General features: G+C 40.6%; 1 protein-coding gene across 1 annotated transcript; it reads left to right on the plus strand.

Annotated features, from left to right (window-relative positions):
* The first annotated feature begins 40,183 nt into the window (after window positions 1–40,183).
* fgf7 (fibroblast growth factor 7) lies at window positions 40,184–59,899 on the plus strand. The gene is made up of 3 exons (XM_033989220.2): window positions 40,184–40,547; window positions 54,722–54,828; window positions 59,677–59,899. Exons 1-3 carry the CDS (start codon window positions 40,256–40,258, stop codon window positions 59,890–59,892), a joined length of 615 nt encoding a protein of 204 aa, XP_033845111.1. The 5' UTR covers window positions 40,184–40,255; the 3' UTR covers window positions 59,893–59,899.
* Window positions 59,900–72,089: the final 12,190 nt, after the last annotated feature.

A 72,089-nucleotide genomic window follows, 5' to 3' on the forward strand; every position in this document is an offset into this window, starting at 1 on the left:
GACAGGAACGTAGACTGACCGGTAAATTACCAACTGTCAAACTCACCCATCCTTCCCTCACTCGAGAACAAGACTCCGAGATACTTGACCTCCTCCACTTGAAAAAGCGACTCACCACTCACCCGGAGAGGGAAAACCTACTTTCCTGCTTTCCAAAAAAAAAAAAAAAAACACACACATAAGAATAACAATCAAAACATTAAACCATTAAATAAAAACAAATTGTACAAAGTGTCACGGCATTACTAAGTGTTAAAAGCTAGTCTGAATAAATATGTTTTGAGGCTGGGTTTAAACTGGCCAAAGTTTGTGATAGAGGCAAATCAGGGAGCACGTTTGTTGCACATGTGTGACTGAAATAAACAGATCTGATTGGACAATGACATTTGAGAGGTTTTGAGACGCAACAGAGGACATGGTACCAGACTGATATCAATCTGTGTAAAACATACAGAGAGATGAGTCTGGATTAGCCTGGTCAAAAACGTTTCAGTGGAAGTCACGCAGTCAAAAAATATAGACAAAATGTGAAACTCTGAGTCACTGAAAGAGCAGCAGAGTGGCACATCATCTGTGTACAACTGGTGACATAAGACATATTCAATTTATTTTAGTAAAGCCCAAAATCACAACAGCTGTTGCCTCTTAGGGCTGAACATGAGAATCGATTTAACCAACAGAAAGTTAGAAAATCAACAATGAAACAGAAACAGACAAGCAAATGGAGAAGTGTCCCAGAGCGCCCCCTGTCCTCAGACCCTCGTCCTGCAGAAACAACCATCCCGGAGCACCCCCTGTCCTCAGACCCTCCTCCTGCAGAAACAACTGTCCCAGAGCGCCCCCTGTCCTCAGACCCTCCTCCTGCAGAAACAACTGTCCCGGAGCGCCCCTGGCCTCAAACCTTCCTCCGCAAAGAAAAATTCAAAAAAACCCATTGAGAAGAATTATGTCATCTCACATATTTCTGAAACGGTGAATAATCTGACCCAGAGGCAGCAAGTCCAGCAAAAAGAAACCAGGGCCCAGGACAGAGGTCAAATGATGTAGAACCAAGACTGTAGCGATAAGTATCTACTGCCATCATCACATCACACGAATGCAGTTTCCATAGAAGCATTTTTCAGAACCTTGACTAAAACATCTCAAACCATTTATGCTGCTCCATGTAAGAATTTAATTGTCCTGCCTCCACCTTTTCCATAACTTGGTAAACAAAAGTACGTTTTGATATGGACCCGTAGTTTTTAGGCTCCGAAGGATCCATATTAGGCCCTTTAAGGATGGTGTTTTCCACGGCGTGCTTGAAATAGGAGGGAACTGAAGCGGGTTCAAGTGAAAAATGCGTCAGCTTTACAACACCGGGACCGACAACATCAAAAGCATCACGAGACCACCACAAGTCCAAACTCTCAGGGATGAAAAACTGAACCTTGGCCTGGAAAGATCATCTATTAAAATAAATTAATGGAAGACCAGATGAACCTCAGTGAACAAACAACTAAAACACTCAAGAAGTTGGTATAATGTGAACAGGGCTAGATGAGGGTTTCATCTTTTTACTGACACCTTCACATCCATTAGTCTGACCGACATGAAAGTCAATGAGGCTGACCGGCGTGGAGGACGATGAGGATGACCGACGTGAAAGATGATGAGGATGACCGGTGTAAAGGATGATGAGGATGACCGGTGTAAAGAACGATGAGGATTACCGGTGTGGAGGACAATGAGGATGACCGATGTGAAAGACGATGAGGATGAATGGTGTGGAGGGCGATGAGGATGACCAACGTTAAAGATGATGAGGATGACAGGTGTAAAGGACGATGAGGCTGACTGGTATGGAAGATGATGAGGATGACTGGTGTGGAGGACGATGAGGCTGGCCAGTGTGAAGGACAATGTGGATGGCCGTTGTGGAGGACGATGAGGTTGAGCGGTGTGAAGGACGATGAGGATGTCCTGTGTGGAGGACAGTGAGGATGACAAGTGTGGAGGACAATGAGGCTGACCGACGTGAAGGACAATGAGGGTAACTGGTGTGTGGACCGATGAGAATGACCGTGTGAAAGACGATGTGGCTGACCATTGTGGAGGACCATGAGGCTGACTGATGTGAAGGACTATGAGGCTGACCGGTGTGAAGGACGATGAGAAGCACACTGAGGAAGACACAGAGGAGCAAACAGTATTTCCAGGAGGGCTCATGCTGTTAGTCTCCAAGTCTTCTACGTTTTGAACAAAAAAGGCCGTGAAGTTGTCACAGAGTCGTCCTGTGAGTTACAATGCATTTCAGGAGTTCTGGGGGCAGCTAAATTTTGAATAGCATCAAACAGGATGGGGTATTTCTTATTCCAAGAAACAAGATAAGAAAAATAGATTAAATAGATTGGTTTATCATTTCATGCACTGCAACATCACATCCTTAAGAGTTAGTCTGTGCACCTCTAATTCAGTGCTTTTGCACAAACGTTCCATTTATTCCAGGCTTTAGAAGATACAGATGACTTCATTCATCCAGTAAAGGTAGAAAAAACAGCTGATTCATTTATGTTTTGTATTAAAAATAGAGGGACCGTTTTAAATGCCAAGTCAAATCAAATACCACAGTGATAATCCTCAACAGTTCACTGGTCAATATTTAGACCAAGAGAAAAGGCCACGTCTAAAGTAAAGTCCTTTTTAATGAGTACGACCAGAGACATGATGTACAACACTGAAGGAGCCATGAGAGTCGACATGAGACAAGAGACAAGAGGAGTCATCGATGAGGAGATTAAAGTTCCCTATGATTAAGACCAAAGTGTAATGATAGATGACAAAACAGCAGAGAACTCATCAGGAAATAGACGTCAGGAAATAGACGGGAAGGACAAGGTCTATAAACTAGGACACAATAGAAAACATCTGTGTTTCCAACCTTACTCATCTGTAGTTTGCATGAGTTGAGCTCGATCGTATCAATCTGCTGCAGAAACAGCTCCGGTTGACAAACACAACCTCCACGACACGCGAGCCACAGAGTCCCACACACGGAGCAGTCCACAGGGCAAAGCTCGTTTAGATGAAAGAACTGTTCCTGCTGCAATGTCTCCATGAGACACATGAAATCATTGGCTCGTTCACACACAGAATCAGGCAAAGAATCCACTCGCAGGGGTTAGGATTCCGGGTTCGCCGAGTAGAAAACATCCGGTCCGAGAGAGGCCCACTCCACACAGACAGTGATGAACAAGTCGAGTGCTGATCCACAGACAGAGCCGGCTTCAGGCCTCGCTCTCTGAAGACAGGATGAAAAGGATGAACAGGATGGGCATTTTCTTCCTCAGCCTGGACTGGACACCGGCCCTGGAACCTGCTCTCCCCTCCTGCTGCGCAGGGACCTTGCCCAGGTAACACAAACATTGTCCATGTGTTTCTTGATGTGAAATAATGTGTATCAATCACACTGAGAAGCAGCTGAGACTCGACTTGTTGAAAGGTTCGACACAGCCAAATAAAACACAATGAAAATAACAAAGGAGCAAGAAAACAGATGCGAAACAGAAGCACAGACATCTTACTATGGCAGCTCAGTAAAAAGAGTTTATAAAATAAAAATTTCTGAAGTTGATTGTAAAAACAATTGGTTATTTCCAACAAAGACAATTCGTATCAAAGTAGATCCAGATTATCTCTTCTTTAAGTTTGATGTGGACTGGTTCACCAAAGTATGTGATAGATCCATGCACTCTAGAAAATCATACTTACAATACTTTCCCAGTAATAATAACCAAGGTCTGGGTCACTATCGGACCAACACAACTCTTATTCTGACCCGGCAGATCTAATCTAATCTAACTCTGGGTTATATTTAACTACTCTGCTGGGTTAGTTCTAATAAATGGAATAAATGCTGACAATGCTTAAATGAAAAATTAAAACATTTCATTAACAGAACAACACATAGATTCAGTTGTAAAATGCTCATCAGAACCCTCCATGTAGTAGTTTGTTCTTGTAGTTTGTTCATGATCACTCTCTATTTGTAATGCTAGCAGGTTAGCTCTGTCCATTTATACATACATTCTGTGGGTGGAACAGTGCAATGGTGAAACACAAATGTCATGGACTTATTTGAGAAAAATTCACATCCAAAATGAAGTAAGTTTTATGATGCTGAGCTACAGTTACAGAGTCCAGTTCAGTTCAGAGTTTGAAATATTTCTTTAGTGACATTAACTAGCTCAAAAACATTAAACTGTGGAGTGTTTCAGATATATCACAAATATAAAGTAATAAAACATTAATAAATACCAGACAGATGTTTCTCAGAGGAGGCGAGTAACAGCCACTGTGGACAGGTGAAGAGTCTTGCGTTTGACCCAGTGTAAATCAACCCGGGAATCGATTGGGGAAGACTCTGTTGCTTCTTTTAACAAAACAATCTTCGCTGTAGAAACCTGCATTTGTCATAACTAGTGATGTGACTAGATCGTTGGTGAGCGAGTCGGGTCTTTTGAATGGCTCCTTAACGTGAATACGAGTGGTAAGTTAACATGCGCAAATTTGTTAATTCAGATAAATTTATGGAGGCTAATAACCAAATGTATTAAAGGCTGATTCAACATTTAAAAAAATATATTTATTTAAGGTTTTTACATTAAACAGAAGTAGCTGCAGAATAGGGTGGACCCAGGATTGCTTTTTTTTTAGTTTCGTAGAGTGCAACCAATTGTAATATTTTAGTCAAATGAAGCAAAACTTTACGAGATTTCATTTTAGCGTCTTTTTCCCATCTACCGCTATTAACCTCAAAATTCTCTCCAAATAAACAGCTCTGTTCTGCTCTGGAACAGAGCGCGGCGTGACAAGCTGCCGCTAGTCGCTGCAGTTTGTCGCTGCCCATGTGTTCGATTTTAAAGCCTATGCAATGAGTGTCGCTGCACGCTGTCGTTAGGCACTCCCCGTGTGTCGAGCCCATGAGTCTGGAGCTGGACAGAGTTCCCGGCTCCTCCCGCGCGCACCTGCATCCCATCAGCGCAATCATCACCACCTGCCGTGGATAAGAGGAGCCAGGACCAGACATTCGGTGCCAGATCGTCCACGTATCTAACGTGACTATTCCAGCTCTGTTTTTGTACACTGTTGTTGCTAGCTTCTTGATGCTTACTGGATTTTTGCTACCCTCAGATTCCTGTTCCCTGGATCGTCCCAGCTCCTTTGTCTTTGGCTCCGTTCCTGACCCCACGTCCCTGCTCCGGTATTGTCTGCTCTTTGTCTTTGCAACTTTGTCACGTCCTGGACCCTGGCTTGCACCTCGTTCCCCGCTCTGGTTCCTGTTCCCTGGACCGCCCCTGCTCCGTCGCCTCTGGCTCCGTTCCTGGTCCTGTCTCACGCTCTGTTACTGGTTACGCCCTGTCCCTGCTCCCCACGAGGCATTCCCGGACTTTGGCTCGCACCCTGCTCCCCACTCCTTGTCGGCCTTGCCATCATTTGTCTGTTAATTCACTAACTGTAAATAAACACTGTAAACTTGCTCCGAGTTCTGCACCGTTTTGGTCCCGCCTACACCACCATTACGACAAGAGACAAAAGATTTTCTTACCATTTTTATGCACTGGTTCGCGTTGAACAAACACAAGAGTTGGCTCAGAAGCAAAGCAGGTGACACGAGTGAGAGATTTGAGCAGAAAAAAATGATTTGGCAACATAACAATAGGTAGTTTTTAATAATTATTATTGTAGACAAACTGTTTTATGTTTAGATCATGCATGATTTCAAAGGGTAAAACCATCGACTGTTTATATAAACGGTCATAGCTAACCTGCAAAGTGATCACGGGCGCAATTCCGGCTCTATTGATTCTGGCTCCAATTCACATTCTATTGAAAAACTGTAACTGTACTGCTGCTGTCAGACTCGTCATTTTGGTCTTAAATGTTCGTATTAACCCGCTCTACATGATCCTGGAGTTTTTATTTCACTATTGTGTCTGTAAATCAAGATATGAACATTAATAACAGACAAATCAGGCACCTTCTTTCCCTGATGTCACTCCTGCTAGTGTTAGCAACAGGTTTGATTGACAGTGTTGCTAAGCGCCTACTACCTGTTAAGCCAGCGATTCAACAGTCTCATTCCAGATGGGCTCTTTGGTTGCTATGATACTTGTGGTCGTAATTCCTAATATGGAACTCAGCTCACATTAGCCGCTATAACTCCTAGCCTCGATGAACTTCACGTGACTTCCACTCTCAGTTTGAGCCATTTTAAACACATCTGAGCTTTGGTACGTTCTCTCTGTGATTAGTTTGTGTCAAGATCCCAGTCTGTCCTTGTGTTTCTGTGCTGTCTTTCGCTCTCCCTTCTGTGTCCTGACCTGGAGCTGGGCGGAGCCTCTGGCACCACTTACTGCACACCTGAAGTCCATGGGCTATCGAGCCTCCACCTCGGGAGTACAAAGAGACTGAGGATCCTACACACTCCGCCAGATCGTCCTCGTATCCTCTGTGGTACAGTTCCGCTTGGCCCAGTCTTGTTGTGGTTATGGTCATAGTGCTCAGCTGTTTTTTCTCGTTTTTCGCCAGATCTCGCTTCTTGGACTCACCCTGCACCTCCGCCTCTGACCCAGCTCTTGTAAGCATGTTCCTTTTATCCGATCAGAAGAACCACTGGAGACCAGAGAGTAGAATCACTGGAGTTTTATTGTTCCCTATACATCCAATCTAATACAAGTCAGGCGTGATGCTGTCCCTAGTACGTGCACGGAGATCTCAGGGGCGGTCCCGAGTGCTTGACCCTGAACGCCACATTTAAACATAAATCATGAATATTCAGTAGCTGGGCATGGACATCTTCTTCTTCCTTCTGGCACTCCTCTACCCTCCAGGCGCCCCACTGGTGCAGAGTTATCTGTAACAGTTTAATCTGAGGACATGCTACACAATCTATCTATTATCACAGTACGTTCTTTTCTATGCGATAGGGCAAGAATGGAATGTGTTTGTGTAGTGTTGCGTGAAAGTCCTAAACCTCCTTTTAGTCTAATCTTTAATATTATGAGCAATGACGTTTATGTCCTTCACTCTCCACGACCGGTACGAACACCTCCACCTCCGACCTATCTTTTACAACCATTTTGAAGACGTCTGCCTCCGACCCAGCTCTCTATTACCTGCTCTGTCAACCAACATTTCACACATTTCCATGTTTGTAGTAAACTCTGTCAAAGTTTTACCCCGAGTCTGTATCTTTGATCCCTCGAACGTTACGACAGTTTGTAGTTAAATAAGTTCTCACATTGGCATTGGTCATATAAATACATATAAAAAGAGCCAGTTTTTTGAACAGCTCTTTGAAATAAACAGATCCAAAAGATTCAGATCCCACAAACAAGCCGAAAATCCCATCATTAGTAATAAAAGTTCATGTCAATTATAATCCATGTGAGTTCTTTAATTGTATTTATTGGCCATAATCTTCCATGTGTTTTCTTTGAAACCTGCGTCACTCCATAAAACACAATCATCTCCTGAAATGTGCTATTTTTATAAGGAGTCTTCAAAGGTGTTTTGTATTTTGCCAAAATTAGGGAAAATTATTGATTTCACAAGGCACGCACCAGTGTGAAGAACTGAAACTCTATAAATTATGCCAAATACCGCAGTTAAAGAGGGGTATTTGATTTCTATGAGGTATTAACTGCGAACACGTAACATATTTGGATCACCATGTTTCCTTTTATTGGTTTGAAAATGCAAAATCCCCATTAATTAACAATTTTCAGTTTTGTTTTTAAGTCTCTGAAGTCACTGCCCCTTCAAAGCTCTATCACAACAGTCAAGAGTGCATCCTGCTAATGAAACTACTGCACATCGCACCAGGTTTGTGAAGTTGTAGTGTGTTGTTTTGTATCATGTTTTTGTATATTTATGGAGAATTGTCGTGTGGGAGCATGGGTAATGTAGGCTTGTGGGCGGAGATTTGGACAAATCTTACAGCGAACCATAAGGAGGGTTTGAATAGGGCCCGGGAGAGATCGCTAGATTACTCAAACATGCAGGGATGACATTTACAACCTCTTCAGACATGTTTTTGATGAGGGAACAACGTTAGAACATGGTAGAAAAAAGTCACATCATATAAATCTAGTGCGTGTTTTTGATCAAACTACAAAAATAAAACATACGCTACCAGAAAAAATATTGTGTGACAAATATGTGGCTAGTAAGTTGCCATGTTGGGTGTGAAATCAGGTTTGTTCAGGCTTGGGGCTGACCTCTGACCTCTGTAGTTATTATTCTGAGTTATTATGATTCTGACAAAATGACAAACTTTTTTATTCATTCTTTTAATTTGACCTATTTCTTGCAAGTAAACAGTCTAACCCTCCACAGTCCAACCCTCCAGAGTCTAACCCTCCAGAGACTAACCATCCACAGTCTAACCCTCCACAGTCTAACCCTCCACAGTCTAACCCTCCAAAGTCTAACCCTCCAAAGTCTAACCCTCCAAAGTCTAACCCTCCAGAGTCTAACCCTCCAAAGTCTAACCCTCCAGAGTCTAACCCTCCACAGTCTAACCCTCCACAGTCTAACCCTCCAAAGTCTAACCCTCCAGAGTCTAACCCTCCAAAGTCTAACCCTCCAGAGTCTAACCCTCCACAGTCTAACCCTCCACAGTCTAACCCTCCAAAGTCTAACCCTCCAGAGTCTAACCCTCCAAAGTCTAACCCTCCAGAGTCTAACCCTCCAAAGTCTAACCCTCCAGAGTCTAACCCTCCACAGTCTAACCCTCCACAGTCTAACCCTCCAAAGTCTAACCCTCCAGAGTCTAACCCTCCAAAGTCTAACCCTCCAGAGTCTAACCCTCCACAGTCTAATCCTCCACAGTCTAAAATCACTTCCTCACAGGCTGCACCTTTATTTTGTCTGGGAGCAGGTGAATAGAGCGATTCAGTTACTGTAATTTTCAACTTTTCTAAACGTTTTATCATAAACTGCCACTTGACTAATGTGGACTATTTAACATACAAACTCCTGCATCAAAGTTCTAGGGATATTTTAGGGAATACTGATCCTGGGATGGTTTGGGCATCGACTCCAAATGTTTTATTGTCCCAAAACAGCTCATAACGTTTGAACTCTTTTTCCAAAGCTGTTCTGTACTTATTTGCATACGGCGGAGTGTAAGTGTCACATTAAAAAAGAATTATTATGCTGTAGCGCTACGAGAATAGCGCTACATTAAAGTCGTAATTTAATGAGAATAAAGTCAAAGCCAGAAAAAGTTGTAATTTATGAGTAAAGTTTTAATATTTTGAGATTAAAGTTGTAGCTAAAAAGGAGCGGAGTCTGGTTAAGGCTCGCTCTTTGTGGTTTTATTAGACTGTAGTTTGTTACAGTGTTTTTAAAGGAGGTCGAGCAGGAGGCTGTAAAACAAATGACATATCAGGTCTGTGAAGGAGGAGAGACAGGGGATTAAAGTGCCAATGGCAAGTTAGACTAAAACACAGTTAAGATCATTATATTTAGCAATTTAGCACAACAATTTACAGTTTTTTTATTTCAAATTTGGAAATCATGAAATCCATAACTCAAATAAGTTCTCGATTGGTAGAAAACTATAATTTATATTTACAACATGTTTTATCTCACTAAATAAAGTAAAAAAGTCAGAAAAAAGTTTGTCAGACGCTCTTTAGGATAATGGGCAGATTCTCCAAAAAAGATGACAAAAACTAATTTAGACTTAAGAGATTTTATACAAACACATTTAGACAAAGATTTAGACACATTTCTGAGCATACTTGGTCTGATTTCAATGGCAAAAAGTAAAAAAAAAGATGTAATTTTACCAAAAATGAAGTAAAAATTTAGTGATTTAGGGCTCGACGCCAAATCAAAGTAAACACAGACTTGTATGAGTTAAAGCTTTATATAAATGCCCATAAAAGAGGTCAAACTTTGAAATGCTGACACTCTACACGTCCCATGTGTTTGTGAGTTTTTAGACAGAGCTGTTCTACAGTTTAGCTGCCACTGCTTCGCTCGTACGCATCCATCACAAACTGTTGAAAGAAGTAGGCTACATGTTCTGCCTGAGCTTAACTACTGTAAACATGGGCACTTTGCACAATCATGGTGCTCATTGCGGATCACTTCAGCCCCTCGTTATGGGGCTTGTGGACTGATCGTACTGTAGTTTAATCCCTATTGTCACTGCGCTGTCCTTGTCACATGCCGTGTCTCAATTTGTCAGTTTCACACTTCGTCGGCTGCAGGACACGTACGTCACTTCCGGTGCGTCAAGGCCTGTCCCATTTCATGCACCAACGAACGCGGCCGACAAATGTGCTCCGCGTTTCCAGCGTTTCCATGGAGATCGGCCGTGAACGAAGCGTGCATTCAAGCAGACTTCACCCACTGCTATATCCCATCATGCACCGCGCGTGACTTCTTCTACGGGAGAAACAAGGTATATTTTCTTAAAGTTATGTAATACTCACTACAACTGAGAAGAAATCACTTTTAACGTTATATTTGTCTGTTGATTTTCAAAGGGAAACATTAATTCTTTACTTAATTTAATCTAAACAGAAATAAATGGCTGCGACGACGACACCTCGACTCTACTCCAATGAAATTGAATGAATGAAAAAAGAATTATAAGTAAAACTGTAATAATTTTGGAGTCCATTTTAAACATTTAGCTCATTAGCCAGCGGCTGTCACGGTTGCCAGGCGATGTTAAGGTAAGCATGGTTGACGTACGCTCCCTGGTGCAGGCCTTTGCAGTCGACGGAGGATACACGGAAGATTACCCTTCGTCGGCCGGGTACTTCGAACGGTACTTCAAAGTGTGCAGCTGTTGAATTGAAATACAGCCACAGTCTGCTCAGGTCCAGTCCTGCTCTTCCAGTTGTCTCTCTTCATCCTCTGTCATCTGTCTCCTCCTCTCTGGGCGTGGCCATTGCACACCTGGATTCCATCTACGATCTGCCTCGAGTTTAAGAAGAGCAGCTCCACAGCTGCTCCTCACCAGTTTGTTTGATCAACACTACTCGTTAGTGGTTTGTCACTTTGCTCTTTTGGTATTTTTTGGCTTCTTGTTTGAAAGTGTTTTTTCCTCTGCTCAGATCCTGCCTGCCCTGCCAGAAAAAAAACAAACACTTAATTAACTGTAAATAAATCATTTCTGTCTGCCTTTCTGTGTTCTGCTTTTGGGTCCTGCATCAAACAGTGGCCGTCCTAATTCAGTTTAGTCCGACACAGAGAGCTCAAACTGGTTTAAATGTTCCTGAATTCTTTATGCAGAATCGATCACGGCTCACTGTCCTCGCCGTTCCCCAGTACAGAGTCTGGAGCACTGCGTCCACTCTGTACCTGTTGATGTTCCAGACTGAATGTGTAAACATGAGCTCCACTGTCTTGTTGCACGTGGCTCCACAAGATGAAAAAACAAGTGTACGTAAGTGTAAAAGGCTCAAAGGAAAAGGAACGGCTTTGGTGAAAATCTCGCCAAGACTCTTTCACCTGTGGATCAGAACACGGCCGGTGTCCTGCCCAGAGACACAGGCAGGTCACTCCTGGAGAAAGAATTCAACAGTTATTAATGTTTAAAAGGCCAGTAATATAAAGCTCTACATCCGTCGTAAGTCTTTATTTTATTTTATAAGCTTTTAACTTAAATAAGCTCCATTCTTTTGCATTCTAGTCATGGTGGCACATTGGTCTTCTGCGTTTTTTGACACATCAGCCGCTAAATCTGGAAAAAATCATGTCTTTACTTTGACTTTGACTTTATTCTTGTGAAATTACAACTTTAAGCTCAAAACGTTACGAGTTTATTCTTGTAGCGCCCACATAATTGATTTTTCCCCCTCTTTTTTTTATGTGACACTTACACTCCGTCGTATTTGAGGGACATAAACATAGTAAAAATATTTGGCTCCATTTTTGGCTTAGTTTTCATCTTGTATCGATTTGTATCAGCAGATATTTAAAGCAAACGTATCAAAATCACTAAAAACTGTATTGGAGCATAAACCTGTCATAAACGCTTTAACGGCGATGTCTGGTCTATTTAGTGGCTCATTTAAACACTGCTCCTCTTCCTCTTCAAAGTGAGAGGAGCTGGTCCATTATGGCATTAGCGCTGCGGCCGGCTGCTTCAGTCCTCTGCGTTTTACGATGAAACCAGAAACAAGTCGTGTGGTTTTATTAGACTGTAGTTTGTTACAGTGTTTTTAAAGCAGGTCGAGCAGGAGGTTGTAAAACCAATGACACATCAGCTCTGTGCAGGAGGAGAGACGGGGGGATTAAAGAGCCCATGGCAGGTTGGACTAAAACACACTTAAGATCATTATATTTAACAATTTACAATATTATATTTACATTTTCACCAATTTGGCAAGTTTTTTCCATTTTAAATTTTACTTCCTGGTTGAAAATCATGAATTTTATAGCACAAATTGCATCTCGATTGGTATAAAACTTGTCCACGGATCTGAAGGTTAGCGGTTCGAATCCCCCTCTCAACCTAAAAACATCATTAGTAGAGTGGTCAGATCCACTGAACCACAGGTGTCAAGATCCCAGTCTGCCTTGTGTTTTGTGCTGTTTTCCCCTCCCTTCTGTGTCAGAGCCTGGAGTTGGATGGAGACTCGGGCTCCTCCCATTCACACCTGCAACTAACACCACTAACGCTGCACCTGGAGAGGACAAAGGGAGCCAGGACCTGACACTCAGCGCCAGATCGTCTGAGTTTCCACAGCGGTACAACTCTCTACATGATCCTGGGGTTCTTTTTTTTTTTTTTTTTTTTTTTTTTTTTTTTTTAAGTTATTTTAGGTTTATTTCATACATTTAAAAAAAAAAGTTATTTTGAGTTTGTTTGTTTGTTTGTTTGTTTTTTGTGTGTTATTTTAATTAATTAATTTAGTTTTTTTAAGTTATTTTGAGGTTGTGTTTTTTTTGTCTGTTTTTATCTACTTTGAGGGTTTTTTTTTTTGTTATTTTAAGGTTTTTTTTGGAGGTTTTTTTTTGTTTATTTTCTTTATTTTTTGTTATTTTGAGTGTTTTTGTTTGTTTGTTTTTTAGTTATTTGGGATTTTTTTAAAACTGTGTCCTCTGTAATAGACGTGGGCGTAGCTAACCTGTTAGCCGCTGTGTTCTGGCTCCATTGACTCTGGCTTTTCTATTGAAAAACTGTGTCCCCTCTCTCTGTAACTGCTGCTGTCAGACTCGTCACTTGCTTGGGTCAGTCTCTTGTTTTTGCATTTTACACTCATTTCTAAGTTGGATGTTCTTGGTCCTTGTCAGATCTCACTCCCTGGACCCGCTCAGCTCCTCTGTCTCCGACCCAGCTCCCCTCTACCAGTACTGCTCACCTCGTCTCTAACTCCGCTGCTCACGATTGAAGGTGGAAAAGCTCTGTACAAAAATCTGACCATTTTGTTTAATATCGGCTTTTATGAGTTTTTAAACATGTCGTCACCCGTCAATATTCCTGTCTACTTTTCTGTAATTATCTTTGATTACAGTTGTCCCTCACTATATCGTGGTTCACCTTTCGCGGTCTCCAAACGTGTAGCTTATGTATATAAATCAAATATTAAATCTTTCAATATGAACAGTCCCTTAGCCAATCAGGATGCAGAACACAATGGTCTACAGTCCAACGGCCAATCAGGACGCAGAACACAATGGTCTACAGTCCAACGGCCAATCAGGACGCAGAACACAATGGTCTACAGTCCCTTAGCCAATCAGGATACAGAACACAATGGTCTACAGTCCCTTAGACAATCAGGACACAGAACACAATGCATGTTCATACACTGTAAAAAAAAACATGTAGAAATTTATGAAACAGCGAAACTGCGAAGGATGAACCACGATACAGCGAGGGACCACTGTAATTGTTTGTTTTTTATTAACATTGTGGTATCTAAATTACTACTGGCTCAGGGTTTGACGTGGTAATATTATGACAGGACTGTACTCTGTTGTCATTCCTAAAGCGGAGTGTAATGCTCACTTAAAATTACCCACACACACAGGCAGTATATAGTAGTTATTGAAAGTCCAGACAAGCCTGATTTGTATTTTTAGCCTGACAAAGAGGTTATATATCCTTAGAGCTATAAATAGCCTCTAAATCAGGTGTTTCCATGTAACTGGTCTTATTTTAGGCCCTTTTTCTAGCAGGGCAGACAGTGTTGTTGTACTGCGCTGCTTTTCTCTGATACTCGCTCAGATACAGAGCTAAGACAATGATCTACAGCAGCTGTTCAGGACTTAAACAGGATCAGAGTATTCCCTCGACAGCAACACACGTTCTGCAGGCCTATTACTGCACTACTACTACTACTACTATTACTGAGAAACAGAAGGATTTTTTAAAATTCGAAATACAGCAACTACTAGTAGTGTCTCTGGCCATTGTTTATATAAATGGACAAACCTGCTAGCTGCCGTGTTCCAAACAGGAAGGGATCATGGGCGCACTTCTGGTATTGAAAAACTGTGTCTGTACCTGCTGCTGTCAGACTCGTCATTTTGGTCTTAAGTGTTTGTACTAACCCGCTCTACATGATCTTGGAGTTCTTTTTTTTTAAATAGTTGTTTTAGGTTTATTTTATACTTTTTTTTTGTTATTTTGAGTTTTTTTTGTTTTGTTTTTGTTTTGTTATTTTTATTTATTTATTTTTTAAGTTATTTTGAGTTTTTTTTGTCTGTTTTTAGCTATTTTGAGTTGGGTTTTTTTGTTATTTTGAGGGGTTTTTTTTAGAGAGTTTTTTTGTGTTTATTTTCTTTATTTTTTGTTATTTTGAGTTTTTTGTTTGTTTGTTTTTTAGTTATTTGGGATTTTTTTTTTTATCCCAAACTGTGTCCTCTGTAATAAATGTGGGCGTAGCTAACCTGCTAGCCGCTGTATACCTGTACCTGCTATATATATATATATATATATATATATAAATAAATAAATAAATAAATAAATAAATATATATATATATATATATATATATATATATATATATATATATATATATAATTTTGTTTTATTATCATTATTTTCTTTTTTTTGTGCCATTTTCGGAGTGGCCCTGGAGCCATTTTTACCAAACTAAAGGTTCTGACCTTTGCACTCTTTATTGCCAGAGGAGCTATTTTACTTAAAGACTCTCCCTCACAGCCACAGTGGATAAAAGACATAATGTTTTATATGGATTTAGAAACAAATAGATATTCTGTTCACGGATCAGGAAGAAAATTTTATAAACTATGGCACCATTTCTTAGATTTCTTTGAGAAATCTTCAACCTCCCTCCCTCTCCATTATAATTTGGGATTATTGCACATCTTTAAAAAATATATTTGACTGTTTTTAATTATTATTATTAACATTTTTTAAATGTATTTATTATTATTACTACTATTTTTATATGTATGTTTTAAATAAAATTATCAAAGAATTACCAGATTAATGTATTAGCTCAGATAAATAATCCAGCGTCCCGATACTGTGCTTGAAAGTGTGTGTTTAATGAAACGGTGAACACGGTAAACCCTCGCCGTGATCTGGTCGCTCTGTTATTTATACACTGAGCTGATGTGATGAGGCTCGATCCCGAGAGGTCTCCAATTATCGAGGAATTTAGAAAGCAGAAGCTAAACCCAAACAGTCTCCACCGGCTCTAAGAATAACCTGACCTTAGCTGTGACCCCGAGCCGCAGAGAGGATCAGTGCAGCGTCTCATCAGAGGAATGCTTTTAGACGCTCGGGCAGATGGGGCAGCGGTAATAGTGGAAACTACATAAACTACAGTGAGAGTTTTCTCAGAAACACAGAACAATACGACTGTCACACACTCACACACACACACACACCGCGACTGTCCCATTGTAACCTCTCACAGATTCTTAGAACTCGTGCAGCAGTTTTTCGTCGAGGTGGCGGTGGCTCAGTGGTAGAGCGATTGTCAAGTGAAAAGCTTGGATCTCAGCTCTGATCGTCTGCATATTCTTCCTGTGTCTTTGTGAGGCCTGTGTGTGTGTGAGTGTTGTTCAGAATGGCAAATGGCGCAGATTGGCCACTTCGGTTCCATCAGTGTGCCCCAAGGCAGCTGTGGCGACAACGTTTTGAAAAGGCGTTGGGCATCAGCAGTACCAGTCTGAGGGATTAGATGTAAGTGATGGAAGGCAGTTTGAGAGTCACAGACAGACCCCTGCACTTCATGTGTCCAACCAAAGACAGAAACATGAGTAATTTATGCAACTAAGTAGTAAATAAATAAGTAAATACCTGCAAAATAAATGTTCTGATGCTGTTCCAACTCTATATGAAGCTTTAAAGCGTCCATATTACACAAACTTGACTTTTTGGAGCTTTTAGCCGTGTTAGAACATCGTTACCTCCGTAAAAACACACTGGAGTTGTGTTTTGTTTCATTCACACGTTTGAGTAACCCTATATTATTAGTCCATGCTCTGTTCCACCTCGTGATGTCATGAAGTGGTAGTTTTCAAGTTAATATCTGCCTTTTACCTTTAGTTCAGTAGAGATAAGTGGCAATTCCAGGGTGGAAATCATCTAAATGATTAAAGAAATGAAGGTGTGTGGAGTTTGAAAACACAGTGGAGCACTTCCTGTATTACCACATGATGACATCACAAGGTGGAACAAAGTGTTTTCAGTTTGAGAGAAGAACTCGGCCTAAATCTGCAGGTTTGTTTCTGTGTTTAACATGTGAGAATGAAACAAAACACAACTCCAGGTCTGTTTGTGACAAAATAAAACAACATTATAGATCAGAAAATAGTGTAATATGGGCCCTTTAATAGACATTTCAAAATAGACATTAATAGACTTTTTTTTAAATAATAATAAGAACAGCTGTAAAAACCTAACCCTAAGTACACTCTGTAAAACCTCTTCTATAAATATTGATTATTGTTCAAATATGTATTATAAAGTGTTTATGAGCTGCTCAGATAGTTTTTTCATTGTTTTCTTGCATAAAAGTTGCTCAAAAGTACATTCGTTTTTATATTTTTCTTCTACTTAAACTGGTATTACACGCTTATTTAATGCATCAAAAGAAAAATAAGGATGGATAGAGGTGTAAAATAGATGTCGTTATGTGAGAAAAGGCAAAAGTACACGCTGATACTTCCTTTAACATGATTTTTATGGCTAAAAAACGAAAAAGTCTAGGTGAGTTATAATGGTCTATAATGTGCTCAGTCCAAAATGAGGCTTCACCGCAGTGGATTCAGTCACTTTATATATTCTACATCTATTTACTTGTCTATTTCTATTTATTTTACTCTTTTAATAAGGCAACAAGACGTGTCCAACTTGCTCTAACAAGGCAATATCAGTGAAAACCAGCTCTTTTCGTGCTTGGATCCATTTTGAAGCTTTCCGTCTGAAGTTACATAAAGTGGATGTTTGCGTGTATCGCTCCAATCTTATAAACCCTCGCAGGCTTTTTTGCATCCAACACAACATCAAACTAAACATGCAACAATGGGAATACATTTCGGGATCTGAAAAGGCCTGATCCCGTTCATCAAAAACATCCAATAAGTTTGACATGAAAACAAAGGAAGTGGGAGGGGCGGAGCGGGGATCCGATTAGTTCCTGCCTCACGGACATGTCGTTTCCTCCGCTACTGTAAACTCCAACGGCTTTGATCACAGAAAGCCCGTAAAAACAAAGTACCTGCTCCAACACAAGCCAGCCATTAAGTGTAGTATACAGAGGAGGCCTGGAGTGGAGACTAAACCAACCGAGACACCGCCAACATGACCTCGATTTACACGTGTTTAAAGGGGACGTATTACACTGTTCTCTGATCTGTGATATAATGTCGTTTCCTCATCACAAACAGACCTGGAGTTGTGTTTTGTTTCATTCTCACACGTTTAACACGCATGTTTAGGCTGCATTCTTTTCTCAAACTGACTGACAAACACTCTGTTCAACCTTGTGATGTCATCAAGTGGTAAAACAGGAAATGCTCCACTGTGTTTTTAAACTCCACACACCTTCAATTCTTGAATCATTTGGATCATTTCTGCCCTGGAGTTGTCAATCTTCTACTGAACTAAAGTTAAAAGGAGCTGTTAACTTGAAAACTATCAGTTCATGACATCACAAAGTGGAACAGAGCGTTTTGAGCTTTGGAGACTAATAATAAAGTGTGACTCAAACATGTGTGAATGAAACAAAACACAACTCCAGGTCTGTTTTGGATGACATAACAGCATTAGAACACGACTAAAGACCTCAATGTCTCTGTGAGTGCCTGTGGATGTTCTGTTTTGTCTCTTTGTGAACGCTGCAGACCAGGTTTAGCGAGTGGTTTTAGTTTATTTGTTACATAAAACCCATCGATGGAGGCGATCAGACGGCGTGCCTGTGTCTGTGACTAGCCTTTATGCTAGCTGGTGCGTCCAACATAATTACGTTCCCGCTGGTTTATGGCTGATGTGTTTCTACTTTTTCAGGATAATGACGTCACTAAATCACTGCAGCGTTGTCTCTGATTGGTTGATGCTTAAGCAAAAAGTTCAGCTTTTTCAACTCTGGCGTCCCACGTGTGAACGCTCAAGACACGCCGCATCGAGACCAGATTTGCGCCGCTCTAACGCTTGAAAACGCAGGGCAGCGAAGACTCACGAGTTTGCACGTAAACTCCATGCCCCCGATGTCCCGGTGTGAAGCATTAAAGCTCAGAAGAGTCAGTTTTACATAATATAGAACCTCTAAATGTAAATTCATAATTGGGCTGTACGATTTGGGAAAAATATCTAATTGCGATTTTTCTGACGAACATAAAGATCGTGATTAGATTTGTGATGTTTTACTAACAGGATTCTGCTCAGAGTTTATATTTTAAACACGTCAAGGAAAGTCAACAAAAAAAACTGATCTGAATCTGAACTGACAAAAACAAGAATCACACAGGGAGGGCATCTGACACAGGGAAATTTCAGAACAAGTCGGCACAGATCTAAACTACAGGGTCAGCAGTTTTTATGCAGAATAACAGGAGATTTTGTTTGTGGAGGAAATGATGGGACTTCAAAAATGACAGCCTTTCCATTGGCTAATTGCCTCCATTCAAATTTTAATAGCGATTAATCTTACCGTCCTAATTCATGAGGTTAAACCGGGCCAAGAAAGTGTCCTGTAAAAGTGTGAGCGTTACAGATTAAAAATGTGTTTTGGGCAATGGGTTTTTCAACATGTGACGACAGAACACGCCCAGTCTGGTCTGCGAGGATTTACTGTCAAACTAAATCAACATGAGTCTGTAGTTCTTCCTCAATTTATGGAACTTTTGTCGGTACCATAGACTGTTTATATAAGTGGACGTAGATAACCTGCTAGCCACCGCGTTCTGGCTCCATCGACTCTGGCTCCAATTCACTTTCTATTGAAAAACTGTGTCCCCTCTCTCTGTAACTGCTGCTGTCAGACTCGTCATTTTGGCCTTAAATGTTCGTATTAACCTGCTCCACATGATCCTGGGGTTCTTTTTTTTTAATTATTTTTTTTATTTTAGGTTTATTTAAAAAAAAAAAAAAATCAAGTTATTTTGAGGGGTTTTTTTGTTTTGTTTTTTTAGTTTCTTTTTTTTTATAAATTTTTTTGTTATTTTAATTTTTTTGTGTTATTTTTTGTGATTTTTTTTATTTCACTATTGTGTCTGTAAATAAAGATATGAACATTAATAACAGACAAATCAGGGTTCTGAGACAGCTATTTAAAACCTCCTGAGCGTGCGAAACAAAACGGACCAGGAACAAAACTACAGAAAGAATATTTTTCCTAAATTTACCAAAAAAAAAGTATCAAAATTCAAAATCGACTAACTAGACATAAGAAAAATAGGACTAACTTCTATGAACTGGGATAAAATACTACAAAAATATAGGCAATTAAAAAATATATAGAGGAAAAAGTGTCCAAATATAACAGTCTGCAAAGAGTGGACCAAATGTCAACAAAACAAAAAAACATGTGACTATTTTCTAGAGTCTCCATCATTTTTGTCTGGAGCGCCCCCTATGCTTCGTCTCACATGAAACGCACAATCAAAATCGCAATTTGACTGGTCTGCAAACAAAAAATGATCCTCTTTTATTATGTAACAAACTGCTAACCCTGTAGCTCAGATGATGGAGGCTGAACAACAGGAGGGGGGTGGTATCACATTATAATACCACCAAAACCAAACATAGAGTTAATCAAAGGGTTAAAATACTGCAGTTTTTAAATCAGACGTATCATTCTGCAAAATGGACTTTTGATATGTTTATCCATATCTGTTTCTTCTCATTGAGTCTCTGAAGTTGTATTTGGAGTAATCTTTAATCAACTATTTTCAAGACGCCATTTTGCCGATCTGCCCCATTTAACCTCCACCGGTACACGGCCACTGTGACACGGCCACTGTGACACACCCACTGTGACACACCTACTGTGACACACCTACTGTGACACACCCACTGTGACGTCCACACTTCCTTCTCCAGTTTTATTTCCTTAATTGTTGATACTCGTAGGATTCACCAGCATCGTGTCGTCATTTTGGTACAAATAAAAAATAAAAATGAAAAAAAAGCTCTAGTGTGATGTGCATCTGTCCATAGGGGGCGCCGACAGCTCCACGGACCTCTGTTTTGATGACGTTTACAGCGATGTCAGCTCCCATTGGACTTGTTTCTTTTATTAAGTCATTTTAGATGAATATTGTGATTTAAAATTATAAAAAATATTATTATTATTAATAATAATTATTATTATATTAAAAATTATAACGTAATGATCCATGAGTGTCAAAGATTATAATTATATAGAGACACAAGCTCAATAGGACGGATTTGCTTTTTCAAAAATTTTGAGTTTTCTTGTCGCCACCCTAAGTGGTGGCTTTTGAATATCGAACCTCCCTTAAAAACTCTCACATCCTTTTAGACCAGGGGTGTCCAAACTATGGCCCGGGGGCCAAATGCGACCCTCAGACCAATTTTTATTGGCCCTCAGACCTTCAGTTGAACTGGCCCAATTGATCATAATCAGTACTTTTTATGGCAAATTTGAGTAATTCTATCAGTATAACCTAAATTACATCACATTGTGTTGTCATACAGACCTAGTATTAATATTTCAAACCTTATTTAAAGTATGAAGTCAAAACTATGTTAAAAGCACCATCTGAATTATCCATTGTACTACCTGTCTGTCGCCTTCTGTGTCCGATATTTTTCAAGATATGGCCTCAGTGAAAAGAGTTTGTGCCCTGCTTTATAAGATCTCAAAATCTTAAAACAGGCAAACACTTTTACTTTTTACTCTTTAAATACACTTTTAAACAGGTACTTTAATACTTTTACTTGAGTATCTTTTGGAATTTTAGTTTTACTTCAGAATTCACCAGTGTCCTTCATAATAGTGACCAGTTATACAGCAACATGTGAGTCAGGTTTGGACTGTAAAACAATAAAACACAAATAACAGATATTTAAAATAGTTTGAGTTTTATTTTATCTTAATGCAGGGGTCAAAGGTCACGCCTTAGCACTGGTAATGCTGGGGCCCCTCCTCTGCTCCTCCACTCGTCATTAGTCGAGCAGGTTGCTGTGCCTTTTGCATCAGAGCAGATTTGAGATCATCCTCTCCTTTTTTAGGGAGGTCACCTCCTCCTTGGACGACTGCAGCTGTGGAGTTGTGCGTTCTTCTTTCTGGACATCTCGTGTGTCAGTAGCATCTCCGGTAGCGTTGATGCTTATTTTGTTGGCCCTGGTTTTGCTGCTCGTGCTATGGACTGTCCCTTCTCGGCTGCAGACCTCTGGATGAGTCCAGTGTCGGTGTTTCAGGGCAGAGATCTCAGTGTCCTGTTCTTTAAGTGTCCTGCTCATCGCCTCCATGTTCCTCTGTGCAAAGGTCAGTTCTTGTGTGATCTGTGTGTTGTCCCTCAGTGCACTGTGAAACTGCTGTCTGATATTATTGTGTGCACTGGCGACACTGTCCAGCTCTTTCTCTTTCTTCTGGAGCTTCTCCTTGACTTCATACAACTCCAACTCCATTTGTGCTGTAATGTTGTTGGCATCTCCATCCATCTCCTTCTCTTTCTCTTGGAGCAATGCAGTGACTTTTTCCAAGTCTGCCACGTTTGGCTTTGTTGTGACCTTTTTGAGTTTGTGAAGCTCCTTTTTCACCCCATCATCTCCTGCAGTGACTTGAGATGCTTGATCCTTCTCTGCCGATGGGCCTCAGTCTTTTGTTGCAGTTCCTTGTCCTTCTTTTGGAGGACCTCAGTGAGATTTTGGATCTCCAAGTCTTTCTCTTGGTCAATCCTCTCCTGAGTCTTGAGCCTAAGGTCCAGTGATCGGTTGCTTTGGACCTGATTTGAGAGCTCGGCCCTTGTTCGCTCCAACTCTTGGCGGAGCGCCCTGACAAGAGTGCTCTCGTCTAGGGGTAGCTCATCCAGGGCTACCTCGTCCACTGGTACCTCATCCACTGGTACATCGTGCAGGGGTACCTTGCTCACTGGTACCTCGTCCAGGGGTACCTCGCTCACTAGTACCTTGTCCAGGAGTACCTGGGCCAGACTTCTCTCCTCTGGTCCTCTGGGTGTGAGGAGTCCTGGATGGTAGGAGACTCCAGGTGTGTCTCCTCTGGCTCTTTATTGCCCCCTGTTGTTGTGGGACAAAGCAGAGCGTCCAGACTGAGGTCCTCGTCGTAGAAGGGGGTGTCATCCTCAGACGTGTACAGGTACCAAGGCTTCATGGTGAAAGTCGTGGAGCGATCGTTTTCTGCGCGTGTTTCCATCGGTGTCTGAGAAGTTATGAGCCAAATCTGTGAGTGACTTTATAACAAAACCTCTGATTCTAGAGTCTGACGTCATCTCATCTCCACAATGACCTCGTGATCTGTGTGTTCTAGATCTAGAGTCAGAGATGATGACACACACACACTCACACACACAAATATATATGTGGCCCTTAATGAGAAAAGACACCCTTGTTTTAGACTTTTACACAGTTTTATAAGAAAACCCATGAAAATGACACAAAGGCCAATTCAAAACATATAAACTTGCTAAACAATTGTGAAATGAAAGTGTGTCTAAACCCATTTCCTCTCTTAACGTGTATTGTGTTTTTATTATGTGGGAGGTCAGACTTTAACCTTTGACCTTATGGCTCCAGTAAAACGCTCCTGTGCTTAACCAGTTCAAGACCAATGAGATTGTAAAACAAAAATGCAACTTCATTAAAACGAAATTACTAAAGCACGTTATCAAAATGACTCCAACCAGACGAACGATGCTACGGTGGATTTTTAGAGGAACAAGGATCGTTTGGCCGTCAAAGCAATATTAGATTTTTCTTTACTACTTTCTACATTTTAAACACACAGAAGACCTCAAATATATGAAGCAAGAGATATGGAATTATATAGTAAAGAAAAAAAGTGAAATACCGTGTACCGAAGAAAAAAACATATATTTCACATGTAAATCACATCTGAGTATAAGTTTTCTCGGGGTCAAGAAATGCCAAAAGTGCAACCCAGGATTCAAAGAAAAGGGTAGTAATATTCTCTTTAACTGCCCTCATCTGTATTAAATAATATTGGCCAATAAAATGTTGTGATGTCATCTGAAACGCACCAATACACAGCTTTTGAGATCAAAATAAGTCTGCTGCGTGCCATCTGCATCAAGTTTTAAAGTGCTTTATTCTTTTAGTCCGATAATCAGGAGGTGGGTGTTAGTATGCTAGTTGTTGTTAGCTTTACCGTCACGGCAAAACTCATGTCTGGTCTGTGAGAGTTGTGAAAAGTGCTTTTAAACTCATTGAGGTGAATAATTAGGATGTTCTGAATGCATAAGGTCCATGAGGAATAACTCTGGACGTTTGGACTGGAACTAGTTTTGGTTTTCACGTTTTTAAGACAGTAAAATGAGCTACGGCGTCTTTAATAGCACACGTTTCTTGTTTCTACGTGTTTTGAGTTTTAAACCTTTGACAAAAAGCTGTGGACCGTTTCTGACAGAGGTTTATTGAGGTCTTGGAGCAGTTCCAAGGCCCGTCGTCTTGTGTCAACAAACCACTCGTGAAATATTTTTATGAGCTTGTAACAGTGACAGCCGCCTCCTACACACAGATCTATGTCACTGTGCTTCAGATGGGACTGTGCTCCATTAACTTATTGTTTTACTAACAACAAGGTCACAGTGTTTACAGCTGAAGTCAAATAATTGTTACATGAGGTTAGTGTTGTCACGAGACTATAACTTTAAACTTGATTTTGTTATTAAGGAATTGACTTGATACTGATTCCGATACCACAATGATAATAAAATACACTCTTTATTTAGACAATATACTGTCATTTTCCACATTAAATGGTAGTACTTTGTGTCTTATACTTGTCCTGATACAGATGGTAAATTGTCACATTTTTATTTTGCATCATGGAACCATTCACCCATTCACACACACACACACACACACACACACACACACACACTCAGGGCCGGTTCAGCCTATAAGCAGACTAAGCAGCTGCTAAGGGCCCCGAGGCCAACAGTGGGCCCCCAAGAGCCCATACATTTATATTGAAAATAATACAATATATCAAGTTTTGTTTGGCACAGGGCTTCTGTTTTTACAGCAGCTTAAATATCCCTCTAAAACAGTTATATTTGTTTTATATTTATAGTAGCAAAATATCTGCTGCTGCTACGTTTGTTTTTAAGTCGGGCAGAGGTGAGGGCAGCTCTGTGTTTACACCGGTGCAAGGACCCAACATAATGTAAATGTAAAAACACTGTCACAACTGGAACACATTAAAATCCACCAGAAACGAAGAAAAAATGTCTAAAATTTTAAAACTCTTGACCCCCCTTATATGTTTGTGTTCTGTTCTTATATGTTTGTGTTCTATTCTTATATGTTTGTGTTCTGTTCTTATATGTTTGTGTTCTGTTCTTGTGACTGTTGTAGTTGTGACATTCTGGATGTTTTCAGTCTGATGTTGGTCAGATAAACACAGATACAACTGGTCAAAGTGATGAGAGCAGAGTCATAATGTTGTCAAATCTGAATCAACAATAGCTGAGCCAGGAGGGGGCCCCAGAGACAAATTCAGCTTAGGGCCCCTTGAAAGCTGGGATCGGCCCTGCACACACTCACACACCAGTGTTTACAGACACTGGGGGCGAGGTGGGTTAAGTGTCTTAACCAAGGACACAACAACCATATTCATCTGTGGAAACTGGAATCCCTCTGCCAACCTGTGGGTTAGTGGGTCTGACCGCTCGACCAATGAGGTTTATGTCAACAGCGGAATTTGAACCGCCAACCTTTGGATCAGTGGATAAACATTCTACCAACTGAGTCACTGCCAGCCAGATCATTCTAAAGATATTCAGGAAAGGTTCATTTCTGTCCTGGGAATGTCATGTTTTTAGTATCGATCAAATGAGTAGCTGATTTTCAGTTCTTTTGACAGTCCTATAAAAGGTGTGTTCATACTTGAAATGACTGAAGCAAACTGATGCACTTCTGACTATGTTCACTTTGTTATTCGAGATGTAAACAAAGAATCAACTCGATTTCAACTAAAATGGCACCTAAATTATAAATAATTGTTTCTATTTATTAAACATATTTGTATTATTATTATTATTAAAAACAAGTTGTCCCTGTGCTGTGGACACTCTGAATATAGTAGAAGTTGAAAAAGATTTTTTGAGAGTTATGACGATTGATAGATTTATAATGAGAACAATAGGAGGGCCATTAAAGGTTGAATAGGGCCATTAAAGCCTGAAACTGGAGACAATAGATGTTTCCAGTTTCAATGTAGTTAGCTCCTCCCTTCAGACAGATATAAGGCAGTGTCCAGCAGTAATCTGACCAGAACTGAAGAAGCGGCTTGAATGAGCAGCCAAACATCTTCACTCACAACGATTTGACCAATTGACAGATTTAAACTTTGTCTTTTGCTATAGATTTCCTTGGGCAACTACTGCTTCTGTTTCTTGTGCTGTTTTAATGTGGTGGTGATGAGCCAAAGATCAGTTTCTAGCTTGGTGGACATTAAGGACATTCTGTTCTATATTGTTATTATCTATTTATATTGACTGCAATGGTGGCCACGAGTATTGTAGCAACCAAAGCACTAATCTGGAGCAAAACTGTTGAACGTAAGGCCCCTTCGTGACCATACTGCTGGTTGGAGAAAGAAGGCAGCTGATTTGTCTGTTATCAGTGTTCATATTTAGTGAAATAAAAATACCAGGATCATGTAGAGCGGGTTAATATGAACATTTAAGACCAAAATGAGTCTGACAGCAGCAGTCACAGAGAGAGGGGACACAGTTTTTCAATGGAGTCGATGGAACTGAAAGTGCGCCCATGATCACTTCCTATTTGGAACGCGGCGGCTAGCAGGTTAGCTATGTCCATTTATATATATAGTCTCTGGTACCATCCTAGTCCTGCACTCCCTCTTCCTTGTTGGCTTGTTGTTACAGTTGTTGTTTTGTGCAGTGAAATATTATGTAAATGAGGAAAGAGACACCTAGACCCATTCGAAAGCAAGTCTGCAGGATCCAAACAGGCAACACAAACATGGAGAAAAAGCTGATCCAACTCAAAAGCTGCAAAAATTCTTTACTTTCTGTTCAACATAGTGACATAGCAGCAGCATCAGGCAGGCCCGAAACGCCACTGAGGCGAACACACACATAAAAATATGAGCTATATGGACCAGTACAGTACAGTAAGCATGTGTGTAGAGTGTGTATATGATAATTAAAACACGTACACTTCAGAAATAACACCCAGATTCTGAATGGATAAACAAAATTTTATTTCAGAGCACTAACACAATTCAGCGCCTTTGAAATTGTTTTTTCATCATCGTCGGGGGTGACAACAAGTACCTCAGTTTTGTCTAAGTTTAACTCTAGACAGTTATTGGCTAAACGACGTATACTAGTTTGCAGACAATCAAGCAAAATGTTTAAATCAGTTAAATCAGTAATAAAAGAGTAAAATAGAAGCAGGTCATCTGTGTAAATGTGATAAGAGACAACCTATGTCATTTAAGGGTAAAGTACAATGCAAACAACATTGGCCCCAAAACAGATCCTTGAGGGACACCAAACTAAGACAGGGGAACTGATACAGAAAAATGGTTTGAGATGCAACTGCAAAAGGTCTCTCTCTGGTTAGAAGGAGGAGGCCCATTCAAGTGCCCTAACTGATACTGCAATACTGTTTCAGGCTCTGTGTTTCTGACGGTAACCCGGCTGAAACTTATCAAAAAACAGTCAAGACGTGTGTTATCTGATCTACAGCAACCTTCTCCAATAGATCTGTGATTAATGAATTGTGTGATGAATTTTGAGATAGGTCTGTGGTTGCCAGGTATTCAAATATTGGGATTTAGCTTTTTAAGCAATGAAAGTATGAAGCATGTTTTAAATCATTTGAGGAACAACTGAAGACTAAAGTTAATAATATGAAGTAAGGCTGGGCCAATAGGGAACAGTTGCCTGGAAAATCCAGACTGATCTCTCTTTGTGTTTTTTATACAGACAAGAAGTACCTCAGTTTTGTCTAAGTTTAGCTGTGGAGAATTATTGGTTAAACGACAGAAGCAGTTCATCTGTGTAAATGTGATAAGAGACAGCCTATGTCATCTAAGGGTAAAATACAACCCAAAGAATATTGGCCCCAAAACAGACCCTTCAGGTACACCAAAATAAGATAGGGGACCAATGCAGGAAAATGGGGTCAGATGCAAGTGCAAAAGACCCATTCAAGTGCGCTACCTGATATTGCAATACTGTTTTAGGCTCTTTGTTTCTTACGGTAACCTGGCTGAAACTTATCAAAACCATTATGAAGCACTCAAGACGTGTGTAATCTAATCTGCACCAACCTTCTCCAATAGTTTTGTGATGAATGACAGTTTTGAGATAGGCCTATGGTTGCCAGGTACTAAAAGATTGGGATTTGGCTTTTTAAGTAACGAAAGTATGACAGCATGTCTTAAATCATTCGGGGAACAACTAAAGACTAATGTTAATAAGAAATAAGGCTGGAACAATATGGAACAGTTGCCTGATAAATCCAGACTTATCTCTCTCTGTGTTTTAATAAAGACAAGTACCTCCATTTTGTTTAAGTTTAGCTGTAGACAAAGACAGAAGTAGGTAATCTGTGTAAATGTGATAAGAGACAGCCTATGTCATCTAAGGGTAAAATACAACCCAAAGAATATTGGCCCAAAAACAGACCCTTGAGGTACACCAAAATAAGATAGGGGCATCGATGCAGAAAAATGGGGTCAGATCCAACTGCCAAAGACCCATTCAAGTGCCCTACCTGATACTGCAATACTGTTTTAGGCTCTGTGTTTCTGACAATAACCCGGCTGAAACTTATCAAAACCATTATGAAGCACTCAAGATGTGTGTAATCTGATCTGCAGCAACCTTCTCCAATAGTTTTGTGATGAATGACAGTTTTGAGAAAGGCCTATGGTTGCCAGGTACTAAAAGATTGGGATTTGGCTTTTTAAGCAACAGAAGTAATATGACATCATGTTTTAAATCATTTGGGGAACAACTAAAGACTAATGTTAATAATATGAAGTAAGGGTGGGCCAATATGGAACAGTTGCCTGGTAAATCCAGACTGATCTCTCTGTGTGTTTTTTATACAGACAAGTACCTCAGTTTTGTCTAAGTTTATCTGTAGACAGTTATTGGCTAAACGAGGTATATTAGCTTGCAGACAATCAAGCAAAATGTTGAAATCAGTAAAATCAGTAATGAAAGAGTAAGACAGAAGCAGGTTATCTGTGAAAATGTTGTTATGGCCTTCTTTACCTTAAATCTTTATTTGTATTGTTATGGATATTTTTGACCTAACCTACCATCTGTTTTTATGTATGGGTGTAGCTTTTGTTTGTGTCTAGCCGTCTCCAGTCACGTTGATTAGAGTAAACCAGCATGATAGTTTTGATGGTATAAATACACTTTATGAATTTTCATTTGTCAGCTGAGGGTGAGACGACACTGCTAGGGACAACAGCTCTTTGACAATTGTGCACAGTTGATTCAGTAAACCAGACTTTTTGATTCAAGATAACTTCTCTGTTGATTTTATTTATATATATTTCTTAAGGTTTTTACTATTAGAAATTCCACAACAATGTGATAAGAGACAACCTATGTCACCTAAGGGTAAAATACAACGCAAACAATATTGGCCCCAAAATAGACCCTTGAGGTACACCAAAATAAAACAGGGGCATCGATGCAGGAAAATGGGGCCAGATGCAACTGCAAAAGACCAATTGAAGTGCGCAATCTGATATTGCAATACTGTTTTAGGCTCTTTGCTTCTGACGGTAACCCGGCTGAAACTTATCAAAACCATTATGAAGCACTCAAGACGTGTGTAATCTGATCTGCATCAACCTTCTCCAATAGTTCTGTGATGAATGAATTGTGTGATGAATTTGGAGATAGGTCTGTGGTTGCCAGATATTCAAATACTGGGATTTGCCTTTTTAAGCAATGAAAGTATGACAGCATGTTTTAAATCATTCGGGGAACAAGTAAAGACTAAAGTTAATAATATGAAGTAAGGCTGGGCCAATATGGAACAGCTGCCTGGCAAATCCAGACTCATTACTCTTTGTGTTTTTATACAGATGACAAGTACATCAGTTTTGTCTAAGTTTATCTATAGACAATTATTGGCTAAACAATGTATACTACCTTGCAGACAATCAAGCATTATGTTGAAAACAGCAAACTCAGTAATAAAAGAGTAAGATAGAAGCAGGTCATCTGTGTAAATGTGATAAGAGACAACCTATGTCATTTGAGGGTAAAGTACGATGCAAACAATATTGGCCCCAAAACAGACCCTTGAGGTACACCAAAATAAGATAGAAAGATGCAGGAAAATAGGGTCAGATGCAACTGCAAGAGCCATTCAAGTTCGCTACCTGATATTGCAATACTGTTTTAGGCTCTGTGTTTCTGATGGTAACCTGGCTGAAACCATTATGAAGCACTCAAGACGTGTGTAATCTGATCTGCACCAACCTTCTCCAATAGTTTTGTGATGAATGACAGTTTTGAGATAGGCCTATGGCTGCCAGGTACTAAAAGATTAGGATTTGGCTTTTGAAGAACGAAAGTACGACAGCATGTTTTAAATCATTCGGGGAACAACAAAAGACTAATGTTAATAATATGAAATAAGGCTGGAACAATATGGAACAGTTACCTGGCAAATCCAGACTGAACTCTCTCTGTGTTTTTATACAGATTGATCTCAGTCTGGTCCCTCATCCTCCGTTGTGTGTCAAGCCCGGTCAAATGTCATCATCCAGTTATATCTGTTTATTTCAGTGGTCATTGGTCTCCTATGATATAAAAATAAAATCACATTTCTCTCACCTGAGATTAACAAACTTTAGCCTTTGCTTGTTGCTTCTGCAGAAATCCACCATGTTTTCAGCCTCTTGTGATATTTTTTTTCCTTTACTTTTTCGATTATGGATGGACCATGCATGTCCCTGATTGGCCAATCGACCTGTCAATCAAGGCCATTTGAAAACAGAGTAATTCAGTGGTGACCGGGGTAAAGTAAGCGTTCAAGTACTAAAGAAGTGTGTGTTCGGAATCCCAGGCGACTAGAACAGGGATTTTTTCAACCAACCACTATGAATGACATCATAAGGGAAAGATGAGGTTTTAGTGTGACTAACGCTGATATTCTCGGAAATGGGGAAAAAATCATAGACTGTTTATATAAATAATCATAGCTAACCTGCTAGCTGCCGCATTCCAAGTGAGAAGTGAGCATGAGCACACTTCTTGCTCCATCGACTCTGGCTCCAATTCACTTTCTATTGAAAATCTGTGTCCTCTCTCTGTACCTGCTGCTGTCAGACTCATCATTTTGGTCTTAAATGTTCGTATAAACCCGCTCTACATGATCCTGGAGTTTTTATTTCACTATTGTGTCTGTAAATCAAGATATGAACATTAATAACAGATAAATCAGGTGCCTTCTTTCCCCAGTGTTGCTCCTGTTAGCATTAGCAACAGGTTTGACTGACAAGTGCCTGCTAAGTGCCTGCTCCCTGCTAAACCACCGATGCAAATTGGACGGGGCGTTACCTTCAACTATAGTCCAACTTGGCTCCAAATTAGCCGCTATAACTGCTCTAGTCTCAATGAGCTTCATTTGACTGGAGCCGAACGCTGTGGGTGACGTCACACTCACTTAGTCCACTTCTTTACACAGTCTGTGGCTAAAACTGATCATTTACTGGTTGACATCTACATAAACTGTGTAAGGAGGCAGCAGATGGAACCAGCTCTCAAACCTTTAACTTTATCAACAACAAATGCTCCAAGCTGTTGCAGATGAGAGGAGGGCTCCTGGGATCCTAGGGGAAACAAGGCCATTTTGGGTTCAAACTCTACAATAAAAACTGCAGTTCAGTTACATTTACTCAAGTATATTTTAATAAGAGTGTATTTTTTTTGTAACTGTACTCTAGAATCTGGAATCGCACTGCCAGCTTGTGGGTCAGTGGATCTGATGGCCCCTGAGAGTGGGATTTGAACCGCCAACCTTTAGGATCAGTGGACAAAAGCTCTACCAACTGAGCCACTGTCACCCCATTTATGTGGTCTATCTACTGAAAAAAACAAATACCTTGAGGAATAGTTTCCCAAATACATTTGACTTTACTTGAGTCATTTCTTGGACCATTATTTTGTATTTGTACTTGAGAATATTATTTCTGACTTGAGTAAACCTTTTGGCCACTCCTTCCACCTCAGACTGTAGTCATTTGCAAGTAAGATAGAAACTGGTGGTTAGTAATACTGTCATGATAAAAAAATAAAGATAAAAATATACTAAGGAGTAACCTTGATACTCGATTTTTTAAAACAATAAAAGGAAACATGGATCTAAATATGTGATATGTTACAGTTAATACAACATAGAAGTAAATACCTCCTCTTTAATACCACATAGAAGTAAATACCTCCTCTTTAATACCACATAGAAGTAAATACCTCCTCTTTAATACCAGATAGAAGTAAATACCTCCTCTTTAATACCCCGTAGAAGTAAAATATCTCCTCTTTAATACCACATAGAAGTAAATACCTCCTCTTTAACACCTCATAGAAGTAAAATACCTCCTCTTTAATACCACATAGAAGTAAATACCTCCTCTTTAACACCATATAGAAGTAAATACCTCCTCTTTAATACCCCATAGAAGTAAAATGCCTCCTCTTTAACACCACATAGAAGTATCTTATTGGAGTAGCTTCACCACAGATTGTAATGATTCGTGTGTAACCATGGTAATTGGCGTGTATCGGTCGTGTCGTGCAGCTGTCAGGGATATTTGAACGTGGGGGCTTGGCTCGGAGAGAGAGAGGGTATCTGAGGTGATGGGGGTGACACCTCGTAGATCAGGACTTTTACGAGCAGACCCCCGCCTTGACCTCCCCACAGGAGCCTGTACCGGCCCCATATAAACTTTTGAAGTGGGAGAACAAACAGAGGCCAGGTATGTTAGCTAATAAACTGTGTCTTTAAATACAAGCGCAGAAAGTGAAAGAAATGACTGAAACGGCCCATATTACTTAAACGGCCCATATTACTTAAATGGCCCATATTACTTAAAGGGCCCACGTTACGCTGTTTTCTGATCTGTGTTATAATGTCGTTTCCTCGTCACATACAGACCTGGAGTTGTGTTTTATTTCATTCTCACATGTTTAACACACAAACCTGCATATAGCGTTCTTTCTCAAACTCTGTTCCACCTTGTGATGTCATCATGTGGTGATACAGGAAGTGCTCCACTGTGTTTTTAAACTCCACACACTTTCATTTATAGAATCATTTGGCTCACTTCAAAAACAGAAATAAATCAAATTAAACTATTAAAATAAAAGCCAGGGTGGACTATGTAACTTTTTGGTAGAACGTCCACCACCTGCTTGTCACCACGGAGCTGATTGCATTGCCAAGAATGTCCCACAGTATGTCATTAAACGTATCCATGTTGCATTTACTAAATTACAGGCGTTGGCGTTGCTCAAACATGCATCCTCACTGTAAGAAGGCCGTTTAATGCCATACTGTGGAACATTCTAGGTAAACCAGAAACATCTCCATGACGACAAGCTGGCGGTGGACCAAAAAAGTTACATAATCCATCCTTAAAGGTTTCATATTACACTATTCTCTAATCTGTTTTAACACACAAACAAACCCGCATATTTAGGCTGAGTTCTTCTCTCAAACTGAAAACACTCTGTTCTACCTTGGGATGTCATCATGTGGTGATACAGGAAGTGCTCCACTGTGTTTTTAAACTACACACACCTTCAGTAGAATCATGTGGATCATTTCAGCTCTGGAATTGAGAAATCTCTACTGAACTAAAGGTTAAACGTAGCTGCTAACTAACTGAAAACTACCACTTCATGACATCACAAGGTGCAACGGAGCATTTTGAGCTTTGGAGATGTTACAGACTGATAATAAAGTGTTACTCAAACATGTGTGATTGAAACAAAACACAACTCCAGGTCTGTTTTTGAGGAGTGAACAGCATTAAAACATGGTTTAAAGCTACAAGAGTCAGTGTGTGATATAAGTCTTTTAAATACAAGAACAGAAAGTGAAAGTAAGTTTTTCACTTCTCATTTAGAAACTTGAATCTGATAAAGCCCCTATTACTTCAAGCCCTGGCTGTCAAAAACTGTTACACAGATAATAATCTTGCATAAACAGAAACAAAAACAGAACAAAACTGCACATTTCTTGAATAATTTTTGAAGTCTAGATCTAAATCAGAGGTACATGAAAAAATTATACTGCAATTTCAAGTCTTTGTTTTGAAATGTTTGACCGTCCAGCTCCTTGTTTCATGCACAAAACGGTTTTGTCTGAAGATGTTATTAAATCAAACAAGTTCAGACTGAGTAAGAAAAGTTACACATGAAGCTACAGGTCACATCTGTGGAGAGGCGACTCAGCTCAAAGTAAAAATACAGGATTTTCAAGGCGTTTTTAGCAAATAAAATCACCCGTAATAAGAGTACGCTAGGACAGAAGACAGACAGATACAGTTGAAATCAGAAGTTTACACACTTATATAAAAAGAACATTATGTGGAAATACTGAAGCAACATCTCAAGAAATCAGACAGGAAGTTAAAGCTTGAGTGCAAATGGGTCTTTCAAATGGATAATGACCTGAAACATGCTGCCAAAGTGGTGACAAAGTGGCTTAATGATAACAAAGTCGAGCCCTGATCTCAGTCCTATTGAAAATCTATGGGCCCATAAGGAAAGGTCTGTGTGAACAAGACGGCCCACAAACTCGGCTCAGTTACACCAGTTCTGTCAGGACGAATGGGACAAAATTCCTGCCAGATATTTTGTTTGTGAAACGATCCAAAACGTTTGACCCAAGTCACACAGTTTAAAGGCAATGGGACCAAATACTAATGAAATCTATGTAAACCTCTGACTTTGAAAACAGCCATGAAAAAATGTCTAAAAAATCATTCGCTTATTATTCTGGCATTTTGGAAATAAAAATAATTTTATTAATCCTAATTGACCTAAAACAAGAAAAGTTTAGTTTGATTTTATGTCAGACAGTGAGAAAAAATGCGTGTCTTTTTATATAGTGTGTGTAAACTTCAGATTTCAACTGTAAATGGGACAAATAGATGGATAGAACGTTCATAGATAGAGAGAGAGAAAGATTGAAAGATAGAAAGATGGGAAGAAAAATATATAGAAAGAAAGATAGACAGATAGATCAAAAGAAAGATAGAAAGTTAGATAGATAGAAAGAAAGAAAGCTTAATAGAAAGACTGAAAGATAGAAAGATGTAAAGAAAAATATATAGAAAAATAGAAAAAAGCTAGATAGATGAATGATAGATAGATACATAGATAGATAGATAGATATAAAGAAAAATAGAAAGAAAGCTAGATAGAAAGACAGAAAGAAAGATAGATAAATGAAAGACAGAAAGATAGAAAAAAATAGAAAGAAAGAAAAATAGAAAAAAGATAGATAAATGAAAGATAGAAAGATACATGGAAAAAAATAGAAAGAAAGAAAAATAGAAAGATAGATAGATAGACAGAAAGTTAGAAAGATAGAAAGAAAGATAATATACTGTGGGACATTCAAGGCAATAGCATCTCCATGGTAACACATACACAATACAGCAGAACAGTTCCATATTTCTCCTTTAAACAGACAGAGCAGTGACGTTTTAACAGTCGTGGCTTTGTAGTATTTACAGACGGTGAAAATGTATTTAATTACAGAGTACTGATCCTGTTACATGGTCTGTAAGTACTGTGAGTACTGTGTTCTGAGTACTTTGAATACTTTTACACAGAGTCGCGTTTTATTATAGTGAGAAAAAAAAACAAAAAAACATGAGCTATAATTATAAACAGCTTTATTTTTGTTTATTTCTCACACACGCTCACACTGTAGGAGCTGCAGATGAAGTACTGCCATGCCCAAATGAAAAAGTAACTGTACCAGAATAAGTAGAAGTACTCACAGTAAGTACGTGGAGTGAGTTACAGATTTGACTGTTCCAGGAGGACAGCAGCCTCTGGACTGAGCGAGTATGCAAATATTGAGGTATTTAGGAGTGCATACCAAGGACGTCCCTCTATTTCTGGGCGTTTATAGCTCCCTCTCATGTCTGGGGGCTGAGTGACAGGAGGAGGCAGGAGAAGGAGGTGTGCCCCATCCCAGCACGACACATCTGACTGGTCCCGCTCTAATTGCCCCAAAGTGAGGTCAGCGGGAGGCATTTATCAGAGCAGAGAGGGGCAGAGCGGGGAAGGGGATGCACGAGTCGTCTGGATCTCAACGTCTGTGGGATTTCACTGTACTGCAGGGGACTGGGCTTTAACGCTGCACTTTGGAAACAAACACGAGCGGATTTGGGACAACTTCTGGATTTATTCAAATATTGTGTAAGTAAAAATGACTTTCAGGATTTGGAATATTGTCTTTATGAGTTGGTTTTTTGAAGCAAACTTTATTTTAATTCATATTTCGGGCAGACAAACAGTTGATGAATTTTTAAGTTAAGTTTAAAGTTGTATTGGAGTTTACAGAATACAGCAGTTTTTGTCTATACTTTTTTTAGATTTTGATGTAAAAGTATGTAAAAAAAGTATGTAAAGAGCGTATTTGGAATGTGTAATTTGTTTAAAGCTGAGGTAAAGATGCAAAAATCTAAAATTCATTGTGAGATTTCCGCAAATTTGTAAATACATTTTTTAAAAAAGCAATAAAAAATAAGCGATTTTGAAGAAAAAGTATATATATAAAGAGTGCATGATTTGTTTAAATTGAGATAAAGTTGCAAAATATATAAAATCCATTGTGAGATTTCCAAAACTTTGTAAAATAAATAAATAAAAATCTAAATATATATAAAAGTATTTAAATATAGAATGCCTGATTTGTTTAAGTTAAAAAAAAAAACAACAAAAAAAACATGGAAAAATATAAAATCCATTGTGAGATTTCCGCAACTTTTGTAAATTAAAAAATAAAAAACCTTCTAAAAAAAGTTGTGTTTTGTTATATACACGTGTTTAAATGTGTCAGACTGGAGTCAATCTCAGAGAAGCTGCAGACGACAGCTCGATTTCTGTGACTCAGACATTTCCAAACATTCAAAGTTTTTTGGAAATGAGGCAGAATGACAGATTTATTTTGGCTCCTTTTCCTGTGTTTTTGCTTCTGTTTAAGCATCAACATAAACCAAATCTGGGAAAGTACTTTGAAAAAAAAAAACTACGAAATCTTGTGGAACTTAACTCAAACTATATCTTGTGAACATTTACATAACATTTGACAGCTTCTCTCTTCCGTAGCACACTGCCAAAAAGAGTCTCGGGGGTCGATTTTGTAAAACCAGTTCTATTAAAATAACTTTTCTTGCATAATATCGATACAAGACGTAATTCGGAAATAAAACAACTCCAAGATACACGTAGGATTTCAAAAAGTGACCACAAACTTAGGCATATCTTTCATTTAAAGTTCTAATCTAAATTTAAAGCTGCACTGTGTAACTTTTCTAGTGAGGGGGTCCACTACATCCTCGTTTCGCAGAATGGCGTTAAACTTATCAAACATTTAAATACAGGTGTAAAAATGCCTTGGAAAACACGCATTGCTTACTCACTGTGAGCGAGGTCGCCTCTCCACAGACGTGACCTGTAATGTGGCTTGGTAATGTCCCCCTGCTTGTCTTGTCTCCATGGAGATAGATAAATTTAATACCATACGTTATTCAATATTCGTGATTATTATTGACACAGCAAAACAAAAGTGAATTTCAATTTCTTGTTCTGGTTTAACAGCTCAAAATGGCGACTTAAACGGCCCATTTTACTTAAAACCCTGCAGATTTAGGCTGAGTTCTTCTCTCAAACTGAAAACACTCTGTTCCACCTTGTGATGTCATCATGTGGTGATGCAGGAAGTGCTCCACTGTGTTTTTAAACTCCACACACCTTCACCAGAATCATTATCTATTGCTCAAAAGTAAAGTGTGCTTTGAAGAACATTTTTTCATACTCAGGGTCGCCTTTCCACAGATCTGGTGGGTATGCAACCAGAATAGACCATTTTAATGCCAGACTGGGGAACATTTCAGGCAAACAGGCGACACATATCACACTTCTAATGTTGTTTCCTCGTCACAAACAAAAGTATTACAAAAGTAATTAAGTACCTTTTTAAAAATGTAATTTAAGAGTAAAAAGTAAAAGTGTTGTTCATTTGTTAAAGTGTAAATGTAGTGATATCGATTAAAAATAAGATATAAGATAAGATATTTTGCTCAACAGAAACAATACGAATCAATTTCTTAATTTTTCTCATGATTTTTGTGTATTTATTTTTGTTTTGCTCAAAGCCAAAGCTCGAACTTGAGAACTTTATTCAGGATGTTTCCACAAACATGATAAAAATAACCCCTCAAATCATATGAAAAGTACTTTTTACTTTTCAGTCCTATTCAAAAATGTAGTGCAGTAGAAAGTACAGATACTGTTCTCAAATGTAGTGAAGAAAAAGTAAAAAAAAATATCCAGTTTAAGTAAAGTACAGATACCTCAAAATTCTACTTCAGTACAGTACTTTGCTACTTGTTCTTGTACTTCCCTTCCTCCTCTAGGTTTAACTGCAGGAGACTTGTCAAAAAGATCAAAACTCAGATACGAATCAAGACTAAAACTTGGATCAAATCTAGATCTTCATTTGAAAACTCACATGTGTTTAGTTTAAAGCTTCACACTGAGAACTGGAACAGAAATAAATCTCTCTGCACTTTTAAATATTTAAAGATTCATTATGTAACTTTTTTGGTAGCACATCCACCACCTGCTTGTCACCATGGAGATGATATTGCCTTGCTAAGAATGTCCCACAGTATGACATTAAACGTATCCATGTTGCGTTTATTGGACTACAGGCGTGGGCGTTGCTCAAACATGCATCCTCACTGTAAGCGGGGCCGCCTCTCCGCAGAGATGCTACCTGCTTGTCGACGAATAAGTTTAATGCCATACTGTGGAACATTCCAGGCAAACCAGAAACATCTCCAGCGATGACAAACCGGTGGCACTACTCGTACTTCATCACCTTCTGCCAATGAACTAAAGGTAAAAGGAGCCGCTCACTGGAAAACTTCCACTATGTGACATCACGAGGTGGAACGGAGCGTTTTGAAGTTTGGAGATGTCAAAAAAACAATAATAAATTAAACAAAACAAAGCTCCAGGTCTGTTTTTGAGGAGTTAAACACATTCTAACCTGGTTTAAAGCTCACACGAGTCCGTTTTAGTGTCGTATCGGTCCTTTAAGTCTCGCCGTTGCTTGTGCGTTGCTTGTGCGTTGCTTGTGCGTTGCCGTGTGTTGTGTGTGTTGCTTGTGTTGCGTGTGAATGCATGTGTGAACATCAGGACATGTTTTCTCAATGGCAGTAACACGATCACGGCTTTTGTTTACCACAGAATAACACATGTCTCCTGCATTCCTTCTAGTGACGTGTTGGGTTACCGCTCCCGAATCGGATCATTATGACATCCCAAATTGGAATATGACCTTGGGATAACCTGCCGGAATAACGTCCTGGACCAGCACGCAGAATTGGCTTTTTGGAGTTCTTTTTTTTTACTTTTTTGACTTTTTTGACAGTTTTACACTTTTTTATGAGCTGATAGAACTGGGGAAAATATCTGGCAACGAAAGAATCATTTTGAAACTCTAAAAGACGCCAAGAATTCACACAAGTCTAAACCGAGGAATAACGTCATTAATAACTAAAGACAAGGACTAAACCAGGACTAAACCAGGACTAGACCAGGACTAACCCGGGACTAAACCGGGACTAAACCAGGAGTGAACCAGGACTAGACCAGGACTAGACCAGGACTAAACCAGGACTAGACCAGGACTAGACCAGGACTAGACCAGGACTAAACCAGGACTAGACCAGGACTAGACCAGGACTAAACCAGGACTAAACCAGGACTAGACCAGGACTAAACCAGGAATGAACCAGGACTAAACTGGGTCTAAACTAGGACTAATCCAGAACTAAACCAAAACTAAACAAGGACTGAAACAGAACTAGATCAGGATTAAACCAAGACTAAACCAGGTCTAAACCAGGTCTAAACCAGGACTAAACCAGGACTAGACCAGGACTAAACCAGGACTAAACCAGATCTAAACCAGGACTAAACCAGAACTAAACCAGGACTGAACCAAGACTAAACCAGGACTAAACCAGGACTAGACCAGGACTAGACCAGATCTAAACCAGAACTAAACCAAGACTAAACCAGGTCTAAACCAGAACTAAACCAGGACTAATCTAGAGCTAAACCAGGACTAAACCATAAATACTGAAGTGATTGAAGTGAGCAGAGTCTTAAACACCAGAAGAAGAAGACGTCCACTGACAAACAGCAGCTCCAGCATCGCTCACTCAAACGTTCTTCACTTCCCGGGGGGGGGTCAAGGGTCAAACTGCTGCAGAGGACATAGGCTGATTTCCATTATGTTTCTCGATGACCTCCACTGCAGTGTATGATAATGCGCAAATGGATGCACACATGTCAGCTCCAGCGCGTGTTTTCCGGCCTGTACCTCCATGTTCTGTTCCTTTTGGGCAGCGTGCGTCTGGGCTCTGGCGACTGTAGCCCCGAGCAACTGGCGGCCATCATGAACTGCTCCAAACACGAACGGCACACTCGTAACTACGACTACATGGAGGGCGGAGACGTGCGCATCCGACAGCTCTTCAGCCGGACGCAGTGGTTCCTCAGCATCGATGACGGCGGGAACATCACGGGGACGCAGGACCCCACCAACTGCTACAGTAAGACACGCCGCTGGGTTTATTAAAGGGCCGATATTACACAAAATGGACGCTTGCTAGCTTTAAGTCATGTTTTAATGCTGCTACCTTCTACCTACCTACCTAGATTGGGTCGTTGGGATAATATTTGACCATTTGGATCCATTTACTTCATTTTTTTGTGCTGAAATTTAACCGCACAGATGTTAACGTCATTATTTTTTTCCTAAAGGTAGACCAGGTATGGCATTATGGGTGTATGGATATGGGTTTTTTCATGGCCGATGTTTAGAATCCAAAGCAATGGACGAGAAGATCTGCCGATATTTTTAGATCGATCCAATTTTGATTATTTTCCCCAAATTATGTAATTTAAAGGTCCTACATTAACCAAAATAGACTCTCGTGAGCTTTAAGTTGTTATTGCATCAAAAACAGACCTGTAGTTGTGTTTTTTCATTCACACGTTTGAGTAACACTTTATTATTAGTCTGTGACATCTCCAAAGCTCAAAATGCTCTGTTCCACCTTGTGATGTCATCAAGTGGTAGTTTTTCTGAAGTCAGCAGTTACCTTTTGCCTTTAGTTCAGTAGAAAATTGGCAGTTCCAGTGGCTGAAATGATCCAAATGATTCTAGAAATGAAGGTTTGTGGAGTTTAAAAACACAGTAGAGCACTTCCTGTACCAGCTGATGACATCACAAGGTGGAACAGAGCATTTTCTGAGTGGTTGTGTGTTAAACATGTGTGAATGAAACAAAACACAACTCCAGGTCTATTTGTGATGAGGAAACAACATTAGAACAGATCAGAAAATAGTGTAACATGGGCCCTTTAAGTGATAAGGAACTGTGTGGAATCTGCTGTTTTAAAACTGAACCTGTGTTGCCAGATCCTTAACCTGCAGATAGAGACACATCCAGGTGTGTCTCAGTCTCACTTTATTTACAGGCCTCATGTTCAGAACCTCCAGACGTCCCTCCCTGAGCTGCACAGGCTGCACTAGCACTGGGCCATGATTGTTCTTCTGGGGTTTAGAGAGTGGCCATTCAGATCAGAGGCGTTTTAGATTTAAAATAACTGGATTTCAGCTTTGGAACTGGCAACACAAATGAGAGAGTCATGTGACACTCATTCTGCTCTCTGATTGGACAATGTTGAGAAGGTTTGTGGTTCTAGTTCTAGTTCAACTTTGTGCAAAATATTGTTGTTGGGCTCTTGGTCCAGACATGTTTTAGTTTAAGTGTGACAAGGGTCTGGCAGTCACACCTCCGTCAGTCTGCCCCAGGACGGCTATGGCAACAGAAGGAACAGAATGTAAACAGAATAAATGAACTGTGAATGAGAAGAAGAAGAAGAAGAAGTGACACGTCAGAGTTTGTGATGTGAAACTCACTCGTCCCCAAACGACGCTATAAATAAAATCACTTCTTCATTTTCAACTAATCACCTCCATTAATCAGAAGAAAGATACTCTGAAAGAGCTCTGCCAGCAAAAAGAGAGAGTGGAGAGGAAGTGCGTGAGAGAGAGAGAGAGGGGGGGGGTGGAGGGAGAGAGGGAGAAAGAGAGAAGGGGGGAGAGAGAGGAAGAGCGAGAGTGAGACAGGGGGAGGGAGAGAGATTGGAGGGAGAAAGAGAGGAAAAGAGAGAGAGCAAGAGGGAGACGGGGAGAAAGAGAGGGGGAGAGAGGAAGAGAGGGAGGGAGAGTGAAGGGAGAGGGAGAGAGAGAAAGGGAGAGATGGGGGGTGGAGGGAGAAAGAGAGGAAAAGAGAGAGAGAGGGAGACGGGTAGGAAGAGAGGGAGTGAGAGTGAAGGAAGAGGGAGGGAAGAGAGAGAGAAAGGGAGAGACAGGGAGGGGGGGTGGAGAGAGAAAGAGAGGAAAAGATAGGGAGATAGGAGGTGGAGAGAAAGAGTAAGAGACAGAGATGGGGGAGGAAGAGAGAGAGGGAGGGAGGGAGGGAAGGAGGGAGAGGGGAGAAAGAGAGGAAAAGAGAGACAGAGAGAGGGCAGGAGAGGAAGAGAGAGAGAGAGGATGAGAGGAAGAGATGGAGAGGGAGAGAGGGGGAGGAGCGAGGGAGAATGAGGAAGGGGGAGGAGGAGAAAGAAGAAATGGGTGGGAGAGGGGGAGAGGCGAAGAGGGTGGAGAGAGAAGTGACAGATGGAGTGGAGCTAGAGAAGAGAGAGGGTGAGAGCGGAGAGGGAAGAGAGAAAGAGGTATAAACAGAGAGAAAGAAAGAGTGGGAGACAAAGAGAAGGAGGGGAAATGAGCGTGAGAGAGCGGGAAAGGGAATAACGGAGGTGTGACTGGACAAAGTGGTGTGTTGGAGGGCGGCCGAGGGGGAACACACAGCAGGTGGAGACTGTGGCCTTTTCAACTCAAATACCGTCCAAAAGTGACCTGCAAAAGACTCTGGTCAGGGGTCAAAGGTCAGACTCCAGGAAGAGGGGCTGAGTCACACTAACTGTTTTTCATTTGTCTTTATTTGCTCAGGGAGAACCCAACGAGACCAGACTCTCTTTTTCATGAGCACCCTGTTCAAATACACAACAATACAAACAAAAACAAAACAAATATCTGCACAGGTCGATTTAAAACGGTAAAATGACACTGATTTGTCCAGTTTGGGGATTTTCTGGTCTGTTTTTAGATGTAGGTCTTGAATTAACAGTTCCTGTGTCAAAGTTCAACAAAATAGAGAGACATTGAGTCAGTCTGTCTGTCTATGGTCCTAAAAAACCAAAACCAAAGAGGTGTGAAGGTGTTGCTAAGAGACGTTCAGCTGTGTCAGTAGTTTAGCATTAGCTTTAAACTTTACAGCTATAATTGCTAGCATAAACGGCTATCATACCTAACCTCACTTTTGGTAAACAAAGATAACAGACATCTCGTTTACGCTGAGTATTAGATTTTTAGACAAGCTACAAACTCCGCTGGCTAATTTTCTCTGCGCAGCACAAATAAACACACTGAAGCACCGGAAATTTTTTACTTTCACTTTAGCATAACAAACCAAAACAGTGGGGAACTAGCTTAGTAGTTTGTGGTCTTATCTGAAGGTGATGGATTATAGTTATGTTCTGCTGGAGTATCAGAAGTTGATGTTTTGGCGTTGTGGCCATAGACTGTTTATATAAATGGATGAACAGGAAGTGATCATGGGCACGCTTCTCGATTCTGGCTTCAATTCACTTTCTATTGAAAAACTGTGTCCTCAATTTGTACCTGCTGCTGTCAGACTCATCATTTTGGTCTTAAATGTTCGTAGTAACCCACTCTCCATGATCCTGAAGTTTTTATTTCACTATTGTGGCTGTAAATCAAGATATGAACATTAATGACAGACAAGTGCTGCAACTAGCGTTAGCAACAGGTTTGATTGACAGCATTGCTAAACGCCCGCTCCCTGCTAAACCAGTAGTGCGGACGGGAAGGGGCGTTACCTTCAACAGCCTCGCTCCAGAATGGCTCTTTGGTTGCTATGATACTCGTGGTCAGATTTCCAAATGTGCAACTCCAAATTAGCCGCTATAACTGCTAGCGTTGATGAGCTTCATGTGACTGGAGCTGAACGCTGTGGGTGATCATGAGCTTCGTTCCTGGTTTGGGTCGGTGAAATCCATCTCAGACAACCATCTTTTTCTCTGCAAATAAAACACAAGACAATATTTTATATGTAGCACAGAATTTTAGAAATATCTTAGTTCTCTATAGCGTTATAAGAGCTGTTTTTCTTAATACGGCAAACCAAAATCCACCACACAGCTACATACATTTTGGATTTCAATTATTTGTAGGAATATTACACATTACATTCTCTTAATCTTCTGAAAACTGATCCTAACCTTAATCACAAATGTTCTAACCTTAGCAATAATCAACCCATATCTGAACTTTAAACCACGTTGTTGATGTTGAAGAATCTGCCTCATGGGGAGTTTAACCCAGAACCTTCTTGCTGTGATGAGGTAAAAGGGTTTGGGAGTCAACGATGCAAAGTACTGGTCTGCCTAAAGTCCATAGTTGCCAGGTTAAGCTCCTGCCACCTCACCTGGGATCCAGAACACACACTTCTTCTTCAGTACTTTATGATGTGAGTCTGGACACCGGCGAATCTTCCCAAGTTCAAATGGGCATGATTGACAGGTGGATTAGCCAATGAGGGACATGCATAGTCTGTCCATATCAAAACAAAAATGGCTGCTTACGAGAAAAAAAGACCATCCATCAATTTTCTTCCTCTTATCCAGAGCCAGGTCGTGGGGGCAGCAGTCTAAGCAGGAACTCTAAGACTTCCCTCACCCCAGACACAGCCTCCAGCTCCTCTGGTGGGACCCCAAGGCATTCCCAGGCCAGCAGAGAGACACAGTCCCCTTCAGTGTGTCCCCGGGGCCTCCTCCCAGTGGGACATGTCTCATCTCTAGGGAGGCGTCCAGTAGACCTCCACCTGTAGAGGAAACCCATTTCAGCCGCTTGTATCTGTGATCTTGTCCTTTCGGTCATTACTCAGAGCTCATGACCATAGCTGAGGGTAGTAGAGGGTAAATCGAGAGCTTTTCCTTTCAACTCTGGAGATATTATTATTATTATTTCAATCTAAAACAAGTTTGGAGCTATTTTGAGTTTATTTTTTTGGTTTGTTTACTACGTTCCACATGTGTCGTTCATAGTTTTGATGCTTCAGTGAGACTCTACAGTATAAAAACTGCTCCTGAACCTACAATATTCCCCATTTTGTCCTCTCCTCTAGCTGTAAACATGATCTCGTTTTAATCGTATTCACACAGTAGCAATGTGTACAATGTGAAAACAACATTCCCCATGAGTTAGCATTTAGCAGTAGCAGGATAAACATAGCACAAACACATGTAACCCCGGCTTATCAGATCGGAGCTATTTTCTGCGCAGAGTAAACAGAGCATATTTGCAACTCGCTCTTTTATTTAGATGCCGTAGCGAGGATGTTTTCAGACGCTAATCGTGTCCGACGATCAGAGCGTGCGGCCGGGGCAGGAATGCTGGCACGAACAGGGAAAATGCCTCAAATTTGATGGAAAAGAGAGTTGTGCAACGATTGGCAGAGACAGAGACAGTTAAATAGATACACCCATATGTGGCTGACGATAGCACGCGAGACGCTCTCCGGGATCGGACCAGGGCCTTTGAAGACAATGCTGTGGGTTAGATATATATGCCATAAATCTCCATGGTTTAGGCTGCAGGAATGAACGGAGAAGGAAAACCAAGGGAATATTTGGGATTTTCCGAATGCCGTCTTTCCAGCGTGTTGATTTACATATTGTTTTGTGTGTTTTGTTTCATTCACACATGTCTGTCTACATCTCCAAAGCTCAAAACGCTCTGTTCCACCTTGTGATGTCATCAAGTGGTAGTTTTCAGTTAGTTAGCAGCTACGTTTTAGCTTTAGTTCAGTCAAGTTTTGGCAATTCCAAGGCTGAAATGATCCAAATGACTCTAGAAATGAAGGTGTGTGGAGTTTAAAAACACAGTGGAGCACTTCCTGTATCACCACATGATGACATCACAAGGTGGAACAGAGTGTTTTCAGTTTGAGAGAAGAACTCAGCCTAAATATGCAGGTTTGTTTGTGTGTTAAAACAGATTAGAGAATAGTGTAATATGAAACCTTTAAGGATGGATGATGTAACTTTGTGGTCCGTCACCGTCTTGTCGTCATGGAGATGTTTCTGGTTTACCTAGAATGTTCCACAGTATGGCATTAAACGGCCCCGCTTACAGTGAGGATGCATGTTTGAGCAACGCCAACGCCTGTAATTTAGTAAATGCAACATTGATACGTTTAATGACACACTGTGGGACAATCTTGGCAAGGCAATATCATCTCCATGGTGACAAGCAGGTGGTGGACGTTCTTCCAAGAAGTTACTTAGTGCAGCTTTAAATGTTTAAGAGTGCACCTTGTCCACTCTGGCATTTATTTTAATAGTTTTATTTGATTTACTTCTGTTCCAGTTCTCAGTGTGAAGCTTTAAACTAAACACATGTGAGTTTTCAAATGAGATCTAGATTTGATCCAAGTTTTAGTCTTGATTCGTATCTGAGTTTTGATCTTTTTGACAAGTCTCCTGCAGTTAAACCCAGAGGAGGAAGGGAACGAAGTACAAGTAGTAAAGTACTGTACTGAAGTAGAATTTTGAGGTATCTCTACTTTACTTAAGTACATTTTACAGTGGTACTTTTGACTTTTCCTTCACTACATTTGAGAGCAGTATCTGTACTTTCTACTACTACATTTTACTTCTACATTTTTGAACAGGACTGAAAAGTAAAAAGTACTTTTCATATGGTTTGAGGGGTTATTTTTACCATGTTCTTGGAAACAACCAGAATAAAGTTCTCGAGTTCAAGCTTCAACTTTGAGCAAAAAATAAATACATAAAATTCAAAAGAAAAAAATGATTTGTTACTGTTGAACAAAATATGTCTAATGTTTAATCAATATCTCTACATTTACGCTTTAATAAATGAACAACACTTGTGTGAAATACTTTTACTTTTTACTCTAAAAGTACATATTTAAACAAGTACTTAATACTTTTACTCAAGTAGAATTTTTCATGTGATACATTACTTTTACTTGAGTAACGTTTTGCCTCTGTATCTGTGCTTTTTATGTATTTATTTTTTTGTATTTTTTACTTATTTTTATCTATATATTTTACAATTTAAGTATTTTTGAGTACTTCATCCACCCCAGGTTAAACGGCAAAGATATTCAGGTTGTTTATTATAGATAAACCGAACATAAATCCTTCCATAATTCCTGTCGGACCAAACACAAACTGTTAAAAGCAGAATGAGCCAATGGGACGGGCCAATGAGATGAGCCAATGGGACGAGCCAATGGGACGAGCCAATGGGACGAGCCAATGGGACGAGCTCTGTCATCAGTGTCATTTGAAAATCATTCGTCTTCACTGTTACATAATCTCATGTTAGATCATAAGTGCGTAAGATCTTTTTAGCAACCACCAAACAGAAAAACAACAGGGATTCATCACATGGAAACTTACACTGAAGTCTATGGGAAGTAATAGTGTGAATTCAAAATGTCTTTCAAATTCACAGCCAGGACATGGAAGGAGAATGTGTAATACCAAAAATATCTTACTGTCTGGAAAAAAAATGAAAAGAAAAAAAAGATTCAAATTGTTTTTTTTTTTTTTGTAAAATCGATGTGTAAATTTGAATTAGCTTCTTGACAATAGAACTTAATAATTACAATGTGTTCTTTTGCAAAAAAAAAACCCAAAAAAACTAAAATAGAAGTGTGTTGTGCTGTTACATGGAGTTTTAAAGACATTTTGCCTGTACTTTATTAATATTTACACAGTAATAGTACTCTTAAGCTAAACTACTCCTAAATCGAGCAAATTATCTCTAGTCTTCTGTGCAATAAAAGCATTTATCTGAACTACTTCAACACATTTCACTAATAATAATAACACAGTTTTTACGTGTATCTAAAGTAGAAATACGATGCTCTGATCTGTGGAACACTTTAGCGTCTCCTTAGCTTGTGGTGTGCGGTCTCTTCGCTGCCATATGCCACTGCGGTCTGTGCTTAAATATCATCCAATTCTCCTCATGTCTGTGGTCTGAACTTTTTGTCTCACCTTTAAAAATCATTTAAGACTGAAAAATCCTTTTCCTTTTCACCTGAGCTGCCAAGTCTAAAAACAGAATTTTGACAAGACAAAGTGAATTTAGACCTAAATTATACCAAAAAGCTTCTCCTTTACTTTCCGTTGATGCGTCAGAGGCTCCAATTTACCCCAAACACAGTTCTGCCAAACCAAAGACTCTTTGTGTTAGTGGTTAAATGATGATTTTTGACAATATATTTAACAATTTTTTCACAATCAGGTTAAGGATTAAGATCAAGGTTACGTTTAGGAGCAGGTTTGCAAACAAGGCCTGAAAACTGAAATATACATAAAAGAATCAGTTAACTGTATTTAACGGATCGCAAAAATACGGCAAATGTCTCTGAACCTTAACATTCAATGTAATCACTTCTGCTGAAATGAACTCTCCACGGAAACACAGCACAGAGCAGTTAGTTTGCTTTGATTGACATGAAACACTAAGCCCCGCCCCCAGACAAAATACTGAGAAAGTCCCTTTAAGTGTCCAAAAAAGCACTATATAAGTCTGATTTATTATTATTATTATTATTTATTTATTTATTTCTACTGAGATTATTATTATTATTATTATTATTATTATTATTATTATTATTATTTATTTATTTATTTTATTACATATTTTACAGAGATTATTGTTGTTGTTGTTGTTATTGTTATTATTATTATTAATTTAGGGAGTCCCAGTCAAGATCCTTGGGAGTTGAACCACTGTTTTTCACAAAAGGCGATTTAAGTGTTGTAAGTTTTGTTTTTTAAAGCGCTGAACTCCTCAGTCTGCTGACAGATATGTTTAAACTAAAGGCAGTACATAAACTTAATCGTTTTGGGATATTGTTGGATATTGATATTTCTTTTGAGACTTGCACGTTATGTGGAATTAAATCAAAATCATCATTAGTAACATAATTTTCTCTGCAGGCAACAAAATACCCTGTCCGTCTGTGTAAACTGTAGTTCAGATCTCTACAAACATGTTCTGAAATGCGTGAGATGTTTGAATTAGTTTAGCAGTTCACATTTCAGTCTCCAGTCAGTTTCAAGTACAATGCTTGTCATAATTATATTTGTTTTTCCAGAATGGTTCCGCTCTTGGCCCAGGGCACATTGTCTGGAGCGCAGTTGCCGCGTTCATAGATAACCGTGGATATTATTGGATATTTTCACTGGCGTTTGAGTCCAGAGTCACTTCACCTTTTTGGCTTTTGGGTCGAGTGCACCAGTCAGTTCTGTATATGAATCAAATGAAGCATTTTTAGTTTCCACAGGGCTGCTGTACCTTTATAAGACTGAAGTACAGGTCTGTATCTCAATGTAATGTGACGTTGAGGTTAGAATTTACTTATGTGCTTCAGCAGAAGGTCTGAGGGCTCGTATAAACTGGTTGTATTTGGTCCCCAGGCCACAGTTTGGACACCCCTGGTCTAGTGTAGATGTGTTGAGGGTTTGGAAATTGACAAATGAACCCTATTACAGAATTTTCCGGCCAAACTATGAAAAAAGTGTGACTATCCTCTATATCTGGAAAATACGGTAAGTACTATGTGGTTGTCATGATCATATTTGGCTGCTCTTGTGGCTGACTGGCTGGCACACTGAGCAGTTTTTAAACTTTTAAAATCCTTTCTGCATTTTTTTTTTTTTTTTTTAAGAAGTGCAGTTTGTTGGGTTCAACGTTTAGACGGACGTTGAGGGCTGTTGGATTGTGTGATTTGAGCTGTTTGTTTTTCCTGTGTCCATGGCGACCCTGCATAAAGTTAGCTATCCAGCTAGCTTTGAAATGGTACAGAATTTTACACAAATGCAACAGACTTCCTAAAGCAAATATGGCAGAGGCTGTTGCAGAGGAAACACTTGAGGGAATGTCCCAACTCATCAGCGACTGAAATGATAGAGTAGAGAGAGACATTCACCTGGCTCCCCCCTGGAAGCTGCTGTGACACTTTTGTCCTGAGGGCTGTCACTCTCCTTAAATTGCCCTGACATTTGATCAGCTGGCCCTGCCTTTGAGCTGCACTGAGACTTTTGTTAGACCTTTTCTATTATTACTCTATTGTACGGCTCTGTGTGTTTGAGCTGCCGCTGGGACAGATACAATGATCCTGATGTAGAGCAGGCACATATACATTTACTCTGTGTGGGTCTGAAGTATAAAGGTGAATGTCTGGATACACAAAAGTGCAGAGTAACATTCACTCAGTCTCATATTTTCAGACACTTTACAGAGCTCTTACTTGAGTAAACGTTCTGGTTACTATTCTCACGGAAATATTAATGAGCTGAACATTTTTATTTCCTCAGATATGATTTAATCCTTACTACTTCTACTTGAGTAATATCGTTTTGAAATAATTTACTGTTATTTTTACAGCTCTTGAAATACAGAACATGCACTTCTTCAATACTTGTGAGCCTCGTCACTGCTGAATCTCCTTGTTTTCAAATGGGCATGATTGACAGGTGGATTAGCCAATTAGGGACAAGCAAAGTCCATCCACATAAAACACAGAGGAAAAAAGAAAAATATTATGTTTTTTCCTATTTATTTAATGTGGACATAAAACAAAAAACAAATCTGATTACACAATCCCATTTGGTCCGACTCGAGGCGTAACAGAGCGTGAGGACCAGACTGATATTAATCTGAACAAAAAGTACAAAGAGATCGGAGTCTGGATTTGCCAGGCTACACAACCCACCCTTGAGTCGAGATTTTTACCAACTACAACAACAGCTCCTGATGCAGAGACCAAACCAGAGCGTCCTCAGAGACTGAACCAGAGCGTCCTCAGAGACTGAACCAGAGCGTCCTCAGAGACTGAACCAGAGCGTCCTCAGAGACTGAACCAGAGCGTCCTCAGAGGCCGAACCAGAGGGTCCTCAGAGGCCGAACCAGAGGGTCCTCAGAGGCCGAACCAGAAGGTCATCAGACACTGAACCAGAGCATCCTCAGAGGCCGAACCAGAGCGTCCTCACAGGGCGAACCAGAGCATCCTCAGAGGCCGAACCAGAGTGTCCTCACAGGGTGAACCAGAGCGTCCTCAGAGGCCGAACCAGAGCGTCCTCAGAGGCCGAACCAGACCGAACCAGAGCGTCCTCAGAGGCCGAACCAGACCGAACCAGAGCGTCCTCAGAGGCCGAACCAGACCGAACCAGAGCGTCCTCAGAGGCCGAACCAGACCGAACCAGAGCGTCCTCAGAGACCGAACCAGAGTCTCCTCAGAGGCCGAACGGAGCGTCCTCAGAGATCGAACCAGAGCGTCATCAGAGACTGAACCAGACTCTCCTCAGAGGCTGAACAGAGCGTCCTCAGAGACTGAACAGAGCGTCCTCAGAGACCAAACCAGACCGAAACAGAGCATCCTAAGAGACCGAACCAGACCGAACCAGAGCATCCTCAGAGCGTCCTCGAAAGTTCCCAAATGTGTAAACATTCTAAAAGCAGCAGTGTTTCCAGGTATCAGAGAGCCGCAGGAAAGAGCCTTAAACAGCACATTTATCAGCACACGTAAATAGCATTCCTCCATCAGACGACAGCATCTGTTTGTCATCTGCCTTTGCTCACAGCTCCTCACAGCTCCTCACAGCTCCTCACAGCTCTGCTCAGTGTCAGAGTCCAGGGCTAATGGAGCGTTTCCTCTGCTGTCCTCCTAAGAGCTGGCAGACCACGGCACTATTAGGACACAAACGCCACAGGAACTGCAACCACAGACCCTCAGAAGTCTGTAAACAAAACATTCAAGTGATGTGGAACAGAACAGTTTTAATAGGGAATTTGGATTTACAAACGAAATATGAAGAATCAAGGTGTGTCTGGTAAATGATAAGCTAATGATTAACTTTATCTTAGCAACAAGATCTGATGTCAGTTAAAGAGGAGGTATTATGTAAAATTATGCACTTTAAATTTCACTAAATTTTACTTTCACGTTAGTCACACGATGGTTCGACATTTTGCTGCGTTTTACCAAATACACAATAAAAAAAGTCACTACAAACCATAAAAGAACAGTCAAGTGTCTTGCCCAAGGACACTGTTGGAACTGGTAGAGGCAAGCTGAGATAGAACCGTTGTATTACACTCTGTTCCACCTTCTGATGTCATCATGTGATAATACAGGAAGTGCTCCACTGTTTAAAAACTCCAGTGCTCCACTGTTTTTAAACTCCACACACCTTCATTTCTAGAATCATTTGGATAATTTCAGACCTGGAATTGTCACTTATCTCTTCTGAACTAAAGGTAAAAGGAGCTGTTAACTTGAAAACTACCACTTCATGACATCACAAGGTGGAACAGAGCATTTTGAGCTTTGGAGATGTTACAGACTAATAATAAAGTGGGACTCAAACATGTGTGAATGAAACAAAACACAATTCCAGGTCGGTTTTTGAGGAGGAAACAGAATTAAAACATGTCTTAACGCTCACCGAGAGTCAGTTTCGTGTAATATTGGACCTTTAAATGCCAGGGAGAAGAGATGGGTTTTTAGTCTCATTTTGAACTTAAAATTAAAGACGAAGACGACCTGACGGAGCTCAAATATTAACCAGTTTAAGCCGTACGTCGTAGATGAGGTCATATTTACTTATTACGTGTATTTTTCATGAAGCATCACAAACCATAGTCCCATATTCTTCTGTTTTCACGACTATACGACTACTTCAGTGTTTGATTTCTTGCGATTATTCCGATAAACCGTCTCGTTGAGGTTCATGTGCCATACGTTTGTAAGAAGCTGCACGAGACCCAACAGTTCATCTTGTTGTAGGACTTTTATTTACCTCGCCTCAGCCCTCGGCCTCAGATCCCCAGACTCTGCGTCGGTCTAAACATGGCGTGCAAAGTCTGAGGAGGCTGTTCCTTTTGTCTCCGGGGAGTGCTCTGATCTGCCTCACAGATGTGGTACCGCTGCGTTTGTCCAGGCCACACAGACCAAGACCCAGGACTTAACCGGAAATAGACCCGGACTTAAGACTAAACCGGGATCTAGGAACAAGACGGACAGATATGTGCAGTGATACTCTGCAGATGATATCGGTTTACAGCCCAGCTCGTATACGGTCAGGGACGTAACACAAAAAACAGACTGTGAAAATGCTAAAGTAAGAAGTATTTTAATGAACAGGACTGTAGAAAGTCTAAATATTTAAACAAAATGTAATGTGCAGGGTTTAAATAAAAGAGTAACAAAGGTAAAGATGAACTAAGAAACTCTTTTACAAACAAACACAGAGTCAGCACTGATAGTCGACTGTCTCAAACAAAGTGCCCTGAGTCGGAAATGAAGCTAAATGGAGGCACTGCTCTGTCTGATGCTCTGTTAGACTTTAATCTGTTTTTTTTTTTCACATAATCTGATCATAAAGAACTGACTGAGCTGGAACAACAACAGGTGAGCTGATTTGTGCTGTTAAACAAGTGCAAACAAATAACATTAGTCATAAGCTAGCTAGCATTAGCCAACCGTTTCTCACGTTTCTGTGTAAAATCAAACTCTTAAACAGACCCATGAGCTCGGATTGATCACAGGCTCCTGAAAATGTGCTCTTTAAATCCATTTTGTATTTTTATCTTGAGTTTTCAGACGATCTTAAAACTTTTTGCCTGTGTTGCTACTTAAGTAAAAGTATGAAAAAAGTATTGAAGTACTTGTTTAAAAATGTACTTAAAGAGTGAAACGTAAACGTATTTGACACAAAATTTGTTATTTTGTTAGTGTTAAATGTAGTGATATTGATTTAAAATGAGATATTTTGGTCACAGTAACGACACAAATCAATGCCTTAATTTAAAATTTTTTATTTTTTTTATTTTGTGTATTTATTTCTGTTTTGCTCAAAACCGAAGTTTGAACTCGAAAACTTTAGTCAGGATGTTTCCATGAACATGGTCAAAATAACCCCTCAAATCATACAAAAAGTATTTTTTACTTTTCAGTCCTGTTCAAAAATGTAGTGGAGTAGAAAGTACAGATACTGCTCTCAAATGTACTGAAGTAAAAGTAAAAAGTATCCACTGTAAAATGTACTTAAGTAAAGTACAGATACCTAAAAATGTCCACTTAAATACAGTACTTTACTACTTGTACTTCCACCACCACTGAAGAATGAAATATGAACTTATAAACTCACACTATAAGCTCATCTGTTTGAGAACACCTTTGTAGACGTCTTAACAACAGCGTTAGCAGATTGTACGCTAACACGGGGCACTTCCTTGTTTGCAGAAGAAATTACGTTACCTAAATAACTGCAGTCTTCATTCAAATCGTAATTTCAGTTTTGATTGTGTGATCATCTTGCAACTCTAGGCCAAAACTAAGACCAAGATCCAGATGTAAAGTCGCTCAGATCAAGACCAGAGCCAGACCAGGACCAGACCAAGACCAGACCAGGACCAAAGTAGTGGAGGGTCTGCTGAAAGATCCTCTCCAGCCGCTCACTAAAGGAGATAAATGACCCAAAGAGTCTCATCAGAGCCCTGTCCCATCTGTGTGTGTCTGCAGGTATACTGGAGATCAGGACGGTCTCGGAGGGAGGGATTCTGGCCATCAAAGGAGTCAAGAGTCAATATTATATCTGCATGAACAAGGCTGGACAGCTGCAAGCCAAGGTAACGCACTCGAAAAGCAGTCGAAAAGCACTCAAAACACACTCGAAATGCACGCAAAACTTGCTCGAAATGCACTCATAATGCACTCAAAACTCATGCGAAATGCACTCAAAACGGACTCAAAAGAGACTCTAAACTCACTCGAAACGGACTCTAAACTCACTCAAAATGCACTCAAAAGAGACTCTAAACTCACTCGAAACTCACTTGAAACGGACTCTAAACTCACTCAAAATGCGCTCTAAATTGACTCTAAATGCACATTAAACACACTCAAAATGCACTCTAAACTCACTTGAAACGGACTCTAAATTCATTCAAAACGCGCTCTAAACTGACTCTAAATGCACATTAAAAGCACTCAAAATGGACTCTAAACTCACTTGAAACTCACTTGAAACAGACTCTAAACTCACTCGAAACTCACTTGAAACGGACTCTAAACTCACTCGAAACTCACTTGAAACAGACTCTAAACTCACTCGAAACTCACTCAAAACGGACTCTAAACTCACTCGAAACGGACTCTAAACTCACTCAAAATGCACTCAAAAGAGGCTCTAAGCTCACTTGAAACGGACTCTAAACTCACTTGAAACGGACTCTAAACTCACTCAAAATGCGCTCTAAATTGACTCTAAATGCACATTAAACACACTCAAAACACACTCTAAACTCACTCGAAACAGACTCTAAACTCACTCGAAACGGACTCTAAACTCACTTGAAACGGACTCTAAACTCACTTGAAACGGACTCTAAACTCACTTGAAACGGACTCTAAACTCACTTGAAACTCAGTCAAAAAGATGCTGTTTTGCATTAAATCAAAGCATTTATGCGTTTTGTTCATGTTAGCATGGATTAGGAGTCTGGAGTATAGTTAATTTGATCATTCTGTAGACATTCTGTAGACATAACTTTGATTGACAGGGGGTTTTAATACGATTTGTTGCTGGGTTGTCAACGAGGGCTAAAAAAAGCCACACAAATTGGCAACAGATAAATGTGCCACGGTCTAAGTAAACACACACTCAAATAACTCTATATTACTTAAGGCTATATCAAATTATTTCAAACCTTTTTTCCAAACTTTCCCACACTCTCATTCCCACTTTCACATTTGTGCGTTTATCTGACACATAAAACTAAACAAAAGGCCCAAACCTGCCCGTGTTTATCCACTGGGAATTTTAAAGTTTGACTTTTGATCCCACAAGGCTTCTGTACTTTGTCATTGGAGCTGAAAACCCAGAGCAGATGGTGTTTGTCAAACTAATTCACGGTGGCATCAACACTTAACCCTTCCTGACCAAAAACAATATAAAAATAAACAGATTTGAAAATGAAAAGACTTTTTTGTTTTCATAAATTTTTAAAGTTTGAAATCAGCCGTCATTAAAGGTCCCGTATTTCACTGTTTCTGATCTATTGTTCTGTTTCATTCTCACATGTTTAACACACAAACAAACCTGCATATTTAGGCTGGATTCTTCTCTCAAACTGAAAACACTCTGTTCCACCTTGTGATGTCATTGTGTGGTAATACAGGAAGTGCTCCACTGTGTTTTTAAACTCCGCACACCTTCATTTTTAGAATCATTTGGATCATTTCAGACCTGGAGTTGCCAATTTCTACTGAACTAAAGGTAAAAAAGGAGCTGTTAACTTGAAAACTATCACTTCATGGCATCACAAGGTGGAACATAACATTATGAGCTTTGGAGATGTTACAGACTCATAATAAAGTGTTAGTCAAACGTGTGTGAATGAAACAAAACACAACTCCAGGTCTGTTTTTGAGGAGGAAACAACATTAGAACATGACTTAAAGTTCACAAGAGTCTATTTTGTGTCATATAGGACCTTTACATAAAATTAAATAACACAAAAAAACAATATTTGATAAAGGTTAAAGACATTCTCCAGTTCATTTCCAGGCCTGGACATGTATTGATGTGTAGCCCTCTAGTGGCAGCAGTGTTTCACTACATGTGAGTCTCTCCACAGTGAAGTCAAGATTTAAGTGTCCAGTGTCCTGCAGAGTGAGAGACAAATGAGCTGAAGAAAGAAGACACAGACCTTATGTACAACAGGGAGAACAAAATCTAAACCAGGACTAAATCAGGTCTAAACCAGGTCTAAACCAGGACTAAATCAGATCTAAACCAAGTCTAAACCAGGTCTAAACCTGGTCTAAACCAAGTCTAAACCAGGTCTAAACCAGGTCTAAACCAGGCCTAAATCAGTTCTAAACCAGGACTAAATCAGATCTAAACCAGGTCTAAACCAGGACTAAATCAGGTCTAAACCAGGACTAAATCAGATCTAAACCAGGTCTAAACCAGGCCAAAATCAGATCTAAACCAGGTCTAAACCAGGTCTAAACCAGGACTAAATCAGATCTAAACCAGGTCTAAACCAGGACTAAATCAGATCTAAACCAGGTCTAAACCAGGTCTAAACCAGGTCTAAACCAGGTCTAAACCAGGACTAAATCAGATCTAAACCAGGTCTAAACCAGGTTTAAACCAGGACTAAATCAGATCTAAACCAGGACTAAATCAGATCTAAACCAGGTCTAAACCAGGTATAAATCAGGTCTAGATCAGGTCTAAACCAGAACTAAACCAGGTCTAAACCAGGACTAAATCAGGACTAAACCAGGACTAAACCAGGTCTAAACCGGGTCTTTTTTTTACCCGTGGTGATGTTCAGAGAGATGCAATGAGTTAGTCCATCAGACACGTCCTAAACCTGTAAATGTCTGGACTGAGGTTGTGTCATTTATTCTCTTTTTTGGGCGATCACTCTGCAAGTTTCACTTTTGTTAAGTTGAATCAGCTCTTTAGGTTTTTTTTAATGATGTTTTGTTTTTATAGCCACACTCGATGTTCTAATTTTGCACAACTCCGAAACAACAATTGATATATTATAAATTTTACTCGACCAGTCAAAGTCTGGACACACCTCATTCAGCGCTGCTTTTTCTTGATTTTTACGACTTTAGACATTGTATAAGGAAACAGAAGACATCAAATATATGATGTAACATATATGGAATTATGTAGTAAAGAAAAAACTGAAATAACCCTCGTTCTTCTCTCAATGAGCTTCATGATGACGTCCCTGAAATGGTTTCACTTCACAGACAGAAGTGTAAAACAAGGTCAAAGCAAAGGGCAGATATTTTTAACTTAAAAAAAAACATCTAAAACAAGTTTGCAGTTATTTTTAGAGATTTGAAGCCAATACTGGTATCACATATCAGTCTTCTCTTATTTTTTACAGGAACCAGGACTAAACCAGGACTAAACCAAGACTAAACCAATACTAAACAGGACTAAACATGGACTAAACATGGACTAAACCAGGACTAAACCAGGACTAAACATGGACTAAACCTGGACTAAACCAGGACTAAACATTGACTAAACCAGGACTAAACCAGGACTAAACCAGGACTAAACCAGGACTAAACCAGGACTAAAACGGAACTAAACATGGACTAAAACGGAACTAAACATGGACTAAACATGGACTAAACCAGGACTAAACCAGGACTAAACCAGGACGAAACATGGATTAAACAGGACTAAACATGGACTAAACCAGGACTAAACATGGACTAAACCAGGACTAAACATGGACTAAACCAGGACTAAACCAGGACTAAACATGGACTAAACCGGGACTAAACCAGGACTAAACAAGGACTAAACCAGGACTAAAACAGGACTAAACATGGACTTAACCAGGACTAAACCAGGACTGAACAAGAACTAAAAGAGGACTAAACCAGGACTAAACCAGGACTAAACTGGGACTAAACCGGGACTAAACCAGGACTAAACCAGGACTAAACGTGGACTAAACCAGGACTAAACCAGGACTAAACCAGGACTAAACTTGGACTAAACATGGACTAAACCAGGACTAAACCAGGACTAAACAAGGACTAAACCAGGACTAAACCAGGACAAAAGCAGGACTAAACCAGGACTAAAACGGGACTAAACATGGACTAAACATGGACTAAACCAGGACTAAACATGGACTATACCAGGACTAAACCAGGACGAAACATGGACTAAACATGGACTAAACCAGGATTAAACCAGGACTAAACATGGACTAAACCGGGACTAAACCTGGACTAAACCAGAACTAAACATGGACTAAACCGGGACTAAAATGGGACTAAACCAGGACAAAACATGGACTAAACATTGATTAAACAGGGAATAAACCAGGACTAAACCAGAACTAAACCAGGACTAAAACAGGACTAAACATGGACTTAACCAGGACTAAACCAGGACTGAACCAGAACTAAAAAAGGACTAAACATTGACTAAACCGGGACTAAACTGGGACTAAACCTGGACTAAACATGGACTAAACATTGATTAAACCGGGACTAAACCAGGACTAAACCAGGACTAAACCAGGACTAAACATGAACTAAACCAGGACTAAACCAGGACTGAACCAGAACTAAAAAAGGACTAAACCAGGACTAAACATGGACTAAACCAAGACTAAACATGGACTAAACCAGGACTAAACCTGGTGAATCAGTGTTTCAATTTTGTGCAGTTAAAACCTGGAACATTCTTTCTGAAGATGTGAGACAGACCTCGACTTTGACAATGTTTAAATCCAGGCTCAAACGGTTCTGTTTATCTGTGACTGAAAGTGTTTTGTTCTGCCTCTTCTCTTTTAATGTTGATTTTTATGATGATTATTTGTGTTTTGATTTGTTGTATTGTGATTTGAATGTCTTTCTTATTCCGTAAAACACTCTGAACCTCCCTTGACCTGATCGTGTCTTGTCCGGCTCCACAGAGACTCTACACTGATAACTGCAACTTCAAGGAGGTCTTCTTAGAAAACTACTTCAACGCCTACTCCTCCGTGAAGTGGACTAAAAACGGCAAGCAGATGTTCATCGCCCTGTCTCAGAAGGGCCGTCCCGTGAGAGGGAAGAAAACCAGGAGGGAGAACGTCGCTTCTCATTTCATCCCAATGCAGTGTCGCGAGGAGGCGGGGCGGATAGACTGAAGACTGTGGATTTAATAATAATAATAATATTAATAATAATTATAATTAATAATATCACCGCTACATTTGTACAGATATATTGTAATGTTAAAAAGGGACTTTGTATTACCTGAGCAGCCAGTCCCTTCTACTTCCTGTTTCAATCCAGAAGGGGGTGGAGTCGAACCACAGAGCATGACAAACCTCCGTCCGAACCATAGACTGTATATAAATGGACATAGCTAACACGCTAGTGGCCGCGTTCCAACAGGAAGTGATCATGGGGGCACTTCCGGCTACATCGATTCTGGCTTCAGTTCAGGAAGGAGCGTTACCTTCAACACCCTCGCTCTGGATTGGCTCTTTGGTTGCTATGATACTCGCGATCAGAACTCTGCTTCAAATTAGCCGCTATACCTGCTAGCCTCGATTAGCTTCATTTGGAGCTGAACGCTGTGGGTGATGTCACACTTGTTTAGTCCACTTCTTTATACAGTCTATGGGGACGGTCCAACCGCAGACGTAAACCACATTTGTATCGCGTGTTTCTCAAAAGCAGAAGATGTTTCCAAACTCTCGTATCATTCAAAACACTAAATATATAACGTCTTTCACCTGAGATAAATACGAGTTTGGTGATTCGACTGTTGATTTTGCAGAAATCCACGCCATTTCTCTGTCATCTGTGTTTTTTTTGTTTTTTTTTTTAACTTTTTACTCCTAAGCCGCCATGTTTGTTTTGTCACAAACGAAGCACGTCTCTCTGATTGGTTAACCCGCTTGTCAATCACGCCCTCTGGACTCGGGGAGACAGGACACAGCTCAGACCCACTCGTGTTTGTAAAGTTTGTCAAAGCTTGTGGTTCTGGCTGGAAAGGTAAGACATTGTGAAGAACTGTATTTTATTTGAACTGGTTTACAAAAGGAAAGCCTAACTGTCGTGGCTAAAGATGCACTGTGTAACTTTTTTGGTGGAGAGTAAGCGGTGGAAATGTATTTGCCATTTGTTCGACAGCATCCATGGCATTGAACTTTGTGGAGGGTAAACCACTTTCTTGCTTTGCCAGAAATGCTACGCAGTACAGCATTAAATGTACCGATCTCCTTAAAGACAAGCCGAGATATTACCAGTTACACCCATAGACTGTTTATATAAATGGACATAGCTAATCTGCTAGCTGCCGCGTTCTAAACAGGAAGTGAGCATGTGCACATTTTCGGCTCCATCGACTCTGGCTCCAATTAACTTTTTATTTTACTTAAATGTTCATATTAACCCGCTCTACATGATCCTGGGGTTCATATTTTATTTTATTTTTTTAGTTATTTTGAGTTTATTTTATTATTATTTATTTATTTATTTTTATTTATTTATTTATTTTATTTTTTACATATTTTGAGTTTTGTTTTTGTTTTTTGCAGGGGTTTTTCTTTGTTATTTTTATTTTTATTTTTTAGTTATTTTGAGGGGTGTTTTTTTGTTTGTTTTTTTAGTTATTTTGAGGTTTTTTTTGTTGTTTTGAGGTTTTTTTGGTGTTATTTTTCTTTTTATTCGTATTAACCCTCTCTACATGATCCTGGTGTTTTTATTTCACTATTGTGTCTGTAAATCAAGATATGAACATTAATAACAGACAAATCAGGTGCCTTCTTTCCCTCCTGCAAGCGTTAGCAACAGGTCTCACTCCGACCTAAAACAGTGGTGCAGGCGGGAAGGGGCGTTACCTTCACCAGCCTCACTCCTGATTGGCTCTTCGGTTGCTATGATACTCACGGTCGGAATTCGTCACGCTCATTTAGTCCACTTCTTTATACAGTTTGTTTTTAAAGCAATAAATGAATACAAGACAAAGTATAATGCCGTACCATGAGACATTCCAGGCAAAAGAGAAAGCCAGATCGTCCGTTAGAAAAGTTCTACAGTGCAGCTTTAGTGTATTTTCGTGTAAAGCTGTTGTTCTTTCCATATAACAGACAGTGAACTTGTGTGAGTAGGCTGTTTTTTTTAGAGTGACACACCAGACACAGGTGTGAACTAATGCTGAAGCAAGCTGGACTTGACCTTCACAAAACGCTTCGAGCCACAGACGAGGAAGTGAAACGAGTGAATAAAATCGAAGCACATAAATAACCTTTAGTAAAAACGTAACAGACCAGACTCAGAGGCCAAGGTCAGACTGCAGAACGATAAACACGACCAGGCAACAGTTTGGAAACACCTTCGTTTTCAGTGGATTATTTCATTACATTTAACACTTTCTACAGTTTATATACACACAGAAGATATCAAATATATGAAGCGAGATGTATGGGAATATGTAAAAACAAGTTAAGTTTGTGTAATCCCTCCGTTGTCCAGGTCTGATCCATCGTAAAAGGAAAATTCAAATGTATAACTGGACAAAAAGTTGTAAAAGTGACGTTTCGCTGCACATCCAAGCCACTTCTTCAGTTCACAAGTGAAATAACTCAACTATTTTTTTTATATTCCATATTCAAACCCTCAGAGTCTTCTCCCTTTGCTTTGTGGAGCTCAAACTCTTGTCCTTCTCGCAGTGAGCTTCACACTTTTACTTTCACTTTCATGTCGAGAAATGCCAAAAGTGCATAGCAGGGTTCAACGCAAAAGATTTCCATTTTCAAAAATCTCAAATCTAGAACAATTTGGAGATATTTTGCGTTAATCTCTGGTTTACTACATTCCACATGTGTCGATGATTTGATGCTTCAGTGAGAATCTGGAAGTAATTAAAAAACAGAAATATAAAAGTGAGTCCAAACTTTTGGCTGGTCATTTAATTTTAGCGTAATTAACAGATTTATTACAAAGATGCACCAATGTATACGCTCTTTGTTCACACGCACAACAGAAATCTGATCGTAGTCTGATTTCTGGAGTAGTCAGACTATATTCAAATGAGTAATCTAACTTCTCTCTAATCGCTCACACCTGCGCAGGTTTGGACATGAAAAAATACGCAAAAAACGGCAAACAAAATGGCAAAAACAACAACTGAAACGTAGACTTCTACATACAACTGTTAATTAAAAACTCCATTGATCAACAGACACATATCCCCAGTGTTCTTGATGATCAGGTTTCGTTCGCAGATGTAAAAACGCACCAAAATCACATCTAATTCTTGCGTAATCTGATTATTCTAGTTATAATTTTCACTGGACATGCAAACGTACCCAGAGTTGACTAAAAACAAAAAAATAAACCTACAAAATACTACAAAATCTTCCATAATCTTCCATTTTTGTCACTAAAATCAGCTTGTTACATTAAACTGCAGGTGTATCTATTTGTTAAAGCCACAATATGTAAAGTGTAGGCTAATTATAATCGCATTACATCACTTTCCATGTTGCTATGCTAACCCAAGTGGTATCTCAAAGTCAAAGTTCACATTTTGACACACTTTGACGCGGTCTGCCTTGGCCTCGTGCTGCTCCTGGTATGATGTTGAAAAGCTGAAATGTTCTGCTGCTGCTAACCCTTCATGAAATACATTAGTTCACTTAAGTGTCTGTACACAGCATCTACTCTGTTTTTTTTTGTTTTTTTTTGTAAGAATGTGTTTTTATAAATACATCTGAGACACGTTCCATCCCTGTATATTTCATTAAGCTCTGCATGTGAAGCTCCATACCATACGGTCATATTATCAGAATTTACTGTAAATTATTGGTTTTATTTATATAAAAATGTTATATCGATTCAGTGTGAGTGTCTCTTTTCGAGGGTCCAGGGGTTGGGTTCACCGTGTTCAAAGATGTTTACTTTGTGGAGATGTTTCACTGACACAAACTGATCTAAAGGACAAAAGATACAAAATACTGATTTTTACATTCATCATTTTTTAAGGCTGGTCAATGCCTTACAATGCCTACGGTCCTGGTTTAGTCCTGGTTTAGTCCTGGTTTAGTCCTGGTTTAGTCCTGTTTTAGTCCTGTTTTAGTCCCGGTTTAGTCCCGGTTTAGTCCTTGTTTAGTCCTTATTTAGTCCTTGTTTAGTCCTGGTTTAGTCCTTGTTTAGTCCTGGTTTAGTCCTGGTTTAGTCCTTGTTTAGTCCTTGTTTAGTCCTGGTTTAATCCTGGTTTAGTCCTGGTTTAATCCCGGTTTAGTCCCGGTTTAGTCCCGGTTTAATCCCGGTTTAGTACCTGTTTAGTCCCGGTTTAGTCACGGTTTAGTCCCGGTTTAGTCCCGGTTTAGTCCCGGTTTAGTCCTGGTTTAGACCTGGTTTAGTCCTGGTTTAATCCTGGTTTAGTCCTGGTTTAGTCCTGGCTTAGATCTCTTGTTTTGGGTAATGGCTGAAAGGACAATATGGCGGAAACAAGTGTTTAAATTAGTTTCCTCCTCAGTGTCTTAGAGACAGGAGGAGGAGCTCAGTCTCATGGGAGGAGCTTGGAGTAGGTCAGAAAAACATGCAAAAAAAAAAGAGTATGTATCTTTTTATACACATTATAGTAACTGTATGAGAACATTATAGTACCTCTATGTGTCATGATCCGTCTGTTCCACGTTTTACCTCCTGTCCTGCTCCTTCCCTCCCTCACCTGCCGGAGCGGGACTGAACTCCTGGCTCCTCCTGCGCGCACCTGCAGCTCATCAGTGCAATTACCTCCACTTGCTGTGGAGCATAAGAGAAGCCGGGACCAGACACTCGGCGCGAGATCGTCTGCGTTTCTTCACCCTGTTCTGTGCTGTCGTTCCTTCGTTCCTGCATTCCTGCGTATGTATCATCCTGTTTGTGGCCAGAGTGTCCGCATGTCTACATTCCTGCTCCCGCTCGTTCCGGCTCCTGCCTCCGCACCCCAGCTCCGGTACAGTCCACCCTTTGTCTTCACCTCCTTGTGTCGTCCTGGACTCCGGCGTGCTCCACGTCTCCCGCTCCGGCCTCGGTACTGTTCAACTCCTGGTCTTCACCCTCTTGTCTCGTCCCGGACTCTGGCTCACACCCCGCTCCCAGTTCCTTGCTGGGTTAATGAACTCTTGTTAATTATTTCACAATCTGTAACATAAACACTGTAAATCTGCCCCGAGTCTGCACTCTTTGGTCCGCTACACACACCGTTACGACACTATGGGAATTTGACTGTTTTTGAAAGAAATGACCAAACTGAAATCAAAGTTGATCTTACAGCGATTTTGATTTTTTGCACACTCCAAAAATTATTTTATTCCATTTTGAATTAATCAAACTAATTTGATTAACTGCCCAGCCTTGGTTGAACGATTATTTCTGTTATAAGAAATCTCTGTCGCACTTTATAGATTTCACACTATAGTTGTTTATGCAAAGGTAAAAGAAAAACAATATATACAGTGTTATCTTCATTTTAGATGTCAAAAAGTATTTGCGGGTCCCAGTGTTTCTTTTCTGTGGAAACCGGGTCCAAATGGCTCTTTGGGGGTTAGAGGTCGCGACCCCTGGTGTAGATGATTTAACCCCAGTCTGTTTTCTGACAGAGCCACACAGACATGTACAGCAGCTTCAGTTCACTGTGGAAGAGCTCTGTAATCGCACAGATATGAAACATAATTCTACATTGACAGTTAAATAGAAACATTACTGGATGAAACTGAAGTGAAATAAATCATGAAGCTGTTTTGCGTTAGGAGCGGACATGAAGCTGCATCAGGAGCTGACATTATCTGGGATTAGCCCGGGTCTTATCTCCAGACAAAATAACATCTTTCATCTTTTGTCTGCAATCAAGAACTGTGAGACTGGCTTTTCTTACAGCTCTTCTGAGTCCAAACCATAACACGGGGTCCTCTGGGATATTAGCGGAACAGGCGAAGATGTTGTTTTAATGATGAGATAATCAGATCGGCCGAGACCAAACACAAGACGATGAAAAGGAAACGTGCTGGACCTTCGGCTCAGATTGAGGAGGTTAATGTAAAGGTCCTGTATGTTTACTGTAGAATCAGCTGCTGTGCGACATCTGCGTATCATTAGAACGTGTTTTATCCAAAGTGTGCGTTAACATGCTAGTTGTTGTTACGTCACGGCAAAACTCTGGTGTCTGAGAGCTTTTAAAAGTGCTTAGAAACTCATCATGGTGAATAATTAGCGTGTTTTATCATGAATTACAGTGGTCCCTGGTTTATCGCGGGGGTCACGTTCTAAAAATAACCCACAACAGGCGAAATCCACGAAGTATCGGCTTTATTTTTTTACATATATATTTTAAAGCTGTCAAACCCCTCATTACACATTTTATACACTTTTCTCAGACAAGGGACAACTGTAGTTCTGTTTTTAATGTTTTTAAGACAGTAAAAATCAGGAACAGCACCTTTAAAACAAATATATTCAGTGGTGTATGGTTGGAGCACACTGTATGTGATGAAGTACAGTAGAATCTGAAAGTGTAACAAACCATGCCCATAATGCCACATGTTTAAAAGCTTATAAAAGGGGACTTATAAAGCTTTCAGCCATGTTATAATGCTGTTCCCTCGTCATTAGCTCACTCACAGTTGTATTTTAGTTCATTCATGCGTGTTTTGTCCTGCATCTGAGGCTTGAGTGGTGAGAAAATGTGAGTTTTGATCTCCCCCTACACCCGCTCTGGGCGGGTGTAGGGGGAGTGTGTACTTACCTGTGATTCAAATTGTATTAAAAAAGTCAGTTCACTTAAAGTAAACCAGTAAACAAAGTTAGCTTTTTAATATATATTTCATATTTTGAATGACTAAATATGTAACTTGCTATGCACAGCATCAGCCACGAAAAACCCCATTGATTTTTTACACCAGGGTTGTCCAAACTACGGCTCAGGGGCCGAATGCGGCCCTCAGACCAATTTTTGTCGGCCCTCATGCCTCCTCCTAAACGGGCCCATTTGATCAAGAAGTATTTTTTAGTACAAATTGAAGCAATTCTACCTCTATAACTTGAAAAACATCACGTTGCGTTGTGACACAGACCTAAAAATTTTCTTCCAAGTCTTATTAAAAGTACAATGTCTGTCAAATTTGTGTTAAATGCACAATTTGACTCCCTGTATTGACACTGGTCTGTGGCCCTCTGCTTCAAATATGTTTTAGCCCTTGGTGAAAAAAGTTTGGACACCGCTGTTTTACACATTTGTTATTGAGTATGACGTTAGTTACTCCCCAATGTTTCAAATGAACACATACAAATATAAACATAAGCGAGCGTATGCAGCTTCTTCTTCTACAGAAAAGTTTCGCGTTATGACGAGAGGGAGCGGGGGAGTTCTGCGTTCGCTCCAGACGCTCCAGCTCTGGTTTGGACAGAGACATTTATTTATGGCTGTAGCCGCGCGTACATCACAGCGGTGAAGTGAAGCCGGATTTCCCGCTGAGCTTAAACCGTGTTGAACATGTGAGGAACGCTGTAAGCACGCCACATCTACTCCACACATACTGTCCAAATGTCTGGGGATTACAAATGTATGAGTGAATGTGTGTGTGTGTGTGTGTGTGTGTGTGTGTGTGTGTGTGTGGGGCAATGAAAACCACGCTCACCACTGGGGTTCGCACATCTGGATCGGAGCGCCGTGTCAGACCAAGACAAGAGTCAAACTGAGAGTGCAAACCCCCGAAATACTTTTGACCCAAACAACATGCGAGAGAGGTGAAGCCTTCTGCCAAGTCACGCAAAGTTACTCTTCTAGATAATTTGTAACATGCTGAAAATGTAAACAGGTTTGAAGCTCAAGGCCGTGTATTCCCCACAGGACGAGCAGCAGCGAGAGCCAGGGAGAAAGAGAGGGAACTGTCATAGCGGAAAAAAAAAACGATTTTAAAAGGGAGAAAGACGCTGGACAGACACGCCAGGCTCAATAATCTACATGCACGCAGAGCTCCCAGAACACATCACTCTGTTTAATAAACTGCTTCTGAAGTCAATCGCCCGGTTTCAATACTTTTGGAATTATTAAAAGTATATTTCCGAATGTGGGATTCCCAAGCAGCTGCGGCACGTTAAAGATACGACGTGGGCCCTTCTCGTAACGACTCCCAGAAGCCTCGTGGTCATAATTGTTAGCTAATGTTTTCACTGAGAGAAAATGTACGGTTTAGGATTGTCAACGAGTTACAAGCGAAGACTGTTTAGAGAAGCAGTTAGCAGTTAAAGCGGCTAATTTAGAGCAGAGTATCATAGCAACCAAAGAGCCAATCAGGAGCGAGGGTGTTGAAGGTAACGGCCCTTCGCAGGATCACGTAAAGCGGGTTAATACGAACATTTAAGACCAAAATAACGGCTCAGGACACAGTTTATCAATAGAAAGTGAACTGGAGCCAGAGTCGATGGAGCAGGAAGTGCACTTATGATCACTTCCTGTTTAAAACGCGGCGGCTAGCAGGTTAGCTATGTCCATTTATATAAACAGTCTATGCTTGAAGTATGAATTTTTAGGTTTGAGTACGACTGTCACACATTTGGAAGTTCAATGTGTTGCTGAAATAAATATAGACGATAAACAAATTTATGCCACTGACACAAAACTAAACTATTCTAAATCTACAATATAAAAAGAGGGGGAGGAGAGGGGTAAGAGGAGGAAGGAGAGGGGGAGGAGAAGAGGAAAGAGATGAGGGAGGAAAGGAGTATGAGAAGGGAGGAGAGGACACGAAGAGGCAGAGGAGAGGAGGGAGAGGAGACAAAGGTGAGGAGAGAGGGAGAAGAAGGGGAGAAGAGGAGGTAGCCAAGAGTAGATGGGAGAGGAGAGCCGGAGGAGAGGTGGAGAAGACAGAGAAGAGGAGGGGGAAGAGGAGGAGTGGGAAGAAAAGTGGGAGAGGAGGGGGAGAAGGAGGAAGAGGAGAAGGAGGAGGAAAAGAGGGGAGAAAAGTGTCAGTATAAGGGAAGAAGAGTGGGAGAAGAGGAGGGAAGGAGGGGTGAGTAAAAGGGGGAGGAGACAAAGGGAGAAGAGGAGGTAGCGGAGAGTAGATGGGAGAGGAGAGAGGGAGAAGAAGGAGAAGGAGAGGAAAAGAGAGAAAAGAGGGGAGAAGAGTGTGGGTAAAGGGTAAGAAGAGTGAGAGAAGGGTGAGCGAAGGAGGGGTGAGCAAAAGGGAGAGGAAAGGAGAGGGGGAAGAGAGGGCAGCGGAAAGTAGATTGGAGGGGAGAGAGGGAGGAGAGGGGGAGAAAAAGGAGAAAGGGAGGAAAAGAGGGAGAGGAGGGATAGAGAAGGAGACCAGAGCAGGAGGAGATGGAGGAAAAGCGACAGAGGAGCGGGAGGAGGGACAGAGAAGGAGGCCAAAGAAAGAGGAGAGGGAGGAAAAGAGGGGGAGGAGGAGGGAGAGAGAGAGGAAAAGAGGGGAGAAGAGTGTCGGTAAAGAAGAGTGGGAGAAGAGGAGAGAGGATGAGAAGGGAGGAGAGGACAGGGGGAAGAGGAGGCAGAGGAGAGTAGATGGGAGAGGAGAGAGGGAGCAGAGGGGTAAAAAAAGGAGAACGGGAGGAAAAGAGGGAGAGGAGTGATAGAGGAGGACTAGAGGGAGGAAAAGAGGGGAGAACAGAGTGGGTGAAATATTCACGACCACTAACTCTACAGGAGAAGTTTGATTCTGTTTCTCTTCAACTGTGCATTTATTTTTACCTCTTTGCAGTAATTCCTCCCACTGTGGTTATGAAACATAGCAGTCATGTTTCACTCTCGCATGTTTCAGCTTTAGCCCCCAAAAGTGATCAGTTATCTCAATATTTCTTTCTGGACAGATACAAATTGTACGGAGCAACGACCCAGGCCCCAGTGTGAGTAATGCCTCCATAACAAGGATTTAGAGTCTGCTGCATTGTTTTCAAACGGCAGCCGTGAATTAGCGTTAGTGTAGACAGCTATCCACATGTGTCCTGCGTTATGAGCAAACAGAGGGAGGAAGAGGAGGAGAGGAGGAGAGGAGGGAGAGAGAGGACGGAGGGAGGAGGGGGGTAGTCTACGTGGAGGGGGGTTTGGGGGGTCTGGCACAAAGCAGTACTTTCACAGGGACCTGAAGTTGAACCAGAGAGCGGCTGGGGAGTCTCGTGTGATGGAGGGGGTGGTCCCGGGACAGGAGGAGGGGGAGGGAGGAGATGGTGAGGTGAGGGGGGAAAAGAGGAGGAGGAGGGGGAAGAGGAGGAGGGAGGAGGGGGAGGGAAGAGACAGCGAGGAGAGGGGGCAAAAGAGGAGGAAGAGAGAAGAAAGAGGAGGGGGGAGAAGGAGAAGAGGGAGGAGAGTGGTAGGAAGAGGAGAATGGAGGAGAGGGGGCAAAAGAGGAGGAGGAGAAAAGGAAGAGGAGGATGGAGGAGAGGGGAAGGAAAAGACGGGTAGAGGAGGATGGAGGAGGGGGAGAAGAAGAGGACAAAAGGAGGATGAAGGAGAGGGGAAGGAGAAGAGAGAGAGAGAGGAAAGAGGAGGAGGGGAGGAGGAAAAGAGGGAGGAGAGGAAGGAGAGCAGGAGTTATAGGAAAAGAAAAGGGGAGAAGAGGACAGATTGAGGAGACAGAAGAAAAGAGGGGGAGGGAGGAGAGAGAAGAGGAGGAGGAAAAGACTGGGGTACAGGAGGATGGAGGGGGGAGAAGAAGAGGACAAAAAGGAGGATGGAGGTGAGGGGGAGGAGAAGAGAGGAAAGAGGAGGAGGGGAGAAGGAGAAGAGGGAGGAGAGGAAGGAGAGCAGGAGTTTTATAGGAAAAGAAGAGAGGAGAAGAGAGCGGATTGAGGAGTCAGTAGAAAAGAGGGGGAGGGAGGAGAGAGAGGAGAAGAGAGGTAGAAGAGTGGGAGGAAATGGAGAAAGTGAGCTAGAGGAGGAGAGGAGGGAGAGGAGAGGCAAAAGAGGAGGGGGAGGAGAGAAGGAGGAGATGGGGAGAAGAAAGAGAAGAGGGGGAGGAAGAGGAGGGAGATAGAGGAGGAGTGTGAGCGACTGGATACACTTCAGAGTTCTTATCCTCAGAGAAAGTTTGAGCTTATGCAAGAGAGGAGTTCTGTTTGTGTTTGACTCGAGCACAGAGACGCCAGGCTTCACCACACCGGGTCAGGGCCTCCCTCACCACACCGGGTCAGGGCCTCACTCACCACACCGTGTCAGGACCTCACTCACCATACTGGGTCAGGACCTGTCTCACATCTCCAGCAAATCGAGGGAAAAGCAAAGGAAATCCAATCATAAAAGTTGGAAAGATCAGATAAAACCTTCACAGACAGAAGCGTTTTGTCTCGGATAAGATCAAGTTCACTGGGTTCAAATCAGAACAGTGGTGTAAAACTGAACAGAACTTTGACATTTCTGCACATTTGTACTGCAGATTTAAGATTTAATCATCAATATATACATTCTGTCCAAGGCTCCGCCCACAAGCCTACATCACCCATGCTCCCACACGACGATTTTCCATAAATATACAAAAATATGATACAAAACTGTACCTACAACTTCACAAACCTGGTGTGATGTGTAGTAGTTTAACGCTGATTGTAATGTGATAGCTCTGTGAAGAGGGAGGGGCTTTGGACTGAGACACAACACAACTCCAGGTATGTTTTTAGCCTTATTGTTCTCTTTGTTTAGATCTGAGGATGGAGTTATAGATAGAGAATAGATTATGTCTGATTCCTGTTCACGCAAGGATTGTCTTTCCTAACAAAAACTTCTTCTTTAACTCTAGTTTCTTGGATCAAACCTGGAAGACTGAGGGATTACACATATATCAGTATAAAGTTCACACGTTTCGGCCTCGTCTGTGGTGAAAATGAATCAAGATCATACTCGTGTGTCGATGTTGTAAAAACCCGAGGCGTTTAAGCATCTGTGTTGATATTAAAGTTGCCTAAATAAATGTGATGAAGAAAGAGGATGGAGGAGCGGTGTTGAACTACAGGGCCTCACTCTGATCAAAACACATCAGGTCCAATCAGGCCGTCAGCACACGTGTCTCACCGCACTGTGTTTCCCATCATGCCTTGAGGCTTTGTAGTCCACGCGGGCCTGCTTTTTCCCTCACATGCACGGCTTTTGAACAGCTGTTTTAGGCGGTGAAGTGAAACTGGCACGGACCACCCAAGAGCAACCAATGAGAACACTGCTTTTGGCACTTACTTAAGGGTTAATGACAGATGATTTTTGGGGGGTCAGTGTTATCCTGGTGACTTTTTCTTTGTTCTAGAGGGAAATCTTTGGGGTTTTTTTATACTACAGTGAGATTTGAACTGAAGAATGTTGACTTATGAACTATGACTCATGAAAGGTAAATAGTTACATTTT

This window comes from Periophthalmus magnuspinnatus, chromosome 3 (assembly GCF_009829125.3).
Source record: "Periophthalmus magnuspinnatus isolate fPerMag1 chromosome 3, fPerMag1.2.pri, whole genome shotgun sequence".
Classification (NCBI taxonomy): Eukaryota; Metazoa; Chordata; class Actinopteri; order Gobiiformes; family Gobiidae; genus Periophthalmus; species Periophthalmus magnuspinnatus.

What these genes read in the sequence shown, in the direction of transcription:
- fgf7 (XM_033989220.2), top strand. Translation starts at nt 40,256, where the DNA reads ATGATAATGCGCAAATGGATGCACACATGTCAGCTCCAGCGCGTGTTT. An exon ending in GGACCCCACCAACTGCTACA is followed by an intron (nt 40,548 to 54,721) that starts GTAAGACACGCC and finishes GTGTGTCTGCAG; the next exon opens with GTATACTGGAGATCAGGACG. An exon ending in CTGGACAGCTGCAAGCCAAG is followed by an intron (nt 54,829 to 59,676) that starts GTAACGCACTCG and finishes CCGGCTCCACAG; the next exon opens with AGACTCTACACTGATAACTG.